Genomic DNA, 72,089 nt, shown 5'->3' with positions numbered 1-72,089 from the left:
GGATGATAGGGGACATGAAATTGCTGTCGCGCCCCTAGAATAGCACAAGCAGTTTGCATGATTTTACCTGTGAAGTGGCTACCTCGATCGGAGGTAATCATCCTTGGGATCCCCCAAGTACAAAAGACATGTTGTACCAATTCCCTTGCTGTGGACAAAGCATCATCTTTCCTAACAGGTAATATTTCTACCCATTTTGAGAACACATCTACCACAATCAATGCATACCTGAGACCATGTTTACCTGAGGGTAAAGGACCAATATAGTCTATCTGCAGTGTAGACCATGGACCATCTGCAGGTGCGATCCGTAGAAGTGGTGGCTTCTGTCCTTTAGGTCTTGGATTTATTTGGGCACAAATGAGACATGATAGTACAACACTTTGAACTGTTTCGTCCATTTTTTCCCAATAAAATTTCTCCTTGAGAATGACTAACAATTTCTGTTGTCCCAAGTGACCTAAACTCTCATGGTTGTATCGAGTGAATTCTACCTGTAGATGTTTTGGTACAACTGGACGCAATTCTTCATTTGAACTGTGACACAAAACCCCATTTTCACAGATGAAAGGAGGTTTTGGATCATCCAGAAAAATAACAAGAGAAGGATCTTTTCTCTGTTCCTCTGCAAATGAAGGTATGTACGTGTCTGCTCTCTGAACCGCTGAATTCTCAGAGGGTTCAGAGTCAAACACTTCCTCTCCTGTCAGGGCAGCTTCTTTGGCTAGAGCATCTGCGGTTGCATTTCCTACAGATAACTCATCATCAGATCTTTGATGTGCAGCGACTTTCACTATAGCAAATCTATTTGGGGCCCTAGATGCCATCTCAAAAATTGATTCTAGAGTTTCACGGTGCAACAAGGCTTTGTTGGACGAGTCCACATAGCCTCTCCTTTCCCAAACAGGCAGGTAATCGGTTAGGGATCTGACAACATAGGAGCTATCACTGTAGATTACCATTGGAGTTTGATCATCAGCTTCATTCAGCTGTAGGACCATTCTCACCGCTTCTATCTCTGCCCTTTGAGCTGAGAAATGACTCGGTAACTTGTGTTTTACCACTTGTCCTCGCTTGGAATAGAAAATTCCATATCCTGTGTGATAGTGTCCTTCCAGAAAAAATCTAGAACCGTCTACAAACACAGGTTCATCTGCGTCTTCCGACTGTCGTCTGAAGAGAGATGGACTTGGTTCATGGAACGTTTCTATGCAATCATGGGTTTGTCCTTCATACTGCATCAATTGAGGAAGAACATACTTGGCCTTATAATCTACCTCAATTTGATTTGGAGACAATGAGAGCAACCAATGGGCAAATCTCTGATTTGACACACCTGGGATGTTTTTCTCAAAGAGAAGTTTCAGTGTGGAATGTGGCGTTTGGAAAATAACCTTTTGGAACCCGATGATGTGTTGAGTGATTTTTATCGCAAAATACACTCCCACCAGGTGTCTTGCGCACACCTCAAACCCCCTCTCAACAGGTGAGAGAAGCTTAGAGAAGTACCCCAAGATTCTCCATTCCCCCCCTTGCAGCTGCAGCAAAACCACAGAGATACTTGTCTCTGAAGTGTGTGCTTGAAGCGCAAAAGGTGCGTTCTTTTCCACCATACTTAACGCAGGTGCGTGTTGTAGATCATGTTTCAATTGTGTGAAGGCTTTTTCCTGTTCAACACTCCAGGGACCAAAATAATCATCATTGTCACCTTTTAAAAGATCATACAAAGGTCTGGCTTTGTCAGCAAAATTTTCAATGAAATCCCTTGAGTAATTTACAAGCCCTAAAAAATGTCTTAGTGCCTTGTGTGATGTTGGAATTGGAAGAGATGCAATTGCCTCTATTCTGTCCTGTAGGGGTCGCCGTGTACCTGGACTTAGCAGAACTCCTAAAAACCTGACCTCAGTCTGCATCAGCTTGACCTTTTTGGTATTCAGTTTTAAACCTGCATCATGCAGCAGCTCAAACAATTCTGCCAGTAGAGAAATATGCAAATTCTCATCCTCCGTACTCAACAAGATATCGTCCACATATTGCAATAAACATTCCGGACGAGAAAATTTCGACAAAACGTTCGCCAGCGCCTGATGAAAAATTCTTGGCGACATACTAGCCCCCTGAGGAAGCCTACAGCATACATATTGCTGATCGAGGTGGTTGAATGCAAATCGATATTGGCAACTTTGCTCAATCGGTATACTGAAAAAACCATTACTGATATCCAACACTGAGAAATACCTTGCCTTAGCATCTAATCTCGACATCATGTCATGTGTATCAGCTACAATCGGTGCTACATTGGGAGTACACTTATTGAACATCCTCAAGTCCAACAACATCCTATAGCTACCATCGCTTTTCAGAACACACCACAATGGATTGTTACAAACCGAATTTGCCTTACGTATGACACCTTGAGCCAACAATTCCTGTATAATCTTCGACATCGGAGCAACTGACTCCGGAGGCAACTTATACTGACGCTGTGGAGGTGGGTCTCGGCCTTCAATTTTGACAATTACATCCTTCATTGTTCCAACCTCATTCCTGTACTGAGCCCATAAAGAAGGAAACCGCTGTACTAACTCAGTCAATACTTCATCACCACCAGTTTCAGGCCACAAATGATCTGCTGACACTACATCGGTCAAACAAATGGTCCCGACATGACTATATTCATCTGGATCAATAACTACCGCCTTACAACCGTTAGAATCTTTCCATACTGTTTTGTTACCCAAATCAATAATCCAGCCATGCTTTTCCATAAAATCAGTGCCAATTATATTCTCAGTATCCTGACAACACCAAATATCCATTTTCGTTTTCACAAAACCAGGTATTTCCAAAGAAACATCCTGTGCTAAAGTCACCTTTGTTCCATTTTTACCACTGAAACCAACAATTGTGCATACAGGGGAATCTGGCTTTAAATGTAAATCAACATTTGTGACACTCAATTGCGCACCTGTATCAAGGAGAAATGTTACTTCCTGACCTTCAAGATTTACCTTTAAAAATGGTCGACCACAGCTATCCATTGAAACTCGAGTGACGAATTCCAGTGGATGCAGCCTGGGGACCGGCTTTGCTAGTCAGGAGGATGGAGAAGGGAGAAGAGCAGCAGGTGTCTTGCCCCTTCCATCCAATCCCTGTATGGACATTTCCCTTATCTGTCTGGTCAGAGGTGCATATGGTGATTGGTTATTTCTGTTGTCAGTATGAGTGGGCGTGTATGGTGATTGGTTATTTCTGTTGTCAGTACGAGTGGGCGTGTATGAAGGTGGAGGTGCTGAAGATGGGGGAGGTGCACTGGATGTGTTTGGCATCAGTCCATTTTCCTTACCCAGCCTTTCCTCAACTCCCGCCCTCAGGAATTTCTTGCATTCCCACTTCAGGTGTCCGGGTAGGCCGCAAAAAAAGCAATGAATTGTGCTTTTCCTGTTACCCCCCCCTGAATTCTTGTTTTTAGAATTCAACACCGGTCTTTTGTTGTTTTTGATCTGTTTTTCCTGGGATACTAATGTGTCAGTGTTCCCTTCTATCATGGCTATTTTTGATTTTACCTGATTTTGCTTCATTCGTCTACGTATTCTATCAATAAATGATGTGACCTCTTGTAGACTTTCCATTCTAGAAGCTATTTCGAATGAAGCAGGGTCCAAATATTTAAACTTTTTAACAAAGGCCTTGATCATGGAAGGCGGTTCTTGATCAGATCCGATTTCCATTATCATTTTGTAGGCCTGTTCAAATTTAACGACAAAGACAAATGGATCCTCCTGTATGTGTGTCTTAAGGTTTTCTAACAATTCGACTGTTGGGGTAGACTCTCCTGTGGTAAAGAGAATCAACTGTCTCAGCCTATCTTCCTTTGTGTCATGGATCAGGTCATTGTGTTCGTCAGTCCTAGGTGTTGCTTGTAACCTTTTTGCCATGTGGGAGGGAAGCCATACCCTATAAATCTTGTTTCTCTGTTCATTTGTTAGATTATATTTATCGGAATGTGACTCAAAAATGTCCGCATTATGGAAGGCGTCCATTTTATCATCATATTTCGGTATGTCCTTAATGATTTTCATTAATTGGTCATGGATTTTAATGTTAAGACGGGCGGCCTTATCATGTAACTTCTTTTTTCGAAGTTCCTCCTCATTCAGAGTCTCGTCCTCGGCCGTATTCAGCCCGTCCGGTACGTCTGAACCTAAAGCTTCTGTCTTGTTCTGTCTCGTATTAACAGATACATATTTAATATCTTTCCGTAGTTTTGATATTAAATCTGCTCTTGTTTCCAACTGATCCTCCAGATGTTCGATATGTTCTGCTAATATCGAACAATTTGGACAATCTGTTGTTTCTGAATCTGTGACGTGTGTGTCTGTTGTATTGGGCGTGCCTGTTGTTATGGGTGTGTCAGTCACCATACAGATAGTGCGTGCATATGGCTGTGCCCCACCCACCATGGAATTGTAAGTGTATACCATACCCAATACATTCTGTATCTTTTTCTGTAACCGATTTATAGTAAAAAACTTTTTATCTAGCTTAAGATTCTCAAGTTCACATTGCCGGTACAGATTTGACCATAACTGTGCGTCACTATGTGTATGATCAAATGAATACTCTACATGACAGTTACTAAAATAATCATGAATAAACTCCATTTCTCACCAGTATGTGATGCTTGTCCTTGAATGGCTTCAACCGTCTTATGGATGGATGGTCCTCGGATGGCTTCAACCGACTTATGGATGGATGGTCCTGGAATGGCTTTGACACATACGACCTCCGTGCAGCTTGTCACGTTAACCCTCTCTTAGGTTCTGATGTGGACACAGTGTATCGTCGTTCGCCTGCAGCTTGGACAGAAATTACTCACAGACCCCCACAGACCCCCCTTCTCGGACAAAGGGCAGGGAATGACGTGAGAGAAAAGAAAAAAAAAGTCCTTCTGCAAGAATAGGCAGCGTGAGAAAAATCACCTTGCACAGAAAACAGCTGTGTTTCACAATCATTCAGGCTGGTGCTCGCCAAATGTTAAATAATGGGTTTGCGGCGACAACTGCATAGCCAGTATATAAATGATTGGAGCGAAGATAGGTCAAAAACATATTATGGATTTATTCAGATGAGAATTGGAGGGTTACAGTCATTAGAGAAAAATAACTGTCTTGGCTTGAGTTAATAGATGGAGACAGATAGAAAAAATAACAGTTCATATCTCTTACATCGCTGTATTGTGTAAGTCGTCTCGGGATGGTCTGTAGATGGTCTGGTCGGATGGGTCCGTCTTTCTCCTGTCACCTTCTGCCTCTCCCTCCTTCTCCCAAACCTTTGAAGTGTGGGCTTCTTTTATAACCCAAAACCCCTCCTCTGGATTGTCCTTATCTCTTTACATGGTAACACAAAAACTAACTATCCTTATTTTAGGTTTAGCATTACATCATGTCACGTGGTACATTTTACCCGCGAAATAAGTGTACTTGCGCACTAGAGACCTGTAACAAAACCTACTTCAGTCTTATTTATAAACCTTTGAAGCTCGCTGAGCTTTGACCTTAAAGTAACAGTAACTTACAGTAAAACGTTTCTCATAGCTATTTCAGTTCTTAGCCCAACATTCTAAACAATATATAGCACTACTTTGACAACTTTGACAAACAATGTCAGATGGCTTTGATGGACGACTAACAGATGAGTTTGGTTCTTACCATCTCAAACTCTTGGTTTAGCATTTTCCAACACACAGACTTTCCTTAAAGGGATGGGCGACATATACATATATTTATGAATATATGTAATCCAGTCTATGAATCAATCTCCATAAACTCACTATTTTTCAGTGTAAGATGTCACAACCTTGCCTAGAACACCATATAGTCCCATGACATTAGATCAAGGTTGTCGAGTAATTCCCCCATATGCGGCAGGAGCCACAGAAGGGTTGTTATCGATTGTGTAAGAATTCAGGAAGATATATAAAAGTGAACATTGTGAAATGAATCAGAGAGAAAAGGAACGTTGGATCAAGGATTAAAGATCTGTCCCAGAAAAGATGAAGAGAGCACCAAGAAAAAGAAAAAACATGTGTTGTATCCTATCCCAAAATGGCATTATTTGGAAGCAAACCAGAACCACACCGTAAATGAGAATTAAGCAAAGGTGCAATGTCTCTGTATATAAACCCGGAGCGCTATCTCCTCAAGATGAGTTAGACTAGAAAAAAATCAAAACCCGGTTTAGGTATCATCAAGGTAATTATTTCACTGAGAACATAGCTACCCACCACTAAATGTACGTGTGGGTGCAAATGAATGAACACACTCTTGGATATCGTGAAAGTTTATAACAATATCTACTATCCTAATATCGGCTGGTCATTGGCGCGGCTTGGAAACCCTCAATCTACTACTCTCTGTTATCTGCCAACCGAGGGACCGCTGCCGTGGCTTGGAGTTATCTACATACATGCTGTTATAGGAGTTGTGACTGTCACAACCCCTATAGGTGAGTAGTATCATATCTCTCTCTCCCCCATTTCTACCGGGGTAAGACCCTATTGCGCTTCTCTTTTCCACAGTTTATCTTCTGCATCAGTGTGGAGTAGGATTCTGGCCGGGTGGGAGCAATGCCTAGTAGACCAACAAAACAAAACAATCACTGATCTCGGGGAGACGAGCCAGAGAAAACACTGCCGGCAGCCAGCGAGGGCGCTCAAGACAGTGAAATCCTAAGTACATTGCCCCCTAGGAAATATGCAAATCAAAAAGGTCCGTGGAGCCTCTGTTAGGAGTCTCAACACAGAAACCAGCCAGATATCCCTCTGGGAAGGGCCCAGCCAAGGGGTGACTCTTTTTAGGAGACCACCATAACCACCATATTAAGTGGCCCTTTTAGTCAATATCCAACTTTTTGACAAGTTTAAAGATATGACAAGGGAAATACCAAGGCCAGGTATCCATCCACAGACAGCTGTTTCGGGGTATTGCCCCTCATCAGTGTGGAGTAGGATTCTGGCCGGGTGGGAGCAATGCCTAGTAGACCAACAAAACAAAACAATCACTGATCTCGGGGAGACCAGCCAGAGAAAACACTGCCGGCAGCCAGCGAGGGCGCTCAAGACAGTGAAATCCTAAGTACATTGCCCCCTAGGAAATATGCAAATCAAAAAGGTCCGTGGAGCCTCTGTTAGGAGTCTCAACACAGAAACCAGCCAGATATCCCTCTGGGAAGGGCCCAGCCAAGGGGTGACTCTTTTTAGGAGACCACCATAACTACCATATTAAGTGGCCCTTTTAGTCAATATCCAACTTTTTGACAAGTTTAAAGATATGACAAGCGAAATACCAAGGCCAGGTATCCATCCACAGACAGCTGTTTCAGGGTATTGCCAAATTGACAGAGCAGAGGCAGCAAGTCTTATTGTCTATATAGTCGGCCTAAGCAGAACAGATATGTGTTTTGCTAAGAAAACAAAGTGTTGCGTTCACGCATTACTGTCTGGTCCCAGCCTACCGTACCCGGGTACTGTTTTGTCCAGTTGCCATAAATACAGAGTTTACGATCCTCTCCCGGTAAACAGTATAGACAGCACCGGAAGAATGTCGGTCTTCGGCACAGGATGCTGCTCACAGGCGTTACGGTTCTCCTCACCAAACTCCAACACGAGTCCCCTCACAATTCACCGAAGTGTTTCCGCGGTGGCTCCTTGCTGTAACGCACACCTTTAGCTTTTCCTTCACTTCACAGACAGCACCTCCTCTGCTCTTCAAGTCCATAGCCGAAGACCATTTTGCTATTGCTATAGTGACCAAACAATCAAAGGCAGATGCAGAAAAAAAGCAGCAACTTGTGGGTAGTCTGCAACAATGCATGCAATGAACGGCAAATAAGCATGTTGCATTTGTAAGGGGTGGACGGACCCCTTACACGGAGGTGCAGTTTCCCCCTGAAGATACCCCACGCTGGGGTAGATAAAGTTGTAATGTTAATGATAAATTGTGTTTATACTGTTTTAGTGGGTTTCCCCTAGTGGCCGGGTGGGACGGCTGTCCCCATAGAAACAGTGCAGGAGAAAGGAGGAGCCGGCAGTTTAAGGGGGACGGTGAAAAAGTGTTCTAGAAAAGAGAAGTGTGTGTTGAAGTTAGTTGTTTCCGGGACGGGGGAGAAGGAACAGCCAGGGGCAGAGTGTGGAGCTGAGTGGACAGAAAGAACGTAGGGAAGGAGAGAAGAAGTATCCTCAATGGTGAAGCAGAATTTGTGTGGGTCAAGTCTGTGATAGCCGGAGTTGGAGCCTAGGTGAAGTAGAGTAGCCGGGCACATCCCCAGTAGAGGATACGACAAGGAAAGATTTCCCCGGACAGGAATTCATAGTTTCATAGTTTCATAGTTTTTAAGGTTGAAGGGAGACTCTAAGTCTATCTAGTTCAACCTGTAGCCTAACATGTTGATCCAGAGGAAGGCAAAAAAACCCCAATGTGTCAAATAAGCTCCAATGGGGAAAAAAATTCCTTCCTGACTCCACATACGGCAATCAGACTAGTTCCCTGGATCAACACCCTGTCATAAAATCTAATATACATAACTGGTAATATTAAATTTTTCAAGAAAGGCGTCCAGGCTCTGCTTAAATGTTAGTAGTGAATCACTCATTACAACATCATACGGCAGAGAGCTCCATAGTCTCACTGCTCGTACAGTAAAGAATCCTCATCTGTGATTATGATTAAACATTCTTTCCTCAAGACTTAGCGGATGCCCCCTGTTCCAGTCGCAGGCCTAGGTGTAAAGAGATCTTTGGAAAGGTCTCTGTACTGTCCCCTCATATATTTATACATTGTGATTAGATCCCCCTAAGCCTTTGTTTTTCCTAACTAACTAACCCCAAGTTTAATAACCTGTCTTGGTATTGCAGCCCCCCCATTCCTCTAATAATCTAGGTCGCTCTTCTATCTACCTGTAAGATTATGCTATTTATAACCTTCTATACTTTTGCTAACAAGAAATGCATCCATTCCTCTCTTAAATTCATTCAGTGAGTTGGCCATCACTACTTCCTCAGGAATGATTTTTTGTTAAGGAGATGGATGTTTGGACACCGCGCCAAAGACCACTGATGCAGGAGATAAATTTAACGTGACTTTATTCCATGTTCAGGTCTACGCGTTTCAGGAGCGTCCGCTCCCTTCCTCAGGACAATACAGGCACAAGCAACATCAAAATCAGCAATCAAAGAATGAGCCGAAAACTATATATCTTCCGGTGTGACGTCATTAATACGCCCACTTTAACAGCAAAAAGAAAAAAATCGGCGGGAATTCCATACATTCATTGGATAACTCAGTAACATGATTTCAATGTAAAATCCGCTTTTCCTTATCATAAATATGTCTATTAAAATTATCATAAAACTTCCAGTTTAATAAAAAGAAAAAGAAAAATGGAGTCTCGTGTGATTTGTGACAATTGAAAAAAAAAAATATATATATATATATATAAACGAATAGTGATCGTATGAGAATAGACCAAACAGTGAATCAGAATAGAACCCACAAGACAACGGGTTAATATGTGTAAGAATTGTGAAGGGGAATCAAACCATTGGACCACACAGAGCAGGCAGCGGTACATATAAGAACCCGCTCCTGCAACAACAAAACATCAGATGTGAGTGCTATAAACACACTATATATCTATAGTGTGTTTATAGCACTCACATCTGATGTTTTGTTGTTGCAGGAGCGGGTTCTTATATGTACCGCTGCCTGCTCTGTGTGGTCCAATGGTTTGATTCCCCTTCACAATTCTTACACATATTAACCCGTTGTCTTGTGGGTTCTATTCTGATTCACTGTTTGGTCTATTCTCATACGATCACTATTCGTTTATATATATATATATATTTTTTTTTTCAATTGTCACAAATCACACGAGACTCCATTTTTCTTTTTCTTTTTATTAAACTGGAAGTTTTATGATAATTTTAATAGACATATTTATGATAAGGAAAAGCGGATTTTACATTGAAATCATGTTACTGAGTTATCCAATGAATGTATGGAATTCCCGCCGATTTTTTTCTTTTTGCTGTTAAAGTGGGCGTATTAATGACGTCACACCGGAAGGTATATAGTTTTCGGCTCATTCTTTGATTGCTGATTTTGATGTTGCTTGTGCCTGTATTGTCCTGAGGAAGGGAGCGGACGCTCCTGAAACGCGTAGACCTGAACATGGAATAAAGTCACGTTAAATTCATCTCCTGCATCAGTGGTCTTTGGCGCGGTGTCCAAACATCCATCTCCTTAACAAAAAATCATTATCACAGGGATGACTGCTGCCGTTGACCCAGTATATATGCCTGCATAGTGGTTGTGACTTTCACAACCATACTTGGTGAGTAACCTCTGTGAATCATACCCTTTCTGTTTTGTGGGGTAAGACCCTATTGCGCTCTCTTTCCACAGTGTTTTTCTCATACTTCCTCAGGAAGAGAGTTCCAGAGCCTCACTGCTCTTACCGTGAAGAACCCTCTTCTATGCTGATGTAGGAATTTTCTTTCCTCCAATCGAAAAGAATGCCCCCTTGTTCTTGTCATAGTCCTTGGTACAAACAGATCATGGGAGAGATCTCTATATGGCCCTCTGATATATTTGTACATATTTATTAGGTCTCCCCTAAGTCTTCTCTTTTCTAGAGTAAATAGACCTAATTTTGATAACCTTTCCGTGTATTGTAATGCACCCATTCCATTTATTATTTTAGTAGCCCGCCTCTGAACCCTTTCAAGTTCAGTAATGTCTTTCTTCAGCACCGGCGCCCAAAATTGCACACAATACTCCAAGTGTGGTCTGACTAGTGATTTGTACAGAGGGAGAATGATGTTTTCATCTCGTGCCCCCAGACCTCTTCTAATGCATCCCATCACCCTATTTGCTTTGGTGGCTGCTGCCTGACACTGGGCACTCCAATTTAGATTCTTATTCACTAAGATGCCTAAGTCTTTTTCCATGTCTGATTTCCCCAGCAGTTTCCCATTTAGTAAGTAATCGTAGCATCTGTTTCTCCTTCCCATGTGCATAACCTTACACTTATCTGTGTTAAACCTCATTTGCCATTTTTCAGCCCAATTCTCCAATTTACTCAAATCCATCTGTAGTTGCAAACTGTCCTCCTTTGTGTTAACTACCTTACATAGTTTTGTATCATCTGCAAATACTGATATTTTACTCTGTAAACCATCCACCAGATTATTAATAAATATATTAAATAGTAGGGGGCCCAATACAGACCCCTGTGGCACCCCACTAGTAACCCTGGCCCAATCTGAGTATGCACCATTAATAACCACTCTTTGTTTTCTACCACTAAGCCAGCTACCTACCCATCTACACACATTTTCCCCGAGCCCAAGCTTTCTCATTTTACTTAGCAGTCTTTTATGTGGGACAGTGTCAAATGCTTTACCGAAGTCGAGATAAATGACATCCAATGATTCTCCTCGGTCCATGTGAGAGCTTACATCCTCATAGAAGCTGATCAGGTTAGTTTGACAGGAGCGATCCTTCATAAATCCATGTTGATATGGAGTTAAACAGTTATTAACATTGAGACATTCCATAATAGTATCCCTTAAAAACCCTTCAAACATTTTACCCACAACAGATGTTAAGCTTACCGGCCTATAGTTTCCAGGTTCCCTTTTGCACCCTTTTTTGAATATTGGTACCACATTTGCTAGCCGCCAATCCAGTGGAACAGACCCAGTTTCTATAGAGTCTTTAAATAAAAGGAATAGAGGCCTGTCTATCACATTACTTAACTCCCTTAATACCCGAGGGTGAATGCCATCAGGGCCTGGTGATTTGTCAATTTTAATGTTACTAAGTCGGTTCTGCACTTCTTCCTGGGTTAGGCAGGTCATACTTAATGGGGCATTTACATGATCACTCTGCATTTCCCCTGGCATATGCTTTTCCTGTGTGAACACAGTTGAGAAAAAAGTATTTAAAACATTTGCTTTTCCCACATCGCTTTCTATGATTTTACCCTCATTATTCTTTAAAGGGCCAACACCATCAATTTTAATCTTTTTTCTGTTTATATAATTAAAGAATAGTTTGGGATTTGCTTTGCTTTCCTTAGCAATGAGTCTCTCAGTTTCTACTTTTGCTAAATATATTTGTTTTTTACACATTTTATTTTTTTCTCTATATATTTTTAATGCTTCCTCGCTGCCTTCTTGTTTTAGCTTTTTAAATGCCTTTTTCTTATTATTCATTGCCCCTTTTACATCCTTATTTAGCCACATTGGTTTTCTCCTGTTCCTAGCCCTTTTATTTCCGTATGGTATGGCTCGCTCGCAGTGGGTGTTTAATACCGATTTAAACATTTCCCACTTATTTTCTGTGCTCCCATTTTTGAGGACATTATCCCAATCAATTTGGCGAAGGTCTTCTCTAAGCTGATCAAACTTTGCTTTGCTGAAATTCAGCATTTTTGTAACCCCCCTCCAAGGCACCTTACTGAAGGACAAGTGGAATTGTATTATATTGTGGTCACTATTCCCTAGGTGCCCATCCACTCGTACGTCTGTTATTCTATCTGGCCTGTTGCTTAAAATTAAGTCCAGAAGGGCTGCCCCTCTAGTTGGGCCCGGCACAAGTTGGGACAGATAATTATCCTTAGTTACTGACAGAAACCGGTTTCCTTTCTGAGATACGCAGGTTTCAGTTTCCCAGTCTATATCGGGGTAATTGAAGTCCCCCATAATAATCACCTCATTGTGATTTGCTGCTTTGTCTATTTGTTTCAATAATATATTTTCAGTAGTTTCTGTTATATTTGGTGGCTTATAACAAACCCCTATGAGGATTTTATTAGTTTTCCCGCCTTGTATCTCCACCCATAGAGACTCCACCTCTTCATTTCCCTCTTGAATATCTTCTCTTAGTCTGGGCTTTAAACTGGACTTTATATATAGACAGACTCCACCCCCTTTCCTTTTTTTACGATCCCTCCTAAACAATTCATATCCTTGCAGGTTAGCCGCCCAGTCATAACTATCATCTAACCATGTCTCAGTTATTCCTACTATGTCGTATTTCTCCTCATACATTACCAGCTCCAGTTCCTCCATCTTATTGGTCAGGCTTCTTGCATTGGTCAGCATGCAGGAAAGAAGTTTTGCTCCCCTTTTCTTAGCTTCCTTCTGATTACCCTGTCTTGGGTCCTCTTTACGGCATCTAGTATCCTTGATTAGTTTGTCCTTCTGCTGCATGTTCTTGTCTGCTGTTTTTTCTCCCATCCCCTCTTCTTCTAGTTTAAAGCCCTCCTGATGAGTGTGGCAAGCCTTCTGGCGAACGTGTGTTTCCCAGGTTTTGTGAGGTGTATCCCATCTCTTGCGAGAAGTCCATCGTAGAGGTAATTCACTCCATGGTCCAAGAATCCAAATCCTTGCTGCCTGCAATTGTGACCGTGCGCTACAAGATCCGTGCATTGAGCTGTCTGTGAAACTCTGTGCAATAAATATGTCGTTTGGTTTATCTGATCCCTGCCTGAAGAGTCTTCCTGCGGCTGATAGTATGCTCTTTTCCACCACACTCTGCCCCACAGAACAATCCCCTGTCCCAATAGTGACGGCGGAGCTGGGGGTTAGCCTGATAGAAAAAGGGGCCACGACTACAACCCCCGAGGCACCCCCGGCACCCCGTTACACATTCACAGTGGATAAAGCTTATCAATACACCCTCACGCTATCACTTCATATCCATGTGACACTTCAAGAACGAAGTACTCAAAGTAGTGAGTTTTTGGCCTCTACTTAGAAATTGGTGACAAATCTTACAGATGACATGACTTGGGTGATCTTTTGCGATGTAAAAAAAGCCCCAGGTTAGGCAAGGCTTACAGCCCATGCGACCTGCAGAGCCACCACGACTTCTGCTCAGAGGCAGAGTTGTGGCTGAGGATTCAGTTGTTGACATGCGTCCAGTACTTTGTCTCTGTCCAGGAAGACGCAATGTAACCTCATCGTCAGTAGCATCCTCCTCCACCTCCTCTGCTGACCTCATTGACTGGCTGACTTTGGTTTGACAGTAAGTGGGGTCTCCAACCTCATCATCACCCTGTGTGTTTTCACTCCCCTCGTCCTGACTCCTTCGAGCCAACCTCTTCCTGCCCTGACCGAATGGTAAAGTTGTCGTTCCAATCAGGTATCTCAATCTCATCAGCATGTTCCCCATTGTCTCCACCAGGAGGATTTACAGTTTGGGAATGAGGGTGTACACTATGCTCAGCACCTTCTTCATCGGGGCCTGTAACCGACTCACAAAGCTTCTGGGCATCAGTGCAGATCATTTCCTTGTCTGGACTCTCTCCAGCTTTGGAGCAGACCTCTGATTCCCAGGCTATAGTGTCACTGAACAGCTCTGCAGACTTAACCATCTCTGTTACCCCATACTCAGCAGGGCTGGTGGAAACTTGAGAGCTGTTAGGAGTTAGGAAGCAAGTGCGATTGGGTTGACTTGACACCACAGAGGAATAGAGTATTTGGGATATTGAAGATGAGGTGGAGGAGAGGCCACTTGATGGAGCACTTGAGATCCATCGAAGCACCTGCTCTTTTAGTGCCTCATCTACATTTGGTAGCGATGGTCGTGTCTGTGAAAAAAGGGATCATATCAGATTATCCACGGGAAGAAGTAGACCTCTTATTTTGGCTGGTAGTTGGTGTTCGAATCGGTGCCGCCGTAGACGCAAGCAGCCTGCTGCGGTTCCAGTTGCGCCCAGGCGTCAGCTGCCATTTTTTGGCTGTGCCTCGGGTCGTCCAGCTGGCTACTTTCTCCTCCACGTCTAAGTGTGGAGAGACGGCTAGTGTGCATGTGTGTGCCGGTTTACCCCAGATACAGCCTAAGTCCAGTGTTTCGCCTAGTGAGCATGCTCAGCATGACTGTGCAATTCCCGAGGCTGTCTTCAGTTCGTGCTACTGAGCATGCTCCCACACTTAGTGAGAAAAGCCTCTTTGCACAGGTACTTGGACTCCGTGCCATGTCTAAGTCCTGTGTTGGACCTACAGAGCATGCAGAAGCTGATAGTCTGTTTTCTGAGACTGTTTTTCAGGCTAATGAGCATGCCCAGGCACTTAGTGCATCAGAGGCTAGGTCCATTAAGGAACTCACTGGCCATGTCCGTGAGGTGGCAGTCCATGATAGTCCAGAGGGCATCAGGTGTCCTGATGATGTGGCCACTCCGGACTGGCTCGCAGAGGCCAGCCCCTATGATTTGGCACCTCATCATTGTTAGTCAGACGATGACTGGTGAGGTGTTTGGGGCGTGGCTGCCATGAGGTCATCATTGAAGTGGTGGTTCCGGATAGGCCGCTGGTTATGTCACTGATGACGTGGCACTCTGTTTTTGGCTGCTGGAGGTGCATTGTAGTCCACCCTGGGTTGGGGCGGACCCAGGTTAGAAAAGGGGCTGGAGACAACAAGGAGGTGCGCAGTCTTCTATTATGCTCAGACAGAGCACACCTCCATGTGTGGAACCCATTGTTGCTTTAGGCCAGAGGTAGGCAGGGATAGGGCATCGGTGCAGGACGCCACCAGACTTGGTAACGCAGAACGGTTACGACCAACTCCTGTCCTACCAGTCCTGCTACTGCAGCACAGTGGCATTAACTGGGCTGCTGCTGCTGCGCCTGCTGTCCACAGGTGTGCCCCCTACGCACAAGGACAGCGTACCCAATGGCCACTGTGTTGTTAACAGGGAGTTCCTGGGCTGGGTGTGTGGAATCTGTGACGCTAACAGGGTTCCCAGTCTCCAGATCCGAGTGTCGTCTAACTCGGTTCAGGCTACTATTTGTTTCAGAGCCACCCAGCTCTGTATCCTCCGCCTAACCTTCGGGTTGCCAGCATCTACTTTTCCATCTAGGAGCACGGTGGACCCTGACTGGCGATTGGGATACATACCACCTTATCCAAATCTGCCAGTCCCCCCGTAACAGATGGTGTTTCTTCAGCAAATGTTTCTGTTGCTTAACCACCAAACCCACGGACACAAACGTTTTCCCCTTTCCAACACACCGCTTCCCCTTTCCACCAGCATATGGCCTTTTTCCACTCATTTTGTAGATGACGAAATTTGCAACTCTGCAGGGACACCCTACTCAGCACAACAGCCAGCCCTCGGTCCCTGAGATGTGGACAAGTGAAAGACCATTTCCTCCTAGCCATGACAAAGCGTTGAGATTCACTCTGTGCAGCACTGGTGTTTAGTGTAAAAGCCGAGATAAGATTGCATACCAGCTTCTCTTGATACTCCTGCATACATGCGTCCCTTTCTATGACAGGACTTATTTTGCCAAATTTTGTCTTGTAACGGAGATCTAAGACTGTGGCAACCCAGTAGTCAGCATTAATTCGAATTAGGACAATCCGAGGGTCATGTTGTAGGTAGTGCAGCAAGAAGGAGCTTATGTGTCTTGCGCATCCATGAGGACCAAGTCCTTGCTGTGTTGGTGGTGGCGAGGTGAGAATCATGCCTCCTTCCTCTGCCCTTTCCCCCCAACCTCGCACAACAGAAATCTGAGCAAGCTCTCCCTCATCTGCTGAGTCTTCCATGCCCATCGCCAGTTCGTCCTCCATTTCTTCCTGGGCTCCTGCACCTTCCTCAACAGTTTGGCTGCTACTATCCGCCCTTGTTAATCCCTCTCCCCCACCGTCCCATGCCTGCCGCCTTGGTACTGCTGACCGTCTGGACCTTGTAGATCTTGTTATCCCTTCCGCATATGACTCCTCCTGTACTTCCTCCCCTTCCTCTTGTCCCACTACCTGACTATGAATACTGTTTAGAGTGTGGTCCAGCATGTAGATGACCGGAATTGTCATGCTGATAATGGTAACATCAGCGCTAAACATCTTCGTCGACATTTGTAAACTGTGAAGAAGGGTGCATAGGTCCTTGATCTGAGACCACTCCATCAGCGTGATCTGCCCCACCTCTGGATCTCGTTAGCCCAGGCTATACGTCATAACGTATTGTAGCAGGGCTCGCCGGTGCTGCCACAGACGCTGCAACATATGCAGATTCAAATTCCTGCGTGCCGGCACATCGCATTTCAGGCGGTGAACAGGCCGACCGAAAGACTTCTGGAGCGATGCAAGTTGTTCAGCTACGGGGTGTGAATGGTGGAAGTGAGCACATTGTGAGCGTGCCCTCTACAGAAGGCCATGTATGCTGGGATAGTGGTTTAAAAATTGCTGGACAACCAGGTTCAACACGTGAGCCATACAAGGCACATGTGTCACATTGTCACGGCGAAGGGCCGCACCCAGGTTTGCATCATTGTCGCACACGCCCTTCCCTGGCTGCGGGTTGAGTGGAGACAACCATTGATGAAACTCTGTCTCCAGAGCTAACCATCCACAACTCCTCAGCGGTGTGACTCACATTTACCATACATTTCAAAGTAAAGATTTGACCGCCTGATGGAGTTGAGCTCTGCTGCCAGCATAGTAAGGAGGTGTGCGGGATTCCTTGTGCACAGTTACAACGCAGGTGGCCTTATCAGACAGGTTTTGAGTGGAAGTTGAGGACCTAGATGAGGTTGAGGAGGCAGAAGCAGTGGAGGAATTTCTACATACAGAGGAAGGATTGACACACAACTCGTGGGGACGGCAAGACTTGTACAGCAGATCCTTCTCCATCTCTCACCATAGTTACCCAGTGCCCAGTCAGCGACATGTAACGCCCCCTGTCCATGCTTACTGGTCCAAGTATCTGTGGTGAAATGCACCCTGTCACACACAGAGTTTCTTAAGGTAGCAGTGATGTTGTGTGCGACATGCTGGTGTAGCACAGGCACACTTTTCTTGGAAAAGGAGTGGCGACTGGGCATCTGCTCTTGGGGCACTGCGATGGGCATAAGGTCTAGAAAATCCTCTGTGTCAAAAGGATGGAAAGGCAGCATTTCTGTAGCCAACAGCTTTCAGATGCTGAAAGTCAACCTCTTAGGGGTACTTTACAGCTAGCGATGTCGAGCGCGATAGCACCTGCCCTCGACGCACGTGCGATATTGTGTGATAGCTGCCGTAGCGAACATTATCACTACGGCAGCTTCACACGCACTTACCTGGTCGGCGGCATCGCTGTGACTGCCGAACAATCCCTCCTTCAAGGGGGAGGTGCGTTTGGTGTCACCGCGACGTCACGAAGCGGCCGGCCAATAAAAGCGGAGGGGCGGAGATGAGCGGGACATAACATCCCGCCCACCTCCTTCCTTCCGCATTGCCGGTGGACGCAGGTAAGGAGATGTTTGTCGTTCCTGCGGTGTCACACATAGCAATGTGTGTTGCCGCAGGAACGACAAATAACATCGTACATGCAGCAGTAACGACATTATGGAATGGAGCGACGTGTCACCGATCAACGATTTTTGGCGTTTTTGTGACCGGTGATCGTCGCTCCTAGGCTTTACATGCTGTGATGTCAGTAACGGCGCCGGATGTGCGGCACTAACGACGTGACCCAAATGATACATCGTTACCGATGTCGCAACGTGTAAAGCCCGCCTTAGGCATGTCATGCCCCTCTAAAATCATGTAAAACACAGCAAGGAGACTCCAACCACAGTCTCCCTATTTTCCAAAAATTGGGCCACACACACCACTTCACTGGCATCACTTGTCCCCCAGTTGCAAACTTTGCATGTTGATTTGCATGAAGCACTATCAAAAATCCACCAGCCTTTTGTCTCCCCAGGATGACACAGGGGTAGAAAAGTCCTCTCTGATCCATGACTTCTTCATCTTGGTTCATTTTTTTAATAAATGGGGACTCCAACCACAGTCTCCCTCTTTTCCAACAATTGGACCACACACACCACTTCACTGGCATCAGTTGTCCCCCAGTTGCAAACTTCACATGCTGATTTGTATGAAGCACTATCAAAAATCCACCAGCCTTTCGTCTCCCCAGGATGACACAGGGGTAGAAAAGTCCTTGCAGATCCATGATTTGTTCATCTTGATGAACGTTAGTCTGTCCACATTGTCACTGGACAGACGCGTGCGCTTATCTGTCAGCACACACCCAGCAGCACTGAATACACGTTTCAAGAGAACGCTGGCTGCGGGACATGACAAGATCCCCAAGGCGTAAGTAGCGAGCTCAGGCAATTTATCCAGATTGGAAGGCCAAAATGAGCAAGGCTCAAGTTGCACAGTAATGGCATCGATGTTCACTTGCAGATACTCCTATATCTGTGTCTCCTCTTTTAACTCGTCCAGCTCTTTTTTTTTCGCATGAGTATATGTCCTTGTCACTTTTCCATGTATTTGTGGTGTCTTGTGAGTTGTTTGTCACCTTTTGGACACCTTAGAAGGTGTTTTCTATGCGTTTGTATGTGTTTGCCTGCCATTGTTTCCAATTGGGTTCAAATGGGTTCCTCGAATCGAACCGAACTCGAACGCTAGGGGGGTGGCTCATCTCTAGTGATGTACCTAAAAAAATGGTTTTGTAACTTTTGTTGGAAAAATGAGAAATTGCTGAACTCTGAACCCTTGTAACTTCTTTTAAAAAAAAAATTGTTTCCAAAATTGTATTGGTGTAAAGTAGACATGTGGGAAATGTTATTTAGTAACTCTTTTATGTGACATACCTCTCGGATTTAGGTCATGTGTGCACATTGCGTTCAATTCCGCAGCGTGTAAGAGTATGCACACATTCCTGGAGAATTCATGTGTTCTGGATGCTTTCTCTGCCATAGTCAGAGTGGGAAAAGCATCCAGAACGCACATTTTTCACTGTGCGGTCCCACTTGGCTCTGCAGCATCCCCATAGACTTGCAGCAGAGCCGAGTGGGACCGCACTGTCAAAAAAGCATGGCTGGCTGCGAGACAGTGCCGCGCGATCAGAATGAACGCGGATGAACTTCACCCGACTTCATTGTGATCACGTGGCTCTGTGTGCTGCAGCGTGATTTGTGGTCACACAAGAAGGACTCACCTGTGATCTCAAATCCCCTGAGTGACTGCAGTGAGCCGCGCTATCAGCTGTGCTTTCACTCAGGGTAAGGCGGCGTCACACGGTACGCTATATCGTGCGATATGTCGTCGGTGTCACGGAATTCGTGACGCACATCCGACATCGTTAGATTTGTCGTACCATGTGACACCTCCGAACAACTGTTAACGAGCAAAAATACTCACCTTATCGTTGCTCGTTGACACGTCGTTCATTTTCTAAATCTCGTTCCTCCTTCTGCGCGCCGGTTGTTCGTCGTTCCCGTGGCAGCACTCATCGCTCCGTGTGACACCTTGGGACCGACGAACACAGCTTACATGCGTCCCGCCGGCAATGAGGAAGGAAGGAGGTGGGCGGGATGTTACACCCCTCCGCTTCAATTGGCCGGCCGCCGTGTGACGTCGCTGTGATGCCGAACGTCCATCCCACTTCAGGAAAACGATGTTCGCCGTCCACAGCGACGTTGCTAGGCAGGTAAGTACATGAGACGGGGGATTAACGACTTTGTGCGCCACGGGCAATGAATTACCTGTGACGCACAAACGATGGGGGCGCGGGTGCGATCGCACGACATATCGTCCCGTGTAACGCCGCCTTAACTCGCGGCCACAGTTGCAGTCCTCCACCTGAGAGTGGTGGCTGCGAGTAACCTCAGTGAGCACAGCTGATTGCGCAACTCACTTCAGTTGCTGCATGGAGCTCACAGGAGCAGCGGTGTTCTACTGCCGCTCCTGTCAGCTTCCGATGTAGAAGAGCTGAAAGCGTCGTGGGACCTTGCGTGGATTACGTCGGACCTGGAGTTGTTTTTGACGGGTTAATAAAGTGGTGAAAGAGGGTGTTTTTTTGTCTTTCATTCCAAATAAAGGATTTTTTGGATGTGTGTTTATTTTCTTTAACTTACAGGTTAATCATGGAAGGTATCTCGGGGAGAGGCCTGCCATGATTAACCTAGGACTTAGTGGCAGCTATGGGCTGCTGCCATTAACTCCTTATTACCCCGTTTGTCACCGCACCAGGGCAATTCGGGATGAGCCGGGTAAAATCCCGGGACTGTCGCATCTAATGCGGCAATTCCGGGGCGGCTGCTGGATGATATTGTTAGGTTGGTGGGCTCCCCATAACGTGGAGTTCCCCATCCTGAGAATACCAGCCTTCAGCCGTGTGGTTTTACCCTGACTGGTATCAAAATTGGGGGGGACCGCACGTCGGTTTTTTTTCAATTAGTTTTTTTTTTTTACTGCTCGATATAGACACGCCCACCGGCGGCTGTGATTGGTTGCAGTGAGACAGTTGTCACTCAGCGTGGGGGCGTGTCTGACTGCAACCAATCATAGGCGCCGGTGGGCGGAGGAAGCAGGGAATACGAGATTAATGAGCGGCCGGCATTTTCAAAAGAGGAGAAGCCGCCACAGTGTGAACGCCGTGCAGCACCGCGCCGGTGATCGTGGATCGGTGAGTATGAGAGAGGGGGTGGGAGGGAGAGACCGACATGGACAGAGAGACAGATAGAGACATAGAGAGAGACGACCGACAGAACGACCGACAGAGAGAGACCTAAAGACCTGCGCTTATTATGTCAAAAACACATGCAGATCGCTTGTAAAAAGCAAGTGAAATGCATTCTTTCTTGAAAAATATGCATTTTGACATTTCACATTTACTTCAATGTTATTAAAACACTGCCAAAATGGCAAAAACAATTGACATGTTGCTTCTTCAAACGCAGAGTTTTTGACAAATTTTAAGCAACTAAAACGCTGCGTTTGTAAAAGCATCGTGCACACAAAAAAGCTCTATTTTCCAAAGACTTTCACTGGAAATCAAAACGCAAGCAGTTTTGCATTAAAACGCTGCAGCTCAAAACGCTGCTGAAACGCAGGAAAAAATGCAAAGTGCGCACATAGCCTTATGGGTATAAAATGTCAAAGTTCGAAAATTGCAAACTTCTGATATTTTTACAAAAAAATGCTAAAAAATACCAGCGTAAGTTTACAGCTATCATGAAGTACAATATGTCATGAAAAAACATTGTCAGAATCACCGGGATCCGTTGAACCGTTCCAGAGTTAGAACCTGTCAAAGTGACACTGGCCAAAATTGTAAAAAATGGCCCGGTCATTAAGGTGTTTTCAGGCCCGGGGGGGGGAAGGGGTTATTTTTTTCCTTCTGTCAGCCGCCAAAATTTAAAATGCTTCCTTGAAAAAAAAAAAGCCCTAGTACGGCTGTATCAATAGAAAAATAGAAAACTTTGGCTTTTAGAATGCAGAGATTTTGAGAGAAATGCTGCAGCTTTAAGGGGTTAAGTGAATGGGTGTAACTACAGTTTTCTTGTTCCGGATCATCCACTTTCAGTTTCATTTCTTCCTTCTTCCGTCAGCCATGGCGTCTGCTATTCTGAGAGACGAGCTGCTCTGCTCCATCTGTTTATCTATTTTTAAGGATCCTGTAATGCTGAGATGTGGACACAACTTCTGCCGGGTCTGTATTGATCGTGTGCTGGATACACAGGACGGGTCTGGAGTTTATTCCTGTCCTGAATGCAGAGAAGAGTTTCAGGAGCGGCCGGCGCTGATGAGGAACATAAATCTTCATAATGTCGCAGAACGATTCCTGGTTACTCAGCAAGAACAAGAGGAGATCACCGGGATCTGCTGCACTTACTGTGTGGACTCTCCTGTACCTGCTGTTAGATCCTGTCTACACTGTGAGGCTTCTCTGTGTGAGAAACACCTGAGGGCTCACAGCAAATCACCAGAACACGTCTTATCTGATCCCAGCACTTCTCTGGAGAAAAGGAAATGTTCTGTCCATAAGAAGATCCTGGAATATTACTGCACTGAGGACGCGGCTTGTATCTGTGTGTCCTGCAGTGTGATTGGGAAACATAATGGACATAAAATGGAGTCTCTGGATGAGGCCTCAGAGAAGAAGAAGAAGAAACTGAGAAATGTTCTCCAGAAACTGATCACAAAGAGAGAGGAGACAGAGGAAAGAGTCCGGAGTCTGGAGGAGCAGAGGAGCAAAGCTCAAGAAAATGCAGCTGGAGAAGCCGAGAGAGTCACTGCCCTGTGTACAGACATCAGGAGACCAACCCCGAGTTAGCCCCCCCTTATTAAGAATTTGGGTAAAAAATGATTCCATTCGTTAGATCTTTGTTAGATCCGGTTTGATCAACCAAAACTAACGTTAGATCTCCTCTACAAAATTAGATATTTACGATCTTTTTCAGGGGGGGCTAACCCGTAGCTAGCCCCCCCTCTTTTGAAATTGTCCGTTTTTTGGATGGATTCTGATAGATATTCGTTAGATCCGGTTTGATCAGCAAAAATTAACGTTAGATCTCCTTTCGTTCCCGAGATATTGGGGGTGTCAGGTGGGGGGTTAGCTACGGGTTAGCCCCCCCTCTTTTGAAATTGGCCGTTTTTTGGATGGATTCTGATAGATATTCGTTAGATCCGGTTTGATCAGCAAAAATTAACGTTAGATCTCCTTTCGTTCCCGAGATATTGGGGGTGTCAGGTGGGGGGTTAGCTACGGGTTAGCCCCCCCTCTTTTGAAATTGGCCGTTTTTTGGATGGATTCTGATAGATATTTGTTAGATCCGGTTTGATCAGCAAAAATTAACGTTAGATCTCCTTTCGTTCCCGAGATATTGGGGGTGTCAGGTGGGGGGTTAGCTACGGGTTAGCCCCCCCTCTTTTGAAATTGGCCGTTTTTTGGATGGATTCTGATAGATATTCGTTAGATCCGGTTTGATCAGCAAAAATTAACGTTAGATCTCCTTTCGTTCCCGAGATATTGGGGGTGTCAGGTGGGGGGTTAGCTACGGGTTAGCCCCCCCTCTTTTGAAATTGGCCGTTTTTTGGATGGATTCTGATAGATATTCGTTAGATCCGGTTTGATCAGCAAAAATTAACGTTAGATCTCCTTTCGTTCCCGAGATATTGGGGGTGTCAGGTGGGGGGTTAGCTACGGGTTAGCCCCCCCTCTTTTGAAATTGGCCGTTTTTTGGATGGATTCTGATAGATATTCGTTAGATCCGGTTTGATCAGCAAAAATTAACGTTAGATCTCCTTTCGTTCCCGAGATATTGGGGGTGTCAGGTGGGGGGGTTAGCTACGGGTTAGCCCCCCTCTTTTGAAATTGGCCGTTTTTTGGATGGATTCTGATAGATATTCGTTAGATCCGGTTTGATCAGCAAAAATTAACGTTAGATCTCCTTTCGTTCCCGAGATATTGGGGGTGTCAGGTGGGGGGTTAGCTACGGGTTAGCCCCCCCTCTTTTGAAATTGGCCGTTTTTTGGATGGATTCTGATAGATATTCGTTAGATCCGGTTTGATCAGCAAAAATTAACGTTAGATCTCCTTTCGTTCCCGAGATATTTACGCTCTTTTTCTGGGGGGTCTAACCCGTAGCTGTCTGAATGCAAAATACTACAGAGACAAGTAGAGGCTGGGAAAAATCATTGTGGCGGTCTGGACTAGAAATAGGAAGAGCAAATGACCCCAGTAACAGCAAACGTTGCATGTGACCATTGGATGGATATAAGGCCTCTTTCACATGATCTTATTTTTGTCGTGTAATACGCATGTGTATTTCACGATGAAATATACCCATTGAAACCGATGGGTTTATTCTCATATGCGTTAAATGCGTGAAAAACAAATACGGCATGTTCTATTTTGTAGCATATTTCGTAGCCCAATTAATACAAATCACTAGGCTGCGTGAAATACGACGGTAAATACGCAGTGACATCGCTGCATTTTTAATGCGCGCAATACACATATGATCATGTGAAAGAGGACTAAAGGTAACATAATCACTACTGTGGTCTGCAGAGCGGCGTGTAGCTAGTTTCTGCTTATCTATGGTCACTGTATAGGGGTAATATTGGTCTTTGCATGCAGTTTATTCAGTCACAGTATGGCAGTATTATTTGATTACGATGTTAGTGTAACTCTGATCAGAGTGGGGGAAAGTAGGAAATCTTCGGTGACTTCCCACATTTTTTTCCCTGAACTTGACCCCTGGTAGTACCTGTTCTGTAATCCAATGTGAGCATGTGATGTATGGTGCTGAAGGGGTTTCCCTGGGATTTCCCCAGGCTGCAGAACGCTGGTGGGGTGATGTCACCCTGCCAGCGGGAAAGCTCAGGGAATCCTTACAGCACCACAACAGAGGGATGCCGGTGAGCAGTGCTCCCCTGCACATCGTCCTCCCGCTTCGCTGCAGCAGCACGGGTACTCATGGCCTCCCTTGCTGTCGGCTACCTGTGGGTCTTGTACTGCAGGGTTTGTCTGTGGTTCCCTGGCATTTCCCCGGCATAGGACACTGGAGGGGAGACCCCGCCAGCAGGAGACACCAAGGAACCCCTGCACTACCACATTCAGAGTTTAATTCTGGTTCAGACAAAACAGGTGTCATATTTAAGCAGTGTGAACTTAGCCTAAAGGCCACGTCACACGAAGCAACATCGCTAGCAACATCGCTAGCAACCTCGCTGCTTAGGCACAACTTGCTAGCGATGTTGCTGTGTGTGACATCCAACAACAACCTGGCCCCTGCTGTGAGGTCGTTGGTTGTTGCTGAATGTCCTGGACCATTTTTTAGTTGCTGCTCTCCCGCTGTGAAGCGCTCATCACTGTGTGTGACAGCAACAACTGAATGTGCAGTGAGCAGGAGCCGGCTTCTGCGGACGCTGGTAACCATGGTAAACATTGGGTAACCAAGAAGCACTTCCCTTGGTTACCTGATATTTACCTTCGTTACCAGCATCCGCAGCTCTCACACTGTCAGTGCCGGCTCCTGCTCCCTGCACACGTAGCTGGAGTACACATCAAGTAATTAACCCGATGTGTACTGTGGCTAGGTGTGCAGGGAGCCAGCGCTAAGCGGTGTGCGCTGGTAACCAAGGTAAATATCGGCTTAGTTACCAAGCGCAGCATCGCTTCCACGTCGCTGCTGGCTGGGGGCTGTTCACTTGCTGGTGAGATCTGCCTGTATGGCAGCTCACCAGCAACCCATGTAGCGATGCTCCAGCGATCCCTGCCAGGTCAGGTTGCTGGTGGGATCGCTGAAGCGTCGCTTAGGTCTGACTGTGTGACATCTCACCAGCAACCTCCTAGCAACTTACCAGCGATCCCTATCAGGTTGTATCGTTGTTGGGATTGCTGGTAAGTTGTTTAGGGGTGCTTCACACAGAGCGAGATCGCTACTGAGATCGCTGCTGAGTCACGGTTTTTGTGACCTCATTAGCGATCTCGCTGTGTGTGACACTGAGCAGCTATCTGGCCCCTGCTGTGAGAGCGCGGCTCGTTACACACAGTGCTGGTTCGTTTTTTTATTGTTGCTCTCCCGCTGATAAGCGCACATCGCTGTGTGTGACAGCGAGAGAGCAACAATCCTGAATGTGCAGGGAGCAGGAGCCGGCGTCTGACAGCCTGCGGTAAGCTGTAACCAAGGTAAACATCGGGTAACCAAGGTGGTTACCCGATATATTAACTTCGTTACCAGCCTCCGCAGCTCTCACACTGCCGGTGCCGGCTCCTGCTCCCTGCACACACTAAGCTAAGGCTACTTTCACACATCCGGTTTGAGCCCTGCGGCTCAATACGGCTGTGAAAACTATGCAATGGATGCGGCGAAAACACCGCATCCTTTGCATAAGTTTTTACATGCGGCCCGTCCGTTTTTTTCCGGTTGCGGCATGCTACTGAGCATGCGCAGTGGAAAAAAAACGCATGCGGCGACCGGATGCGTTTTTTTTCCGCATCGTGCTGCATCCGGCCTCCATAGGTATGCATTGAAAAATGCGCCGCAGCGGCCGGATGCGACGCAGTGTTTTTTGCCGGAGCAAAAAACGTTGCAGGGAACGTTCGATCCGGCCGCGGCATCGGCTAAATCTGCCGCATGTGGCCAAAACCGGACCGAACGCAAGCCCCTGCGGCACAATACGGCACTAATGTAAGTCTATGCAAAAAAAAACGCAACCGGCGTTACAAAAGCCGGTTGCGGTTTTTCTGCAGAACGCCGTATTGTGCCGCAGAGCAAAAATCCGGATGTGTGAAAGCAGCCTAAGCGGTGTGCGCTGGTAACTAAGGTAAACATCGGGTAACCATACCCGATGTTTACCTTAGTTACCAGTGTCTGCAGCTTCCAGACGCCGGCTCCGTGCAAGCGCAGCGTCGCTTGCACATCGCTGCTGGCTGGGGGCTGGTCACTGGTCGCTGGTGAGATCTGCCTGCTTTTCCAGCAAAGTCTATGGGAATTTTGGTTTCTTGTCCGCACTATGCAGTTCAAACTGCAGCCTTTTTGTTGCAGAACTTTGGTCAAAAACTCAGCTTTGCAGTGCAAAACCCAAATGGCAAAAACAATTCACATGTCAGTTGTTTTTGCCATTTGGGTTTTGAATTGCAAAGCTGAGTTTTTGACCAAAGTTCTGCAACAAAAAGGCTGCAGTTTGAACTGCATAGTGCGGACAAGAAACCCAAATTCCCATAGACTTTGCTTGAAAAGCAGAACACATCCATTTTGGCATTAAACGCTGCAGTTGAAAAAGCAGCAAAAAAGCAGGTAAAAAGCAAAGTGTGGACATAGCATTAGCTCCTTTTACATGTGCATGTAGTTTTATCAACACAATGTATCAACTTTTGAGTGATTTTGATCCCACCCTCTGTCTGACCCTGTGTGTGACCTTTTCTTTGGATGTTCATTTTCACTTCAGTCATAAGAGCAGGCAGAGAAACACATTCTGGTACAAGTGTGTTCACTAAGGCTACTTTCACACATCCGGCTTGAGCCCTGCGGCTCAATCCGGCTGTGGAAGCTATGCAACGGATGCGGTGAAAACACCGCATCCTTTGCATAAGTTTTTCCCATGCGGCCCGCCCGGTTTTTGCCGCTTGCGGCATGCTACTGAGCATGCGCAGTGGCAAAAACCGCATGAGGCGGCCGGATGCGGTATTTGCCGCATCGCGCCGCATCCGGCCGCCATAGGCATGCATTGAGAGATGCGCCGCATCGGCCGAATGCGGCGCGATGCGGTTTTTTTTTGCCGCACGAAAAAACGTGCCAGGCAACGTTCCATCCGGCCGCCGCATCGGCTAAATCTGCCGCATGCGGCAAAAAACGGATGGAACGCAAGGCCATGCGGCACAATGCGGCACTAATTAAAGTCTATGCAGGAAAATCGCAACCGGCAGCAAAAAAAAACGGTTGCGATTTTCCTGCAAAGTGCCGGATTGTGCCGCAGAAGAAAAACCGGAGGTGTGAAAGTACCCTAAATGTGAAGGTAGGTATTGATTTCCTATGTATGGCATATTTCTATGCAGGAAGGTCTGATCTACTGTGTGTAATTGTCCTATCTTTATCTGTGCATGAGTGTGTGTATGGATCTGCTGATCAATGTATGCAGATATGGATGGCAGCAGGAGAATGGATGTAGAGAGCTCACTACGTTCGGGTGTCCGTCTGCAGAAACGTAAATGTGCAAAAAATGGCACAAAACAGAGCACACGGTAACGCAGTGCGCTCCATAACAGTGAATGGCAATGTCGAGCGCATGCGTCCGGAGCACGCTTTGCAAAGTGGGGGAGGGGCGGTCCAGATGGATGCCCCGACGGGACCTGTGGACATAGGGAAAAACGCAATCTGAAAGGAGCCTTAGGAAATTAAATCCCACCTAAGGGCTCGAACACACGAGCGTATGTGTTCTTCCAGCGTACTCACCCGGCGAGTACGCTGGATGAACACAGACGCTCATGCCAGGCGTTTTGCTGGCGCCGTTTCTGAGCCTCCTGGCACTTTGATTCACAGCGCTGGGCGAACTCAGAAATCAGCTGCATGCAACTGATAATTCTCGTCGGCGCCTAGTTGGGCGCCGACGAGAATTAAAGTGGGCGTCACACATAGCGACGCGACCGCAGCATCGCAGGCGATGCCGCGGCCACGCGCATCGGCCCGCCGACGGCTGCGAGGTGTCACACACTGACACCTTGCAAGCCGATGGTGAGAAGATGGAGGCGGACCGGTCGCGTGTGACGTCACGTGATGGGGGCGGAGACTCCTGGGAGCTTCCGCTCCATAGGAATAGCTCAGAGGAGTCTCTGCTGCCGTCGCATCGCCACGTCACACGTGGCGATGCGGCGGTTTGCCCCACTCGCAAGGTTTGGGAACTTCAGAAACCTTGCGACGGTCGGCGTCGGGATGTCACACGCGGCGATTGCTGTGCAATATCGCCGCTATGACCAAATAGCGGCGATATTGAACACGATATCGCCGTGTATGACACCCGCTTAAATTCGTCCGTGTGTGCTGCCCCATAGGGCAGCATTGCAGGCGAATTTAGAACGAATTTTGATGTACGAATTCGCCCGTCAAAACTCGTTTGTGTGTTCTAGCCCTTAAGCACATAAGTGCACAATAGGAAAATGTGCCAAGTGGCGTTGGGGAACAGATGTCACGCCGCACTGCCACACATACGTTACGGTCATGCTGTGGCCAGCCAACCAAAACACTGAGATGTCCATGGTGTATTGGCGAGGATCACTTTCCATGTTACATGCAGTAATGTTTATTTGAAACTAGACATATAGGTTGTAATATCTGATTAGTGACAAGAAAAAAACATAGTAGCTTATCCATTCTAATGTTTACCTATTTTTGTTTTTAGATGCCACGAAAACCCTCTATTGATAGTCAGACATTAAAAAAAACATTAAAATCTTATCCTGGCATTTTCAATGCTAATGGACAGTTAAAGGGAACCTGTCAGCAGAAATGTCCCCTAAAACCTAACAGATTCCCCCTCTGCAGCTCCTGGGCTGCATTCTATAAAGGTCCCTGTTATGATTGTGCCCACTTTCTGACCGAAAAAAAGTGTTTATAAAGTTGTACCTTTTTGGCTTCTGATTCTGTAAATCTGTCACGGGGGCGGGCTGCCTGATGGCCGTTATTCTGCCCCCTGGTCCTGTATGCCGCCCCCATCGCTGATTTCAATACTTCTGGACGCCGCCCACTGCTCCAGCCATCCCCGCGCATGCCCAGTGCCCATCTCTCGTGGATGAGCACTGTGCCCAGCGTCACCGCTGGTGACGTGCACGCAGGGTTAAGATTATGGGCGGTGCTGTGATGTTTATTCCTAAGCAACCGCCCATAATCGCGGGACCGCGCTTTCCCCCTCGGCCTGCTTCGTTCTGCGCAAGCGCGCTGCTGCTGACCCCCACATCACCTCCTTCCCATCTTGCCCCGAGGCAGGAAATAGATGGGAAGAGCGCGGAAGCAGGAAGCACGAAGCAGGCCGAGGGGGAATGCGCGGTCCCGCGATTATGGGCGGTTGCTTAGGAATAAACATCACAGCACCGCCCATAATCTTAACCCTGCGTGCACGTCACCAGCGGTGACGCTGGGCACAGTGCTCATCCACGAGAGATGGGCACTGGGCATGCGCGGGGATGGCTGGAGCAGTGGGCGGCGTCCAGAAGTATTGAAATCAGCAATGGGGGCGGCATACAGGACCAGGGGGCAGAATAACGGCCATCAGGCAGCCCGCCCCCGTGACAGATTTACAGAATCAGAAGCCAAAAAGGTACAACTTTATAAACTCTTTTTTTTTGTCAGAAAGGGGGCACAATAATAACAGGGACCTTTCTAGAATGCAGCCCAGGAGCTGCAGAGGGGGAATCTTTTAGGTTTTAGGGGACATTTCTGCTGACAGGTTCCCTTTAAAGTCAGCCTCTGATCCTATCTGGAGGGAAGTATGTTCTCACCCAGCCTTGCAGAAATATAGCTCCTTGATGGAAGAATCAGAAACTTCCAAGGCTATATTTAAACCCAAACAGATACATGACTATGTATTTCAAAATAGGTATGATTTGCAGATGTACTTACGTATGGAACATAACATCTTGCCTCAATCAAAAGATACAGAAATGAATGAGTTGTGGCCTGAAGCACATCTGATGAAAACTCTCCAGAGGAACACTCTTCAGAGGGTGGCTTTGTGCGCACACAGGGACAAGAACCAACACTTCTATGGCATGTATTAATCCCTTATAACCAATACTTAGAGATCAAGCCCAAAACTGTGTTCTATAATGAGGGTGACAGCAAAAAGAGGCGCATGGTGCTCAAAAAACATGCATGGACTTCTATTATCACAGAGGTTCTTTATAAACAGCATGGACTCCCATGTGCCTTCTCCTTTAGGAGGAACAAAGTTTGTGTGGGTGAAAACAAAGCAAGAAAGTTCTTAACTGCAGATGGGCATTGCACAGAGTGCAAAGCAGCAGTGCATATTTATGCAGAAGAGGAACCTGATCTGGGAAACCCTTTAATTCTTCATGTTCGAGCACCTGACACAAGACCCATACCACATTCCAAAAAAAATCAGTTGAGAGGTGAGAAGAGAAGGAAACTTGGAGAAGAAATGTTAAAAACTTTACCCTACAATTGGAGACGAGAAACAATTGATTCCGAAATAGCATTTGGAGAAAAGGAACCACCAACCATACCATCACTAAGAATTTGTCAAGATGCTAGGCAAGAAGCTATGGATAGGATGTTTGGTACACCAAAGTTGAAAGATCCAGTTTTATCACTGTCTCAGATGAAGAGTACTCATAAGTATGCAGGAGATATCCATACTATCTCATATGATGGTTTTTTTGTTCATTATTGGTCAAAGGAAGAAATATATATTTTTTTTTTTTCAAAAACTTTTTATTGATTTTCCAATTTTTTATAAACATAACAAGATATTCAAGGTTACACAAGGAAAAACATTTGTCTGACAATATGTGACATAATAGGGTGCAATGCCCCAACTTGATATTTTAAACTGTTTATCTGATTGATATGGTCTCTATTAAACCAAGGCAAAAGTACTAAGAAATAACAGACGCGATACAAGTCAATTAGAATCGTTAAGCCCCTAAGCCAACCCCGAATACTTCCAAATTTTCTGGCACGTCTTGTTGCTACCTTAGCGTCTCGTCTCCCTTTCCTCCGGAACCCACACCTCCGTGATTTTCAATTTACCCAGTTTGTCCTGGCTATCATTCAGAAGGTACCATTCCGATTGTATAAAAGATGTCATCAGATTATTTCTTTCTCCCTGAGTAAATTGACTTTCAATGAAATTTCTCCATTTCCCAAAGAACTTGGGTGTCAACCTATCTTTGTCCCTTTCCGCTTCCACTTTCTCCAGCCTCAATAAATTATGTAGTTCACCGATGACCTCTTTTATGGATGGTCCCTCCCTTTGTATCCAATGCTTTAATATGGACCGTTTGACTATCATGGCTATGTCATGTACTATTGTATATTTCTTCTTTCCCGGCATGTCCGATCCCCCTCTTACTCCTCCCTCAAAGGAATGGAAAATCCACACCATTAGCTCTAGATTTCCAGAGATTCCCCATGTTGCCTGGACAAATAATCTAACTTGATTCCAGAACCTGTGAATTTCCATACACTCCCATAGTCCATGTAGCATATCTGTTTTTTCTCTTTGACATTTAGGACACCGCATATCTCTTCCCGGAATGTTGAAGCCCATAATAGCCCTGTGTAAAATTCTAAATTGGGTGTCTCTCCATCTCTCATTGGTAACATGTTTCCGCATCTGTACCCATCCCTTCAATATATCCCCTACAACTTCCTGCCCTTTCAATTGTTTCCCCCACGCTGTTAGAGTACGGCTATCCTCCCCAGATATAAGCATTCCCCGAAATGTTCGGTAAATTTTGGAAACATTTACACTTGCTACATCACTTTCCATAAGCTCATCAATCAAACTCTTATTCAATTCCTTTCCAAGCTCCCCCAAATCTACAAATACTCCATGCTTCAGTTGTTCATACTGGATGATATGTGAGCTATTAAGTTCATACTTGTCAAGCACTTCCCGTCCTGTCAGCCACCTTCTCTCCTCCACATTCATGACATCCTTCATTCTCTCGACGCCCTTCTCTTTCCATCTAGTAAATAGCTTATTTTCCCGTCCCATGGGAAAGTTCGGAGATGCCCAGGGATTTAAGTACTTAGATACTTTCCATGACAGTCCCAATTTCTTTCTTACCAGTTTCCATGTTAGCATAGTGTCTCGGAATAAGATTGAGTTCCTTATATGCCCATCCGCCCTGGACAATGGGGAGTGTAAAATGGACGCCAAATCCCACGGTGATGCATACTTGGCTTCCATGCCATAGTCTGAGTGCCTGCTCGTTCCTCTCAACCAATCAAACACATGTCTCATTATACACACCAGGTTATAACCCCGAACATCCGGGAAACTAAGACCTCCTTCCTCCGTTGACTTCATCAATGTTCGTAACTTTATTCTAGGTTTCCTTCCCCGCCATATAAAATCCGCATACGCTGAGTTGAGCCTATTTACATCCCTCATTTTTAGCAATATCGGGATCGTCTGGAATGGGTACAACAGTCTAGGAAAGCTCATCATTTTTATCAGGTGGCACCTTGCCAGTAGTGGTAGAGGCAGACCCTTCCATCCCTTTAGTTGTGCTATAATTTTCCTAATTAGTGGGCCATAATTCATCTCGTAAATTGATTCCACCGTTCTTCCTATATGAATTCCCAGATATTTAAGTGATGTCTGTGCTATAGGAATGCCACATATACAACCATCTCTTACATTCCCCCCTTTTAGGAACAGGATCTCACACTTTTTTTTATTCAATTTGAATCCTGAGACTAATCCAAATTTTTCAATTAGGGCTAGAGTCTGTGGCAGATCCACGTTAGGGTCCCCCATATATAGTATGACATCATCGGCAAAAAGTGCTGTCTTTATTTCAGTTCCCCTTACCTTAATCCCTTTAAAACTATTCGGGCCCTGCAGTATTCTTGACAATGGTTCAATGGCCAAGTCGAATAAAAGGGGAGATAGCGGGCAGCCTTGTCTTGTTCCCTTCATCAAAGGGAACACGTCTGATAAAAAACCTGGAGTGTGTACCCTAGCTCCCGAGTTAGCGTAAAGATTCCTAATGTAAAGCCTCATTTTGCCTACAATCCCTGTGGCCTCTAGTACTTTGTCCAGCCAGCTCCAATTTACATTGTCAAACGCTTTTTCTGCGTCGAGTGTAACTAGAGCGGGTCTTGCCCCCCTCTCTGTCTGTTCCAATCTCACCGCATCCACCACTAGTATTGTCTTCCGGATATTAGTGACAGCGTTTCTCCCTTTAATAAACCCTACCTGATGCTCTGTAATGATCCTTGGAAGAATCATGGCCAATCTATTAGCCATAATCTTAGATATTATTTTTAAATCCTGGTTTATAAGTGATATGGGTCTATAACTAGAGGGATCATCCAGGTCTTTAGTTCCCTTAGGGAGTAATTTGATATATGCTACGTTTGAATTTTTAGGAATTTCCTCTCCTTCCAAAAATGCATTAAATACCGCAGTTAAATCTGGCGAGATCAGATCCCTCATAGCCTTATAAAACTCGCTGTTAAAACCGTCGGGGCCTGGTGCCTTGTTGGTGTTAAGCTCCCCGATTGTTCTAGTCACCTCCTCAACTGTGATATCTGCATTTAGGTCACTCAGATCTTCCTCTGTTACGCTAGGCAAGTGCGCTTGTCTTAACCACTCTGCCTCGTCAGTCATGTCGTTGTTTCCTGGCCCATATAATTTTCTATAAAAATGTCCCAGCAATTTATTAATTTCCTTAGGATCTGTGGTCACCTCCCCCCCCTTTCTTTTTAGTTTGGAAATCACTGTCATTTTCCTGCTACCCCTTGCCAAATTTGCCAGCATCCTCCCCGCCTTGTTGCCAAATCTATGTAGCTCTGCTTCCCTGTGCGACCAAAATAATTGTTCCTTTTTTTTTGCCCATTCGTCAAACCCCCTTTTTGCCTCCAACCATCTGTCTTTCGTCGTGGGAGATCTATTAGCCAAAAACTTTGTGTATGCTACCCGCACTGCTTCACTCTGGGCATTATAATTCTCATTGGTTTTCCTTTTGATCATGGCTGCATATCCAATCAGGCGACCCCTCAAGACCGCTTTTGCCGTTTCCCAGTATAGCACTGGGTTCCCTTTGTGTTCCTTGTTTTCCTCTGTGAATTCTCCCCACCACTCTCGTAATACCCTGTGGAAATTATCTTGTCTGAGAAGAAACGATGGAAATCTCCATATGATATCTGTACCTCTCTTGAACTGCTCTCTGATACCCAATCTCAACGGACTATGATCAGATATCACCATGTTTTCTATCACACATTCTTGTGCCCCATAAACTAGGCCTTGAGAAATCCAAAATTGATCAATACGCGACCAGCTATCATGAGGATGCGAGAAGTGTGTATATTCTCTATCATGCGGGTGAGCTAATCTCCAGATGTCCTTCAAACCCACGTCTTCTAATGTCACATCCCTATGGTCCGGCCTTCTGTCCACATCCTCTGTCCTCTCCTTCCCCCTCCTCCTGTCTTCAGCTGAGTCTGGAACTGTGTTAAAATCACCTCCTACTATGATGTTGGTCTCCCCATCTGCTAGTATGTTGGCCTTTATGCCATCATGAAATATGCTCTGTTGGGAGTTTGGACCGTAAACATTGTAGATACTTAATTTACCCGCTGGACTAATGATTGTTAAATGTTGCCACCGTCCCTGATCGTCTGCCTCGTGTGTCACTACTTCATGGCTGAGCTGTTTATGTATTAGAATCATTGTCCCCGCTTTCCTACCTTGTGCCTCTGCCCCATATACAGTACCCACCCAGTATTTCTTCATGCGAAAAAAGTCCTCCTTCCTCAAATGCGTTTCCTGTAATAATGCAATATCTGTTTTTAGTCTTTTCAGATGTCTTAGTATCATTGCTCGTTTGTTAGGAGATCTCAAGCCTTTCACATTCCATGTAGTTATTTGTACCATATTTGCCTTTGTATTTTGCTCTTACTACTTCCTCCCCTGTGGGCCCTGAACTCACAAGAGACGAGACAATTATTACCAGGTATAGAAGTTGCCCCCCAGGCTTGATATATCTTTTCCCCACCTTGTAGGTATAACAAATATAACAATAAACAATTAACTGTAGAACACGTTTTCCCTTCTGGGAAATTTTTGGCTCTTTTCGCCATGCTGATGACTTCCCCTTTTCCTAGCCAAACTGTCGAGCTCCCTAGTCACCCCCCTTAGAGTATAGTTCTAGCCCCGGATTCACATGAGTCACATGAACGAGCCTTAAATAATGTCAAAAATAGTACAGTATGACAAAAACTCTATAAGGACTTCAAGTCCAACTTAGCTCTATTTTCTGGTGGTCCTCCCAGCACTCAGAGCAGACAGATCCACTTCATTTACGCCTGGAAGTCGTTCCTGGACAAAGGCGAGTGAAAGTAAGAATGAAAGTGAATCTGGAAGTGGAACTGAAAGTAAGCGTGAGACTGAATATGCGAAAGAAAAAGAGTGAGACAGAGCGCGTGAGGTACTGAAAGTGAGCGTGAGACTGAAAATGAAACTGAGTATGAGAGTGAGTGTGAAACTGGAAGTAAGCATGAAACTGAAAATGAGACTGAATATGTGAGGGAGGGAAAAAAAAAAAAAAAAAAAGTGTGGGACTTAGGGTGAGTGTGAAAGTGTGAGACTGAACGTTAGGAGTAAGACTGAAAGTGGAACTGATAGCAAGCGTGAAAGCAAAACTGGACATGAGAGAGTGAAATCAAGAGAGCAAGAGAGTGCGAGAACAGGACCAGCAATATCTAGTTCAGTTCAGTTGTCATGGACCATTTCCAACAGTTAGTCTCTGTGTTCCGAGCGAGGATTATTTTGTTGTTTTGGGCTCAATCTCCTTTCCTCTCTACTCTCCACCCGCGATTGCTCCTCAAAGCTTCTCGAGTCTTTCCCTGGGCCTCTTGGAGATCCTCCTCTGCTGGTCCCTTCTCCATTGTTTCCTCTTTTTTGTCCATCAGCCTGATTCTTATCCTGTTCTGCCATGAGAGTACGCTCTGCTTCTTTAAAGTCTTTGTAATATGCAAACGAGCCATTACTATTTCTGACTTTCAGTGTGGCAGGGTATAGCAGTTGGCACTTGACTTTTTTGTTATACAGGAATGAACATACTTTGCTGAATTCTTTTCTCTTTCTGGAGACTTCTGCTGAATAATCGCCGAAAATTAGCAGTCTGTTGCCTTGGTAATGCAATGGTCGCTGTCTGTCTCTAAAGGCCCTCAGTATTTCCTCTTTATGTTTATAATCAAGATATTTGACTATCACTTGTCTAGCCCTCAGCGGGGCTTTCTTGTTCGGGTTTGGATCCTCTCCCCTATTCGCTTCTTGTCTTAGTGGTCCCACTCTGTGCGCTCTTTCCACTCTGAATTTAGCCTTAATGCCCAGGGCCTGAGGTAACTCGTGTTCACATATGTTATCCAGCTGTCCCAAAGATACCGATTCTGGCAGCCCCACAATGCGCAAATTATTTCGCCTCGATCGGTTCTCTAAGTCTTCCGCTTTATCTCTCAAATAATCGTTAGATTTCACTAGAGCTGCTATTTGCTCTTGCATAGCCATTATTTTCTCCTCTGAGTCAGATATTCTCTGCTCTGTTTCTGCCAGTCTAGATGCATGTCCACTAATCTGCTTTTGCATAGCTGCTAGGGATGTTTGTATGGCTGTTTCAATGGCCACTTTAATCTCTTTTGACAGATGTGATGTCACTTCGGCAGCCAATTTTTTATAATCAACATTCAGCTCTTGTGCATGCTTGTCTTGGCCTGCAGGTGGTGCTGGTTTCTTAGTTCTCTTATTCTGTGCTGGGGATTTTCCACCCTCCCCCATTTGTTTACAGTATTTAGATAATGGTGTGGCCGGCAGTTTCTTGTTTGCTTTAGAAGGAGTGTTACTGTTTCTGACATGCAGCTTCTGCTGACTTTGATCAAGATTAGACACCTTATACTGCGTGTCTAAGTGATCAGTCCGGTCTCCTGCGTCTCTGAGCCCTCTTTGCTTGCTGCATTCCTCCTCCTCCTCTCTTTCTTGTTCCTCCATGTCCCCTTCCTCTATCCATTGTGTTTCTCCCTCTGCAATCCCCTGCAGCGATTTCTCTCCTGCTCCATCCTCCCCCGACCCCCCGCTCTCATCTCCTTCACTTCTCCCTCTCCTGGCTTCCATTACCACATCTTGCACTGGGGACTCTGGCTCCTCCTCCATCAGGCTTGTTGGTGCCATGACAGTCTCCTCTTCTCCCCGCCGGCAGTCAGAATCTCCATTCCTGCAGGTCCCCTCACCACCACCAGCACTCCTCAGTAAGTACCGCTCCATAGCTGTGTGCTTCCTGCTACCAGACGTGCTGCTCTCTGCTCGCTCACTTGCCCGGGTATGCTGTTTATCGTCGGTTTCTCAGAGGGGTGTCGGGAGCTTCTCCTCTATGCTGCCTCCTCAGCCAGGACCGGAACAGGAAGTCAATATATATTTTTAAGAAGTATTGTTCAAAGCATTGCCTCCCTCGCATTCAAGTAGATGCCACAGGGAGTTTGGTATTCAAAATAAAACGAGAAAATAAATTGTCTGCTCATATTTTTTTATATGAGATTGTGATTAACTTTGAGAATACACAAATGAGTGTATCTCAAATGTTGAGTGAAACTCAAGATACTCCAACTATAACATTTTGGCTGGAAAAATGGATAAAGGATGTACAGACATTGCCTAAAGAATGTGTCTGCGACTTTTCTCATGCACTACTTGGTGCATTGTCACAAGCTCATAGCTCTAAATGACTGTAGCCTTAACACATACTTGAGGACTTGCTTGTTCCTCCTACTTGGCAATAAAAGTGAAAAACCAAAATGCTATATAGGAGGAGATGTTGCCCACCTGATTAAAACTGTATGTCGGTGGAAGTGCTTTCCAAAAAATGCAAAACTTGTGAGGAAGTTCTATATACGATGTGTTGGACTTCTGGTGAAGTGTGAATCATTTGACATTCTTAAACAGCTTGTTCTCAGTACCTTTATTCTTTGTGTATCTGAGACAACAGGTAACGTCAGTGATCGTGAAACATCAAAATATAAATCATCAAAGGCACACCTTTGCCATTGCATAGAGACTGGGAATTTGAGAATTATTGATGAGTATATGGAGAATTGTCAGGAGACTGAAATGCTGAGTGAGGAAAATGAAAAGAGCTATAGTGAGCCACTGTCAGGTTGGCTAAATGACATTGTGCAAGAAGCAGAAACTGCAAGTCTAGAACAGGGGGAACAGCCAAACCCTTACTTCTGTCCAGATTTTTCTCATAAACTACTTCACCTTCTGAAGTATTTTCCTATTTGGACATCTGTGATGCAACCAGTTTTTCAATCACCAAATAAAACAGCCTCTTCTGCATCAGTTGAGGGAGATTTTGGCCTTTTGAAGAACTCCATTCTTCAGCATATTCAAACTCCAATGCGAGTTGACAAATTTGTTGCATTGCATTTAAGTGCTCTGTGTGGGCGCTCAAAAATAGCAGCTGCTGTACATGTCACAGAAAGTAGCAGTTTAGTAACATTGGAAAAGGAAGAGGTCATCGATGAATCTGCCAAAGACAAACATGGGCAGCAGGAAAAAAGTCATGAAAAAGAAGTGGTTAGTGAACACATAAAGGAGCTGACAGACACTCTCCTGCCCCTTCAACAAGCTATGAAAGACACGAGTGTTTTTGAAAGTAGGAACACAGAACAGAGTGTGGTAGAGCTTAGGGAAGAAGAATGTTGGCGGGGTAAAACCAACTCTCAACTGAAAATTGTACATACTCCCATAGCACAAAATGAAGGTGATAACAAGTCGTTGAAGTCCAAGGATTTACTTTCCCCACTGAACATACCTTTCAAGAAGAGACCAACATATTTAACGCTGTATCCAAATATATGTCAAATAATTGATGATCCTTGTACACGAAAACCTTTAGGTATCCTGCGCAATGGGAATCTCTTGAACACCATTAATATAAATAATAATGTTTATAAGGTCAATAATACTTGCCCATTTGACTCACTGCTGCATAGTTTGTCAACCATGTTTGTTGATTATGACTCATACAGAAACTTCATAACTAACTCAGAATACCCATTTTTGGGTGCTGTTAAGTATTTTGTGGAATTTGGGTCAAATCAAAACATGTACAGAAAGAGAGCTCAGTTGATACTGGAAAATTACAGAAGCTACACACTTCTAGGTGGAATTACAAGTTTGGATGCAGAAGATTACATTGGCCATACAGTAGAAGTGTTTTTAAAAGACATCCCCAGTTTAACAGAAATATCTACATGTCAAAATGTGACATGTAAAAACAACAAAGAACGATGCAATATCTTTTGGCCAATCAACACTAATGATGTAAAACATGGTTTTGAGCGTGCTATGCAAATTTCATCTAAGCTCATTAATAAACCATGTACACCCAACTGCAGCGAACGTGCTACAATTATCTACAAACCAGGACCACATCTTATAATAGAGCCACGTGTTGGTTTACCGATAAAGCGACGGATCTCTGAATTCCCCACTCAAGTGATCATATCACATATACGGTACACATTAGGAGCCATTATAATGCATGTTCAAGGAAACCATTACATTTCATATTGTAGAAGAAAGGACAGTTGTTGGGAAGTTTATGACGACATGAGCTACTCTGTAAAAACGGTAGACCCAAACAAACTATGTGGGAATTCAGAAGTTGTAATATATGTTAAAATGTAGTTTTTCCTCTTTACAGGTATAACAAATGAGTAAAGACAATCGCTCTGTAAAGAGTAGCTAAACTCTTAAGCAAGTTTACCTCTATTGTCTCCTTGGGCCTTGTTGTTATTGTTGTTATAACTTTACTTAGTCCTGCAGCAGTACAGTGCTCCTGGCCGCTGCATCGCACTCTGTCTCCCCAATGTCCACCAGATATTTCCTCTTGCTGGTGACTACATACTGTATGTAGTCACCCAAGATTGCACCAGAAGGGATCAGAGGCTTCCTTTCCTTATTGCTAATCAGATTTCAGAGGAAAGGAAGTCTCCGATTGGGGCTGATGCCATCTTGGGTAAGTACACATGTAAACACTTGCCAGAGAAAATGTTGGGTGGATGTCAGGGAGACAGAGCGGGTGTGAAAGGCAAGAACCATGGGTGATACCACAGTCCAGGAGCACACAACTGGCAGGACTAAGGTAAGTTATAATGAGGGTGGGGAAGCCAATAGAGTTAAACTGGTTTGAAAGTTTAGCTATTCTTTACAGCACTTCTTATAAAGCTAAGGCTGGGGGTCAGGGGGTTTCATTCAGCTCCTCTGTCACAAATAAGAGGCTGAATACAACAAAACAAAGACTTTTGCTTCCCCGATAACTTGAATAAGGATACAAGCCTTCTGAACTGCTCGCACTATAGATGTTAAGGCTGCTTTAAAACAGGGGGGAAAAAGGCCTGCGGGTATGAAAAAACGTGCTAATATTTGAGCACTAGCAGTTCAGTAAGTTACTGGCCCCGTTCAAGGAAACAGGGAAGGAAACTATTCTATTTGGTTCTGTCCAGCCTCTCCTTTGGACAGAGAAGCTGAATATAACTATACGATGCCCTTGTGAACTCAACCTACACTAAGTGCATTTACAGACCATTCTCATATACTGTAACTGAAACCAAACTACATTTCAAAATTAGTTCTATGTCAAAAGCAATAAGGAAAAAAAAAGAGGAATATCAATTAATTCTCAAAGAGTAACTTAACTTTTCTATTTCATAAGTGGGCAGGGAGGGTGCATATATATTTACTTGTATATAGATGCAGGGTCTACAGATTCTGTATGTGCCCCCAAGTTATCCCGACAACCATCCACTGGATTTTTATTTCTTCCGCTTAATCTGGCTCACTGGCATTAGGGAGAAAAGGGGAGAGCAATGTGACCGTGCTCCTAATTGGCTGGCTGCTGTTTGGCTGGCTGCTAGCTCTATCAGGAGTTTGACCGCAGCGCTAGCCATGCCCGTGATATCACGCGGATCATGGAAGAAAAGGAAATCTAGTGGACATCTGTGGCAATTGTAAGGGGCAATTTGAAGGCACTTACAATAGTCTATAGACTCTGCATATAAATACAGTACAGGTTAGTATGCAAATCTCAGTGGCTTTCACTGCCACACTATACCAACCAAGAAGAAACAAAAAAAATTAAATGTGCATGGATTTCGAAATGACAATAGATGTAATACAAATAATAACCCTCACATACCCCCATCTTAAGCAATAATGCCCCCAAAGTCAGTAATGTTGCATTTGTTTTGCTCTCCTGTGTGTCTTGAGTCCCACTGCTCACCACCTGCTGCACAGCAATATGACTCACATGGCAGCAGGAGCTCATCATTCCGCTCACCTACAGGAGGGCTGCTGCTGTCTGAACTGATCCCTCATCACTCCGCTCACCTACAGGAGGGCTGCTGCTGTCTGAACTGATCCCTCATCACTCCGCTCACCTACAGGAGGGCTGCTGCTGTCTGAACTGATCCCACATCTGCAGTCTGGGTCAGGACGCTTAGGAGGCAGTGACACACAGCAGCGCTTGCCAAGCTCCTCACAGGCTGAGCACAGCTACAGCATCTACTAGCAGCTAAGCCAGCCTCGGAGCGCTCTGACCGCCACGCAATTCTATCCAAAGACAGTTCCTCCATTCATAAGTAGGGTTTTGTATGAGTGGAGAAAAACTAGGGAAATGGAGATTAATTTATTCAAATATGTTTAATATCATAGAATACAAATAATAATTTACAATAAATATTCACGAAAGATGAAGGCTGTATCTAAAGAATAGAAAGACTGAAAATTCCCATGAGTGACTCAAAGTAACTCAAACAAAGGAAAGAAGAACAGTAACACCCCAGTGTTGGGTTTTATGGTTGAGTGTTACACCGGTGTTGGGGTGTTACTGATCGGTGTTGGGGTGTTACTGATCGGTGTTGGGGTGTTACTGATTGGTGTTGGGGTGTTACTGATCGGTGTTGGGGTGTTACTGATCGGTGTTGGGGTGTTACTGATCGGTGTTGGGGTGTTACTGATCGGTGTTGGGGTGTTACTGATTGGTGTTGGGGTGTTACTGATCGGTGTTGGGGTGTTACTGATCGGTGTTGGGGTGTTACTGATCGGTGTTGGGGTGTTACTGATCGGTGTTGGGGTGTTACTGATCGGTGTTGGGGTGTTACTGATCGGTGTTGGGGTCTTACTGATCGGTGTTGGGGTCTTACTGATCGGTGTTGAGGTGTTACTGTTCTTCTTTCTTTTGTTTGAGTTGCTTGGCACTCATGGGAGTTTTCAGTCCTCCTATTTTTTAGATACAGCCTTCATCTTTCGTGAATATTTTTTGTAAATTATTATTGGTATTCTATGATATTAAACATTTGAATACATTTATATCTAGTCACATTAGTAATTTTCTCTCTTTTTTGTATAAGTCAAACACCGATAACTCAGGACCTCCGTCTAGATGTTACAATGTACGTGTCCTATTTCTATTCCAGGGATTTTGCGTCCTAAACGTTCAGGTTACATAGTTACATAGTTACATAGTTACTTAGGTTGAAAAAAGACCTAGGTCCATCTAGTTCAACCTTCCTCCACCAGTTGTACATTTAGTCACTAAGTCATTTATAACCAACAATGTTTTGTGTACTGAGGAAATCATCCAGCCCTTTTTTAAAAGCTGTTATAGTATCTGCCATTACTACCTCTTGTGGTAGGGCATTCCACAGTCTGACCGCTCTAACTGTAAAGAACCCTTTCCTATTTAGGTGTCGGAATCGCTTTTCTTCCACTCGCAGTGAGTGCCCCCTGGTCCTTAGTATTGTTTTCGGAAGAAATAAGTTATGTGCCAGTCCTTTATATTGACCTCACATGTATTTATACATATAAATGAGATCTCCTCTGAGACGTCTTTTTTCTAAGCTAAACATATCTAACTTTTTCAATCTGCCATCATATGGGAGGCCTTCCATTCCTTGTAATAGTCTAGTTGCCCGCCTTTGAACTGACTCTAACTTCTGAATGTCCTTTTTAAAATGTGGAGCCCAAAACTGGATCCCGTATTCCAGATGTGGCCTTACAAGTGATTTATAGATGGGTAACAATACGTTGGGATCACGGGATCTAATCTCTCTTTTTATACACCCTAGAATCTTGTTTGCTTTAGCAGCTGCTGCCTGACATTGAGTGCTGCTGCTCAGCTTATTTGTAATGAGAATACCCAAGTCCTTCTCCTGTTCTGTAGTCCCGAGTTTACTTCCATTTAATGTATACGCAGCTATAGGATTACTCCGTCCTAGGTGCATTACTTTACATTTATCAACATTAAATCTCATTTGCCAAGTATCTGCCCATTCTGACATCTTATCCAGATCTTTTTGTAATATTGTACTATCCAGGTCAGTTTTTAATATCCTACATAGTTTGGTGTCATCGGCAAAGACTGACACTGTACTATCAATCCCATCCACAAGGTCATTAATATAGAGAGTAAAAAGAATTGGTCCTAGCACAGATCCCTGCGGCACCCCACTGCTGACTATAGCCCATTTAGAGAATGTAGCATTTATGACTACTCTTTGTTTCCTATCTTTTAGCCAATTCCTTACCCAGTTGCATATTGTGTCCCCTAGTCCTTGCTTCTGGAGCTTTAGTATAAGGCTATTATGTGGTACAGTATCAAATGCCTTTGCAAAGTCCAAATAAATCACATCAGCTGCATTACCAATATCCAGGTTTGCACTTACCCCCTCATAGAACCCCAACAGGTTGGTTAGACACGACTTATCTTTCATGAATCCATGCTGTTTGTCAGTTATCATATTATTTTCTGCAATATATTTTTGCATGTCATCCCTTAAAATGCCTTCAAAAACTTTGCATACTACTGATGTCAGGCTTACTGGACGGTAGTTGCCTGGATCTACCCTCTTACCTTTCTTAAATATCGGTACCACATCAGCAATCCTCCAATCCTGAGGCACCAACCCTGTTACAAGTGAGTCTAAAAAGATGAGATACAGCGGTCTGTCGATTACGGAGCTCAATTCCCTCAATATTCGTGGATGAATGCCATCTGGCCCTGGGGATTTGTCAATGTTTAATTTACTCAGACGTAGGCGTACTTCATCTTGTGTTAAATTAATTATATCGGGTGGTGAACTTTGATTTTTCACTTGTTGAATGATCCCTGGTACAGTCAGTTCCTTGGTGAATACAGATGAGAAATGCCTATCTAGGTTTCCATTGTTAAATCTCTATTTCTGGAAGGTATTACTGTTACTTGTGTTTTTCACTGTACTAATAAGTAAGATTTATTGTTTTGATAATTAAATTGATTAAAAATGGGACCTAAAAATGAGAGTCTATGTACAGGAATTTTTAACCCCTTGACGACCGATCATTGACTTTTGACGACGGAGTTAGTCGGGCCTTATACCTCTGCCATAGTTTTCACGTCGGGCGGGGGAATGGCAGCCTCGGCTAGCCCTGTCAGCAATCGTGAGATCCCAGCTGTCCTACCATCAGCTGGGATCCCAACCTCCAAAAATTAAATAGTTTAGTATTTATTCCACAGGGTAAACGTTATAAAAAAATAAAAAAAGCCAGAATTTCTATTTGTTTCACTGTTTGTGTCACAAAAAGAAGTCATAAAACGCGATAAAAAAATCGAATATGCCCCAAAATGGTCCGAATAAAAACTACAACTCTTCCAGCAAAAAATGAGGCATCCCACTGCTCCGTAGTCAGAAAAATAAAAGCGCTACGGGGCTGCACATGCGGCGAGGCAAAATCCTCTCTCATTATTTAAAAAAAGTTTTACTTTTTAAAAGTAGTAAAAAAAAGTCATAAATTTTGTATCGGTGTGTCCGACCTGACCCGGAGAATAAAGGTATTCTGTTACTTTTACCGCACAGGAAATTAACTAATAATAAAACTTAAAAACATTACCGTAATTAATTTTTTTTTAATTTTCCCTCTCCTGAAAATAAATATTATTTATTATTATTATTTATTATTATAGCGCCATTTATTCCATGGCGCTTTACAAGTGAAAGAGGGTATACGTACAACAATCATTAACAGTACAAGACAGACTGGTATAGGAGGAGAGAGGACCCTGCCCGCGAGGGCTTACAGTCTACAGGATAAAAGTTATACAAAACATTATATGCACCCAAAGTGGTGCAAAGGAAAAATACAACTTGCTATGCAAAAAACAAGCCCCCCCACTTTGAAATGTGCCTTTTTTTTTAAGGATTCAGATATTCGCTAGATCCGTTTGAGCAGCGGCGACTTCGGCGTGGGCGAATTGTGGGCAGCATCAGGACTTCATTGGCGATATGTCGTGGCGGGGGAAGGGGGGCAGTGTGCTGCGATGATTGTGAAGAGGAGGGCCTGTAGGCATCACGGGGGACGAGAATGACTCACTGACCGAACTTTTAGAATGTCCCACTCACTCGCCACCTCCTCACTTCACTCTCTCTGTTGGTGTCCCCCAATGCTCTGTCCTTGGACCCCTCCTCTTCTCCATCTACACCTCAGGACCGTTGCTCAAACGGATCTAACGAATATCTATCAGAATCCATCCAAAAAACGGCCAATTTCAAAAGAGGGGGGGCTAACCCGTAGCTAACCCCCCACCTGACACCCCCAATATCTCGGGAACGAAAGGAGATCTAACGTTAATTTTTGCTGATCAAACCGGATCTAACGAATATCTATCAGAATCCATCCAAAAAACGGCCAATTTCAAAAGAGGGGGGGCTAACCCGTAGCTAACCCCCCACCTGACACCCCCAATATCTCGGGAACGAAAGGAGATCTAACGTTAATTTTTGCTGATCAAACCGGATCTAACGAATATCTATCAGAATCCATCCAAAAAACGGCCAATTTCAAAAGAGGGGGGGCTAACCCGTAGCTAACCCCCCACCTGACACCCCCAATATCTCGGGAACGAAAGGAGATCTAACGTTAATTTTTGCTGATCAAACCGGATCTAACGAATATCTATCAGAATCCATCCAAAAAACGGCCAATTTCAAAAGAGGGGGGGCTAGCTACGGGTTAGCCCCCCCTGAAAAAGATCGTAAATATCTAATTTTGTAGAGGAGATCTAACGTTAGTTTTGGTTGATCAAACCGGATCTAACAAAGATCTAACGAATAGAATCATTTTTTACCCAAATTCTTAATAAGGGGGGGCTAACTCGGGGTTGGTCATCAGGAGACGGGTGGACGACCTGGAGAAGAAGGTCCTGAGTGAGATCTCCAGGCAGGAAAAGGAAGAGTCACGGTCACTGTCTGCTCTGATCCATCAGCTGGAGATAAAGAAGGACGAGCTGTCCAGGAAGATGAGGCACATTGAGGAGCTGTGTAACATGACTGATCCACTGACCGTCTTACAGGAACCAGACACCGGGGACTTGTGTGATCCTGAGGAGGAGGGAGGTGATGAGGACACAGGGGGACATGATAAACAGCTCCATGATGGAGATGACCTGGATGTGGCTGTGATCTCACACACATTGCACACATTATGTGAGGTAATATCAGGTATAAGGAGGGGGATCTATGTGGAGGGTCCTGCAGACATATTACTGGATGTAAACACCGCTGCTAATTATCTCCTCATATCAGACGGCCTGAAAACTGCGACCTGCACAGAAGAGAAGCAGAAACGTCCAGAAACAGCAGAGAGATTCCAGAAATATCATCAGGTGATGAGCAGGAGGGGATTTACCTCAGGACGACATTACTGGGATGTGGAGAGCAGTAGATCAGGGGAGTGGATGGTGGGGATGTGTTACCCCAGTATAGACAGGAGGGTGGGGATGTGTTACCCCAGTATAGACAGGAGGGGAGATCAGTCACTGATTGGCTATAATAACAAGTCCTGGTGTTTGAGGAGATATAAGAATCAGTTTTCAGTGATACATGACTGGAACGTGATCCAGTTAACTGACAAGATCTCCAGTGATAGATTCAGGATCTGTCTGGATTATGAGGTCGGGCAGTTGTCCTTTTATGAGCTGTGTGACCCCATCAGACACTTACACACCTTCACTGCCGCCTTCTCCGAGCCCCTTCATGCTGCGTTACGTGTAGTTAGGGTATATATTGATGGTCACTATGTATATAGCTGGGTGAAGATTAGAACATAACTGGAAAGAAACATCAGAAAAATCCCAATTTTTAAACTAACTTTCTTTCTAAACATTTTTCTGGTTTTCTATGACATAAAATACATTTCCCTCCGGAGCCTCCTGAAATCTTCCTGTGTTTCCTGACACCACTGACCTTAACAATAGATTTTCCACAGAGATCACTTCTCAGCAGTCTCATTATCAACACAGGAAGGAAATGAAGTGTAAGGTAACACCTCTGGTATAAAGCTGGTATAAATCCACCATTGACAATAACTGATGGACACAGCTCCCCCCTCCCCGCACAGGGATCTCTGCACAGGACACAGAGCATGCCCACAAGTCCTCTCCTGACGATGGTCTCCTCCATCCATGTGTCTGCTCTGGAGCAAATCTTTGAGTGACATTAACAGAAAATAGCAGCAGCTCAGACAATATGGCCGCCCCCATCATCATGTTCAGAAGATAAAATATAAAAATTACAATCAAATGTGAAAATCAATAAGAAAAAGAGAAAACAGATCATATGTAATAATAGCGTCTAATCCTTAGGTAATGCAAATTTAGGATTATTCAGATTTAATCCTTTAAACCTACAATTTAGATTTTTGCATTATAACTTTTTCCTCCCAATTTTCTAATTCTCATATCTTTCTTATCTTTCCGTCACCATAGACGTATAAGAGCTTGTGCGTTGTGAGAATAGCTGCAGATTTTGTTGACACCATTCATTTTACCATATAAAGTTAGGAAAATGGGAAAAAAAATCCAAATGCAGATTGTTCTGATTAATTTCAATATATATGCATTTTTATTTTCTATTTTTTAATTTTTTACATTTCTTTATTTTTAACTTAGGAAAAGGAGGGGGATTAGAATGTTTTTTTTTCTTTTTTAATATCTTAAGTTACTTTTTTTTAACGGCCTTGACCCTGCGATCGCTTGTTCTATGTACAGCAATGCTCCATTAATGTTGTGTAGAATAAAAATCACAGTTTATGGCTGAACATCACAGGAAAATCAGCTTGACCGGTATGTGGACTTTACGTAGGTCCTCGGCCGTCATGGTAGGTCATCAAAAAAATCCAAATGCAGATTGTGCTGATTAATTTCAGATTTATATATAATTTTTTTTTTTCTATTTTTGAATTTTTTACATTTCTTTATTTTTAACTTAGGAAAAGGAGGGGGATTTGAATGTTTGTGTTTTTTTTTCTTTTTCTAACATGGTAAGTTGCTTTTATAACGTGCTTGACCCTGCGATCGCTTGTTCTATATACAGCAATGCTCCATTAATGTTGAGTAAAGTAAAAATTATGGCTGAACATCACAGGAAATCCCCGGCTGTCATGGCAGCCCATCGACACCTCATGGTCATACTGCAGGGAGGCTAATGGGCCCCGGAACTAACGCCTGAGCCGGATCTCTGGGCTCTTAAATACCACTTTTAGTGACTGACAGCAACATTTATTAAGTTCACAGTTTGATTGTTTGCTAAATGTAATCTGTCAGCAGGTTTTTGTTATGTAATCTGGGAGCAGCCTGATGTAGGGGCAGAAAGCCTGATTCCAGGGATGTCACTTACTTGACTGCTTTGTGTAGTTTTGATAGAATCCCTGTTTTTGTTCCTGTAGAGGTAGCAGAACTAGGAATGCTGAGCTGTGTATAACCCCGCCCACACCACTGATTGGCAGCTTCCTGTGTACACTGTATATTGTCAGCAATCTGCCAATCAGTGCTGGGGTGGGGTTACACAGACTAGCTGGACTAGCTGCCACATGGGACCTAGTCCTCTAGTGATAATCTCCTGCTGATAAAACACTGATTGAAATTACAGCAAGCTACTGAGCAAGTGACACGTCCCTGGAATTAGACTTTCTGCCCTTACATCATGCTACTGTCAGATTACATAACGAAAACCTGCTGACAGATTCCCTTTAAAGACAGATACTGTGGAAAAGACCCAACATTTCCCCTGTATACAACAGGCTCAGCTCCGGTGTTAATTATTAGAAGATATAGATGATATATTCCCCTTAGGCGAGATCTCCTGATGATCAGCCGATCACTGCTTCTGCTTCCATTTAGTAAATGTTTGTTGTCTTGACTCTGACAATTGGATCCATTTGCTGTTATGATGACATGAGTTGCTGGTGACAGATCCTGTTATTTTCATCCTGTGTAGTCAGCACATTGAGCACATGAAGGTGGCGTTTTCTGAATATTGATATCACTAGTAGCATAGCAGAGTACTATGAGGCCGGAGTCACCGCTGCCGGCTCCTGCCTGTACCCTGATAGCTATAGCTGTAACAGCCGCTACTTTCAGCCATTACGAAGGGGAGATCACGACGTAAAGATTTATACAGCTGTCATTAAAGGAGATTTCCACTTCTAGAAAAGTGATCCCTAATCCTTTCCCAGCATGTAAAATCACAAACATAGACAGTACTCCCCCTCCCCCGGTCCAGCGTCAAGTTGCAGCGATGTGCGTTGCAGTCATGGTGTCACCGCTGCAGCCGAAACACAGAAACCAAAGCTGCGGTGGAGAACTGGTGCGAACAGCGGGAGGGCGAGTACTGTCTAACTGTATGTTACAGGTTGGGAAACGATTGGGAACCATTTTTCTATAATTGGAAAACCCCTTTAAGTCCAAAAAATGCTGCAAAAGTCTTTAAACATTTAGCTCCCCCTAGTGGTGGCCAGAATTACCGTACACCATCATACAGTTATAAGAATTCTCATAAAAATATGAGGATCTGACAACAGCTTCTTGTTAATGGTTTCCAGATGGAAAAAATTAAAATATTTTTACTGTAATAAATAAAATAAATGACTAATTATAAGACAAATGATTGTATAACTACAGATAAAACTGCTGATAATAAATGGTATATTATTTCACATTACTGCTGGTATTTTTTATTGTGTGTGCGGCTCGGTGAACTGGGGGCAATTTTATAAAAATTTCTCCTTACTAAATGCTGCAGTAGTCATCTGGGAGGGGCGGCTTCAGGGAACAAATATATTCACCTAATGTAACTACAGTGGGATATGATTTCTCTAAGTACCGTATTTTTCGTTTTATAAGACTCTCCGGATTATAAGACGCACCCCAAATTTGAAGGAGGAATATAGGAAAAAAACATTTTTACTGTTAAAATTAGGGTCCGCCTTATAATTCTAGTGCGTCTTATTCTAGCTATCCAGGGGACAGCGGCAGTGTTGTCGCAGCTCAGAGAGGTCACAGGAGGCAGGGTCGGTGATGCTGTGGGCTCGGAGGAAGGGGTGTCCCGGCTCAGGAGGGTCAGTGGCACGAGGGTCGGCAATACAGCGGGCTCGTGGGGTGTCGCGGCAGCTGGCGCCATTGATCTGCTGGTGGGCTGCAGGCTCCGTGGAATCTTCGACTGTTCACACAATGGAATTCAAGAAAATGGCTGCAGAGCGAGCGCTTGCACAGATTGGCCTCTACTTCCATTTTCTTGAACTCCATCGTGTCAACTGACAACTCAAAACAGCCAGCAGCCCGCTGGCAGATTAATGGTGCCCGCAGCAGCAACACCCCACGAGTCCGCAGTTTCGCTGACTGTCCACTGACCCTCCTGAGCTGCTCCGCTGCAGTGACACCCCCCTCTCCGAGCTCTCAGTATCTCCGACCCTGTGACACCAGTGCCGGTAAGGCTAAGTTCACACTTCCGTTGTTTTGCATCAGTCACAATCAGTAGTGTAACTGATGCAACGGATGCGTTGCGTTGCAGATAGTGGCACAACTGATGCTGCAAAAAAAGATCCTTTGTGTTTTTTTCTTTTTTACTGGGTTTTTTTTTACGGCCGCCGGGCGATCAGCTGATCGTTCACAATAGCCAGCCACCGGGCGATCAGCTCATTGCTCACAATAGCTGACCAACCGGGCGATCAGCTGATCGTTTCGGCCGCTGGAACTGAATTTACAGTCATCATGGTTTTTTACTGTGCGCATGCTCACAGTAAAAAAAACAATCAGCCGCAGACAAAAAACGTTGCTCCCGCCGGATGGTCAGTCAGTAGACGACTGATCCGTCACTCGGCGGATGCAACGCAGTGCTATCAGTCACAATCTGTCGCTAATAGAATTCTATGGGGGAAAAAAAAGGATTCCTGCAAAATATTTTGCAGGATACCGTAATTCCTCAAGGCGGCGGATTGTGACTGATGCAAAACAACAGAAGTGTGAACTTCGCCTATACCATACCCGGATTATAAGACACACCTCCATTCTTCCCCCAGTTTTGGGGGGAAAAAAGTGCGTCTTATAATTCGGAAAGTACGGTACAATGTGCAAACAAACATCTAAGAAAACTATGGGCCGGATTCATCATTTGTGATTTCATGAAGCCAATTTTCTTATTTTGTCTTTTTTTGACGAATTTATTTTGCCCCAAAGTTTTCAAAATTTTGCACACAGTTCATGAATTTAGCAGAAAATAAAAATGCTCCATTTATTGCTTTAACTAGTATTTGTGACTAAAAAAAAGTCACGAAAATGTGTCAAGGGGAAATCTTGTCTAGGAACCAGGGACTAATGCCGGCGTCACACGGTACGATATAACGGGCGATATGTCGTTGGGGTCACGTCGTTAGTGATGCACATTTGGCATCATCAGAGATATCGTACCGTGTGACACCTCCGAACGACTGTGAACGAGCAAAAATACCTTATCGTTGCTCGTTGACATGTCGTTCATTTTCAGAATGTCTGTCCTCCTTCTGTGCTCCGGCTGTTTATCGTTCCCGTGGCAGCACACGTCGCTCCGTGTAACACCTCGGGAACGACGAACACAGCTTACCTGCGTCCTGCCGGCAATGCGGAAGGAAGGAGGTGGGCGGGATGTTACGTCCCGCTCATCTCCGCCCCTCCGCTTCTATTGGCCGGCTTCCGTGTGACGTCGCTGTGACTCCAAACGTCCCTCCCCCTTCAGGAAGAGTGTGTTCGCCGCCCACAGCGACGTCGCCTGGGGGGGTAAGTGAGTGTGACGGGGTTAACTACTTTGTGCGCCACAAGCAACTAATTGCCCGTGACGCACAAACGACGGGGGCGGGTGCGATTGCTTATGCGATTGCACGATTTATCGTCCTGTGTGACGCCGGCATAACGTGAGATGTACCATAAAAAAAGCAACATCCGGCTAGAGCTCTTTTCAGGGGCCTCTGTATCCCTCTTTAGTAACCTTTAGGGTAGGATTCCACTTGCGAGAAACTCACGCATATCTTGCACTGCATCACCTGTCATGGCCTACTTCTCTCGACAGGAGCGGGTCGGCTTCTGTATTTCTATGCAGCTGACCCGCTCCTGTCAGGAAAGAGGCAGGCCGTGCCGGGTGATGCGATGCGAGATAAGCGTGAGTTTCTCACAAGTGGAATCCTACTCTCATAATGAGTGTTGCCTACCCTCACTTCCTAGCTAGCTAAGTCACAAGCCTTTCTCCTAGGCTCCACAGCTTTTTCCTCCTCTGCCTGTCTCTATGTGTCTATTGCCAGGAAATGGGAAAACTATGCTCCCTATGTGCCGTCTGGTGCAGGGTATAGCGACGCCAGGGGGGAGTGCTTGATTAATCAGTCAAGAAATCACACGAGTCTCTGGTAAAGTAAGGTGCTGGTGGCCGGTGCCGCGGCCGGTTGCATTCGGGTCCCCCACCCAGGCTGGTGGTCTCTATAATTTTCCTCTTCACTTACTTTGTGTAAGATGGACTTCCTAGTCTGGAACTCATGAGTCCGCTCCCGGCTGGATGTGGCCTAAAGAGCCGAGTCCGCAGATGCTGGCCCGTGGGATCTATGGGCCCTGGCGGTGACCTCTTATTCCTTTCGGTGGGCTGTTGTCTTCTATCAGGGACTTTGGGTGGGACAGGACCTATAATCCTGGCCTTAATCGGTTGGTTAACCAAGCCGCTTATTTCCGGTCCTGGTTTCAGGGTCCGAGTACCCTCCTTTGTGCTCCGGTTTCTGGGTCTGTTCCCTGTGTCGGTACCGGCGGGCTACAACCCTGGCCCGGTACACCTCTGTTCTGCCAAGCCGTCTTCCCGTCTCCTGCTGACGGAGACCACCGTCTGCCATCTAGCCAGTGGCACCAGGGCTCCTACCCTGGCACCGTTCAACTTGAACTTTCTCTGCTGGAGCTACACTTAGCTTCAGCCCACACTCCTCTCTCCTTGAACTCCAAAACTACACTAACTACTGTTTTCCCACCCCAGGCTGTCTAGACCCCTGGGTGGGCTTGTCCAACGGCCTGGTCACGCCCACTGGTGTGTCTATCTTTTCCTAAGGGCCCCTTCACACGAACATGAAAAAAGGTACCGTTTTTTCACGTACGTATTAAAGGGGTGGTTTGCTCCCAGTGTACCGTGTTTGTGGCACATGCGTGTTCTCCGTGTGTTATACGTAATAAAACACGGAGAGCGGAAAGCCCCGCCTTACCTGTGTCTTCCGGAGCTGTCTGTGGTGCTGAATGACAGTGTCCGGCACAGGCCACGCCCTGCTGACTCTGCTTCCGGCCCCCAGTGAAGATGTGTGTCAGAGTTCCGGGATTTCCAGTTCTCTTTTGAAAGAGCTTGCCCTTTGTTAACATGGAGTTTGCTGTTCTGTTGCCCTACTTCCTGTCCATCTGTTTAAAAGGCCGCCCCTAAGCTTAGTCCAGTGCCTGAGTATACTGCTTGCTGTGTACTCCTGCTTTGCTGCTCTTGGTTCCTGATTGATATTTGGATCCTCTTGAAAAACAACCGACACCGACTCTGGACTTCACCTGGTCTCATCAAGCTGTGCCCGGACTCCGTCTGCCGTCTTTGGTCAGCACTTCTGCCTGGTTCCTTCCGGTTCGTAACCACTCTGGACTCTCATCTTGTACGGACATTTTTGGACTCTCCCTATTGCCCTTTGTGTCCCGGCTGCTGCGCATTTAGGCCTTCTGGGGTGATTGCCAGACAGTCCCTGTATAGGGGTTCGCTCTTGGTGGTCTCCCTGGGGGAGTCCGGTGCGTGGCCCCGGGAATTCCCCTTCGCTCCGATCCTGGAAGGTATTTCCTGTGTTTTATGTTCTACTGTGTTTTTGTTCCGTTTATGTACATATTGTTGGTTACATCTTATAAACATCTTTGCACCAAGAACTCGTCTCTGGTTGTCATTGCCCTAACGCAGTCGAAATCCTCAGTACATATAATAGTATTACATTATACTCAGGCCAATAAGAGGATTTCGCTGGGGCAATGACTGAGACACGAGTAGATCAGCTGTTTTCCATGATTAACTCCTTGCAGCAGGAGATGGAGGCGGTGCAAACTAAGCTTAGAGATGTGGAGGTACAGCTGGGCCATGATCACCAGGTACTGGGTCCGGCTATTCAGGATTTGCAAACCAGAGTGGAGGCTCAGGAAGCCGGCCCCACTACGTCCGTATCAGCTGCCGGTATGCCTAGGTTACCCCCATTTCGTTTCAGTGGTGATCGTAGTCAGTTTCGTGGATTTGTTAACCAGTGTATACTGTTTTTTGATGTACATGCTGATTATTACCGTTCTGACCGGTCAAAAGTGTTATGTATAATCATGTTGTTAACCTCACGAGCACTGGCTTGGGCTAATCCTATGATAGAGAATCGTGATATCCGTTTAAATCATCTGGATGACTTTCTAACAGCAATGGCGCAAATCGATACCCGCTTGACGGAACGTAGACAGGAAAAATGGGCAGCTGTAAACCGGGTAACCAACTTTGCGTTTCCTTCCAGAGAACCCGCTCTCAGGACGCCACGGGAGGCCGAGGATGTTCCTATGCAAGTGGACTCTCTACAAAAGCGAGAGACCAACGAACGTCGTGAACACCGGCTCCGTGAGCGTTTGTGTTTCTATTGCGGTCAATCAGACCATTTTCTGATTGACTGCCCAAAACGTCCAAATCGCCCAAATAAGGTATTGGCAGCCATGGCAGAGTGTGACAACACGGACACAGAGTCCGATATCTCTGAGGCAAGTGGACACCTGGATGCTGTATTTCCCTTGACTGTAATGTCAACTTCACCTAAGGACTCAGAAGGGAAATACACCCATTGCTCGCTTCCCATTCAGATACGGTGGGAGGGACAGTTAATTCCTACATCTGCTATGATAGACTCTGGGGCAGGGGGAAATTTCATGGACTCTTCTTTTGCCAGGAAACACGGTATCCAGACTCAACAAAGATCCTCACCGGTTACCATGGAGACGGTAGACGGTTCTCCATTAGTTTCTGGACCAGTTGATCGGGAAACAGTACCCCTAGAATGTGTGATGAAGCCAGGTCAGCAGGAGACCCTTGTTTTCATGATAATTTCTTCTCCCCATTTTCCGATAATTTTAGGAATTCCGTGGCTGCGGTCTACAAATCCAGTCATCGATTGGGAGACTAAAGAAATATCCTTCCCACCGCAGAGTGGTCCGACCATTAGTCCAACTGTACCGGTTCCAGCAACACCGAATGCGGAGGGCACTGTACAGGTACCTGTTCTACCCCCGGTATATCATGACTTCGCTGATATATGCGACAAAAGAAAAGCAGATCGGCTTCCCCCGCATAGACCGTATGATTGTCCCATAGACTTACTCCCAGGGGCAGAGATCCCGTTTGGTCATGTCTACCCGTTGGCGGCACCTGAGTTAGAAGCACTAAAAGATTACATTGATGAAAGTCTAGCCAAGGGATTTATTCGACCTTCTACCTCACCAGCAGGGGCACCCATCTTTTTTGTGAAAAAGAAAGAGGGGACTCTGAGACCTTGTATCGACTACCGGGAACTAAATAAGATAACCATCCGGAACCGGTATCCGTTACCGTTGATTCCTGAGCTATTGGAGAGAGTCCAACAGGCAAAGATATTCACTAAATTGGATCTCCGTGGGGCATATAATCTACTCCGCATACGTCCCGGAGACGAGTGGAAGACAGCGTTCAGATGTCGGTATGGACATTATGAGTATCTAGTGATGCCTTTTGGACTTTGTAACGCTCCTGCGGCTTTCCAACACCTAGTCAACGATATTTTTAGGGATATAATGGACCAATTCATGGTCATTTACCTGGATGATATCTTGATCTTTTCTGATTCCCTACAGGAACACCAGGAGCACGTCAAGACAGTACTTGCCCGACTGAGGGATAACCACCTGTATATTAAACTGGAGAAGTGCGAATTCCATTGCTCAAAAATACAATTTTTAGGATATGTCATCTCTCCTCAGGGACTGAACATGGAGTCTGGCAAGATACAAGCAATTCTAGACTGGCCGGAACCGGGAAACATCAAGGAGGTACAACGCTTTGTCGGTTTTGCCAACTTTTACAGACGCTTTATCCATAACTTTTCAGAGATCGTCCGTCCTATTACTCTGTTAACCAAGAAAGGACAGAAGTTTGTGTGGTCCGCCCAGGCCCAGGAAGCTTTCAATCGTCTCAAGGTTTGTTTTACCTCAGCACCAATACTAATACACCCGAATCCCGCACTCCCCTTTATTGTGGAAGTCGACGCTTCCGATTATGCCTTAGGGGCTATCCTTTCCCAAAGAACTGGGGACAAGAGTCTCTTGCATCCGTGTGCTTTCTTTTCTCGCCGGTTGTCCCCTGCAGAAAGGAACTATGACATTGCGGACAAGGAATTGTTGGCGATTATTGCAGCTTTTAAGGAATGGAGACACCACTTACAGGGAGCAGCGCAGCAAGTGATAGTTCTCACAGACCATCGTAACCTGGAATTCCTTAAATCTGCCAGGTGCCTGTCTCCACGGCAAGCCCGTTGGAGCCTGTTCCTTAACCAGTTCAATTTTATCGTTACATACCGTCCAGGTTCACGTAATGGGAAAGCCGATGCCTTGTCCCGAATCCACGCCATGGACTCCGTGCCTGGAACCCCGTCTCAGACCGTGTTATCTGATGCCAATTTCGTTGGAGTAATCCAGGACCAGGACTTGTGGAAGGACATCAAGCAGGCCTATGATGGTGACGTATTTCTTGCTGCCCCCCCGAATGATGTGACTCTTGTCCTTCGGAATGGTGTGTGGTTGAGAGAGCGACGTATTTATGTCCCGGAGGCTGTAAGACTTCGGGTTCTCAAATTGGTCCATGACTCCGTGTTGGCAGGTCATAGGGGGGTACAGAAGACGCAGGAATTTCTGAGTCGTTTTTTTTCTGGTGGCCAACCTGTTTAAAGGATGTGGAAGACTATGTCCACTCATGTGTGGTTTGTGCCCGGTGCAAGGTCCCTCGTGTGGCTCCTACGGGACTCCTTCAACCGTTACCCGTTCCATCTCGCCCTTGGGGATCCATCTCAATGGATTTTATTGTGGAGTTGCCAGTCTCAGGCGGTAACAATACCATTTTAGTGGTGGTAGATCGGTTGACCAAAGCTGCTCACTTTATTCCATGTACCGGTCTTCCCTCAGCCGCAGAGACAGTGGATTTGGTTATCCAGAATGTATTTCGATTGCATGGGGTACCAGATGAGATCATCTCTGACCGGGGCGTGCAGTTCACGTCTAAATTCTGGAAGGGGTTTTGTTCGGCACTCCGTATTGATGTCTGTTTGTCCTCTGCATACCATCCTCAGACAAATGGGCAAACCGAACGGACTAATCAAACCCTGGAGCAGTACCTACGATGTTATGTCAGCCATCTGCAGGATGATTGGTTGAAGCTGCTTCCTTTGGCGGAGTTCTCGTATAACAACACTCAGAGCAGCTCCACTAAGGTAACGCCCTTTTTCGCTAACTTGGGTTACCATCCGAATGTTTTGCCTAGGTCACCGGTGGCGGTTTCGGTGCCAGCGGTGGAGGACAGAGTGACGGAGCTACGACAGAATCTGGAGGTTTTAAAGGACACTTTGGCTTCGGCTCAGGAGCGTTACAAGAAGTCGGCAGACACTCACCGGAAACAGGCACCCATGTATAAGGTAGGGGACTCGGTGTGGTTATCCACCAAAAATCTGAAATTGGGCGTTCCTTCGCAGAAGCTGGGGCAGAAATTCATCGGTCCGTTTAAGATCACCGGGATCGTGAGCCCTGTTGCCTGTCGGCTGAGGTTGCCGCACCATTTGAAGGTACACCCGGTCTTTCATGTTTCTCTACTCAAACCTGTCTCCCCTAATACGTTTCATGGTCGTATCGTGCCTCCTCCTCCGCCTGTGATGGTTGACGGCCAGGAGCAGTTCGTGGTTGAGGACATTATTGACTCCCGGCTCCATCGGCATCGGCTTCAGTATCTGGTACGTTGGCAGGGGTACTCCCCCGAGGACGATTCCTGGGAACCTGTGGGTAACATTCGAGCTCCCCGGAAGGTTGCTCAGTTTCATCGACGGTACCCGGACAAGCCAGGCCCTGATCCGTCCTGAGGCCGTTTCTGGGGGGGGGGGGGGAGTACTGTCAGAGTTCCGGGATTTCCAGTTCTCTTTTGAAAGAGCTTGCCCTTTGTTAACATGGAGTTTGCTGTTCTGTTGCCCTACTTCCTGTCCATCTGTTTAAAAGGCCGCCCCTAAGCTTAGTCCAGTGCCTGAGTATACTGCTTGCTGTGTACTCCTGCTTTGCTGCTCTTGGTTCCTGATTGATATTTGGATCCTCTTGAAAAACAACCGACACCGACTCTGGACTTCACCTGGTCTCATCAAGCTGTGCCCGGACTCCGTCTGCCGTCTTTGGTCAGCACTTCTGCCTGGTTCCTTCCGGTTCGTAACCACTCTGGACTCTCATCTTGTACGGACATTTTTGGACTCTCCCTATTGCCCTTTGTGTCCCGGCTGCTGCGCATTTAGGCCTTCTGGGGTGATTGCCAGACAGTCCCTGTATAGGGGTTCGCTCTTGGTGGTCTCCCGGGGGAGTCCGGTGCGTGGCCCCAGGAATTCCCCTTCGCTCCGATCCTGGAAGGTATTTCCTGTGTTTTATGTTCTACTGTGTTTTTGTTCCGTTTATGTACATATTGTTGGTTACATCTTATAAACATCTTTGCACCAAGAACTCGTCTCTGGTTGTCATTGCCCTAACGCAATCGAAATCCTCAGTACATATAATAGTATTACAATGTGTTGTTCAAATTCACTGGGGGTTGGATGGAGGTGACAGCCGTGGCAGAGACTGCAAAGCTGGTGGAGGTATGTGCTTTTTTATTTTTAAAATGACACGTGTGTTTCTCCGGCACGTGTCACATGGGCCCATATCTACACTACATCCGTGTGGTACGTGTGCGGGCCGCGTGACACCCATGCTGCCGGAGAAAAATGGACATGCCTCTGTATGGAGCACACTGGCACACGTCTGCTCCACACGGAGGCACGGGCCAATGGCTGAACACGTGCGTGCACATAAACCCATTGATTTTAATGGGTTTACGTGTGCCCGTGTCTCCGGTACATGCGGGCACTGACCTAGCACGTACCGGAGACACCTGCGTGTGAAGGGGGCCTAAGGGGGGGGTGACTAGGGTTTCAGGTCGACTGTGTGTTTCCTAAATGAGGGAAGGTGTTGTGCGGGGGCCTATCTGTGACTACCTAGTTTTGCCAGGGCGTCACACCTATACTATCAGGCAGCATGGGTACCCCATTCAGAAATGCTCGATCTAGCAAAATATAAAATCAATTGATCTGATTGTCACACAGCGTGGCGAGAAAATAATCCTAACTGAGCTGCGCCTATGCTCTGGAACACACTACCAAGAGCAATCCGATTAATTCCCAACATCCACAGCTTTAAGCGGGCCCTAAACATGCATTTCTTTAGACTAGCCTATCCCCTCACCGCCATGATCTAATCTAGTCCCTTTCTGCCCTTCATAACAAAATTTTTACTTCCAATTCTTGTCCCCTGTAGCTGTATGAATTCTGGCCGATGACAGGTCCATGCACCTGGTTTTGAATCCCCTATTAAATCGATGGCTGGACCATATATGACGAGCTTTTCTCCCCCATTCACCTTTTGTGCCTTCCCTATTACCTCATAGACTGTAGCTTACGAGCAGGGCCCTCACTCCTCCTGGTATCTTAATAGTGTGATTTTGTATTGTCTCATATTGTCTGTACATGTCCCCTCTGAACTGTAAAGCGCTGCGGAATATGTTGGCGCTATAGAAATAAAACTTATTATTATAACTCAAATAGTTTTTTTTTGGTCGCAGAAACATCCATTAAGATGCAAAAACAGGCGATCAAAACATCTCATCTGTGCAAATATTGTATAAGTAAAAATGTCAGCTCAAGACGCAAAAAAAGAAGCTGTCCCTGAGCCCCAGATCCTGAAAAATGAGAACCCACAGGCCTCGGAAAATGGCAACAAAAGCACAATTATTTTTTTGGGCAAAATTCTGAATTTTTTTCACCACTTAGATAAAAGTGAAACTATCCATGTTTGGTGTCTACAAACTCGTACCGACCTGGGGAATCATAATGCCATATAGTGAACATGTTAAATACCCCCCGCCCCACCCCCCCCTGCAAATAACTGTGGATTTGCACTTTTAATATTCTCTTTTTTCAGTACAATATATGGTTAAACGAAAGGTGTCATTCAAAAGTACAACTCGTCCTGCAAAAAAACAAGCCCTCATATGGGTATATTGACATAAAAATAAAAAGGTTATGGCTCTTGGAAGGAGGAAAAAACGGAAAATTGCCAAGGGGAGGTGGTTGAAGGGGTTAATAGTAATATTTCTAAAGGGTATGAACTATCCCTCTTTCGTACACTTGTTAGTAACATATCTGGCTTTGGGAAAGCTGGGTGATTACTGTACCTATTTCTCGGCTGACACAGATTTCCCGGTGTCCGGATTAGATGCGGGGCCCAGGATCCTGGGGTGACTGTGACTCCTGCACCCCGGATAGTTATACCGCTCTCTGTAATATCTGCTTGGTTCAGTAGCCGATGTATCAGTCTATATGTAATACACAGATATTTCCTTGTATATTGGGGCTGTTGTATTATTATGTGTGTGTGAGTGTAAACTCCTCAAGATTTGCAAATTAAAAGGTTTATGTCTGAATCTATTTCTTTCTTCTCTATAGTAGCCCGGCCATATCTCCAGATCCTCACTGCGTCATTCCTTACATTTCTCTGGCTCCATCTCCTCCATACACGTTTCTGTGCTCAGTGTGAAGTGGGCGGTCCTTCACTGGTGGCCATGTGACCTCTATAAACTACATTTCCCACAAGCCCCGGCTTCTTCTCCAGACTCACTGCTCTCATCCGTGTAAAGCTATATAAGCTGCTCCTCCAATGCTTTGTGATAGGAGTAGTGATAGGAGGTTCTGTGTATAGGCCGACCGCCCTCCATCCTACAATTCTGTATGTGTATTAGATATTCTCCCCTATGTGTTTACAGCTCTGAAGGATCTCCATATTTTCTCTCGCAAGGTCTTGTTGAAAAAGTTACATTCTAAAAACCCTTTGTCTTACAACCCTATTGACCGGGCAGAAAAGGAAGCTCTCCAGGCTTTGGAAGACCTCCTGATTGAACAACAGGTAGACCAACAAGGTGGTTTTCCACCTTCTATCTTACCACGATCCACACGGTTTCCCCCCTTGTCCCTCTGTTCCTCTGTTGAGATTTTTACCAGACTTGTTTCTGATGAATTCAAAGTCCTATCAACAAGACGTAGATTTGACAATCTTAACCATGCACAGAGGAGAGCACTTCGTGACTTGCAAAATCTGGATGATGTCCAGATAAAACCGGCGGACAAGGGAGGCAACATTGTGGTCTGGCCCAATAGCCTATATGAGAAAGAGGTATATCGCCAGTTACGCGATAGACGAACCTATTCTAGATTGGAGTCGAGCCCTCTGGTCCCCTATTCCGATCTACTCCACCGGATACTGCTTGGAGCTTTCGAGGATGGTATTATTACTAAAAAAGTCTTTGATGGCTTAGTTGTAACCTTTCCTAAGATTCCGACATTTTATCTTCTGCCCAAAATCCACAAAAGTCCCAAAACCCGCCGGGGCGTCCGATCGTGTCCGGCATTGATGGTCTTTGTGATCCAGTATGTCGATTTATAGACTATTACTTAAAGCCACTTGTTGAGACCTTACCATCATATGCCAAGGACACGACGGACGTCTTGAATAGGGTTGACGGGATTTTTGTGGATACTGATACCCTTTTGGTGACAGCAGACATCGAGGCCTTGTATACGAGCATTAATCATGAGGACGGCTTGGAAGCGGTCCGCTTCTTTCTGGGCAACACCAACCGGGATGGCCATTTCTGTGAACTTATACTCGAGCTGCTCCGCTTCATTCTTACACATAACTTTTTTATTTTTAAAGATCGTTTTTATTTACAGACACGCGGCACTGCGATGGGCGCGGCCTGTGCGCCTTCGTACGCCAATCTGTTCCTCGGCTATTGGGAGAGGGGCATTTTTGGCGACGAGGGCGTCCAGGCGGCTGCCCATGCGCAGTGCTGGATTAGATACATCGACGATGTGTTTATTCTTTGGCAGGGTACAGCGGAGCAGCTCACCACATTTATGGATACACTTAATCAGAATTCCATTAATCTCAAACTCACATTTAAATTTGATTTACAGCAGATTGATTTCTTAGATATTTCCATTGAAGTTGACCCATGTCGGCAACTACAGACCGATGTCTTTAGGAAGCCGACATCGGTCAACTCCCTTTTACATGCTTCATCTTCCCACACTTCTAGTACTATTCAGGCTATCCCGGTTGGTCAGTTTCTCAGGATGAGGCGGATCTGTTCTACCTCTGACAACTTCAAGGCCCAGGCTGAAGCTCTTAGCTCTAGATTGGTTGCTAGGGGCTATAGTCACCGCTCCATTAAAAAGGGTTACAATCGGGCTCGGAATACCCAGAGGCGGGAGCTCCTACAGTCTTCCGGTCGAGGGGATAGGGGGTTCGGAGAGGTTCGTTTTATTTCAACATTTAATCATGAGTGGTAAACTATGCGCGATATTCTTAACAAATACTGGCCAATCCTGAAGAGCGACCCTAGCCTGAACTCTCATTTACCTGACCATCCACTTATGACGGCACGACGTTCCAGGAATTTGAAGGACTATCTTGTGCGCAGTCACTATGTTCCAGCTGTGTCCCATCCTTTTGGCCAAACTGCCCCCTTACATGGTTGTTTCCCATGTGGCCACTGTCTTGCGTGCACCAATGTCTCCCGCAGCAAGACCTTTATGACTGTAGATGGCAGCCGCACTTTTGACATCAGGTGTTACATTTCTTGTGCGACCTCGAATGTGGTGTATTATGCCACCTGCGGCTGTCCGAAGGTCTACATAGGTCTGACTTCACGGGAACTCCGAATCAGGGTCCGTGAACATGTGAGGGACATTGGTGCGGCCAAGACGGTGGTGGATATTTCTACCCTTAAAACCCTGCCCCGACATTTTCGTAGTCATCATGACTGTAACAGCAAGTCACTTATGATTAAGGGCATAGATGTAATTCATGTTGGCAGCAGAGGTGGCAATATTAGGAAAATTCTTGCCCAGAAGGAAACAAAGTGGATTACCATCTTGGGTTCCATGACCCCAGCTGGCCTGAATGAGTCCCTTAGCTTTGCCCCTTTCTTGTAGTTCCTCCCTCCCTCCCTCCCTTCCCTCTTTTTCTGGAGAATTTGCCTTTCCTTTATTATCCAGGACTGGCACATGTTCCAGAATTTTATGTTTTTAATTGTTCTTAATTTTTCTTATTTTTCTATTTTTCATAGTTCTTTTTCTCCGTCCTGTGTGATCGGCATGCAACCACCACTGTCGGTTTGAAGAATCCACTTCTGAGTTTTTTGGACTCTGTATGTGTACTCGCCACGGATATCGAACATCATGCCTACTACTCTATGCATTGATTCTCACTCTTATGATTGGACCAATTCTTATATGTTTTTATGTGGCCTACTGTTGTTGCCCGGCGGGTATCATCTATGTCTTTATACTTAGCACATTATCTTTAGTTGTTATCTTCCTGACGTGGATGGTGTGTTTGTGCGCATGCGCGGTCTGCGCTTGGCGTCCTGGCTTGCCCGACGGCGTCTCCCAGGTAACGGCGTACAGGATTGGGAGCTATGCCTCCTCTCGTGCGCGCCCTGCCTGACGCCGTGCGCGCATCCCCGGCCGCCTGCGCCGACCGCGCATGCGCCGACTTCTTCACCATTCATTGGTTAGTAAAGATCATGTGACTGGTCACCTGGCCTATTTAGCACTTCCGGTAACGGAGAAAACCATATCCCTCACGGTCTGATGAAGCGTGTTACTCCTTACACGCGAAACGCGCGTTACCCTTCCTAGGGGGGTATCCAGACCTCTGTCCTCTGCACTACTGGCACTTTATTATTTTTCTACTCCTGGTTAAATTGGCTGCACTGGGTATGTTCTTTAGACTGACTATGTATTTATGCTGTTATTGTATTGCAATTTACCAGTTCAGCCATTTGTGCAGTCTTTTGTACTATCTGTGATATTATCCATTGTGCCAGGTTGTTTGTCATGCCTTCTCATCTTCTCCACGACATTTTTTGTAATGAATTGCTTACTATTTAATAAATACTTGTTACCTTTTGCATATTAGCCACTCTTTGTCCTCCTGTTTTTGAATTCTGTATGTGTATTAGATATTCTCCCCTATGTGTCCTCTCCTATCTCTTTGCTGCCCATAGCAACCAATCACAGCGCAGGTTTCATTTTACCAGAGCGGTTTAAAACATTAAAGCTGAGCTCTGATTGGTCGCTATGCGTAACAGAGACAGTTTCTCTTTCAGACAGTGTGGATGAAGGCCCAGTTGTATTTATATTGTATGTATAGGCAGGAGGCGGCCATTATAACAAATATTCATGCTTTATATGAGGAAAAAACATTAGTGGTTTAGTTGCTGGTATGTCTGTGCTCGTTCGGCTTTACAGCGCTTTATGAGAGGATACTATTATGTGTGTGACAGGAGCGGGCGCACAGAGTCAACACGGGCACTGTACGAAATGTGAAATGTGCGCACTATTGGATCCAAAGACCTCAAATTTGGACTCATCAGACCAAAGCACAGATTTCCACTGGTCTAATGTCCATTCCTTGTGTTCTTTAGCCCAAACAAGTCTCTTCTGCTTGTTGCCTGCCTTAGCAGTGGTTTCCTAGCAGCTATTTTACCATGAAGGCTGCTGCACAAAGCCTCCTCTTAAAGGGAACCTGTCACCTAAAATATGCGTTCTGACCTATCAGCAGACGCATGTGTGCCCTAATTACACCTTCCTACCCATCCCTGTCTTATAAAATTGTATAATATGAAAGTAATAAAAAACATTATTACCTTCATATTTCGTATGTAAATAGCAGGGAATATGGTCACAGGGGCAGCGCCTTGCCCCTGCATACTTTCCGTGGTATCACGCCCCTGTGGGCATGATACCATGGAGTCACATGAGCAACGTCACCGTCTCTCATTCTACCCTGCACGCGTTTACACTTACTATTGCCGCAGGCTTCCCTTCCGGGTTCTCCTTGTCAGTTTCAGACGCGTAGTGCGCGTCTGAAGCCGGTGCGTGAACACCCGGAAACGAAGCCTGCCACAATGCACGCAGGGGTGTGATACCACGGAAAGTATGCAGGGCAAGGCGCCGCCCCTGTGTCCATATTCCCTGCTATTTACATACGAAATATGAAGGTAATAAAACGTTTTTTATTACTTTCATATTATACAATTTTCTAACACAGGGATGGGTAGGGAGGTGTAATTAGGGCACACATGCATCTGCTGATAGGTCAGAACGCATATTTTAGGTGACAGGTTCCCTTTAATAGTTGTTCTAGAGATGAGGTGTAAGCTGCAAAATACGGTGTGTGTGTGTGTGGGTGTATACACACACACACCGTATTTTGCAGTTTATAAAATGCACCGGATTATAAGATCACAAGTTTAGATAAAAAAAAAGGGGTGTCCATCTTACAATTCGGTGGTGTCTTACCGTGAAGGGGTATCAGCCGTGGTGGAGCGGGAGTCACAGGAGGCAGGGGCGGTGGTGGAGCAGGGCGGTGGTGGAGCGTGGGTCACAGGAGACGGGGGCGGTGGTGGAGCGGGGTCACAGGAGGCAGAGGCGGCGATGGTGGAGCAGGGCGATGCTGTGGCGGTGTGGAGGGGGTAACAGATGCTTGCTGCGGGTGCTGTGAGTGAGGCAGGAAACATCCAGACACTTTCGGCGGTGCGGGCTTCAAAGAAATGGCTCCTGGCGTCTGCGCATGAGCAGATTGCGATATCGGCTCAATGACAAGCCAGGATCTCATCTGCACACGCTACCTCCGGACGCCATTTTCCTTAAAAAAACAAGCAAAAGACACAACAAATTTCAGCCAATTACACTGAGCAAAGGGGTTTAAAGTAAAAAGATGTCCAAGTATCACAATATAATCCCACCACCCCCTGCTCAGAAATAACTATGGGTGTAATTGCTTCAAGTTTAGCAAAACTAAGACCAATTCACAGAAGATAGAACAAAAAAAAGGATAAAACATATAATCTTTATTGTGAAAAACAGAATAAAATATAGGTTGTAATGCAAAGGACAGGACACTAGATGGCAGCACACTGCAGGAGACCAGTGAGGGCAGATACAGCACCAGCAATGTGTGACACAGATCAGGCGTCTCAGCAATAAAACACGTGTGGAGACAATATGGGGGAATAACTGAGGCACAGCCCGAGCACAGCAATGCTGCTCACATAGACCATGGCCAAACCAACCCAAAGCTATGGGAGCAGAGCCCTGCCCCTGACAGTGGCCTGATGCCCCCTCCTGCCTTATGTGCGACCCCTGCAGCCCCTGCTCTGTGAGGAAGGAGACATGGAGCTCCTGAGTGGAGAGGGACTGTCAGAGCCGGGGCCATTGTGTGGAGCAGGGATATGCCGGAGCTCACAGAGACCGGGAACAACCGAGGCTGCACTGTCCCCATGAACCTGTGCTCCAGCCACGTGCCACTATCCACATGCAGGGGGAAGCGGCCACTGCTGCGGGGGGGAAGCGGCCATTGCTGCAGGGGGGAAGCGGCCATTGCTGCAGGGGGAAGCGGCCATTGCTGCAGGGGAGCGGCCCTGCGGCCGGTGTATGAGCTGTAGTATCGGCCATCTATGCCATTGGTGTGAGCGGCTGCTCTGGCCCTGAAGCTCCTGTCTGCAGACACAGGAGGCGGCAGCTGCACTCACTGCTCTACGGAAGCCGCACTCTGCCACTCCCGGAGCAGACCTGGGGGCGGGGCCAGGGTCATGCAGGGCTGATCTGCCGGAACTTCACTGCGAAGAGCTGACTTCCTGTTCTCCTCTCTCTGCGGCCGGCGCCATTGCTTGTGCAGACACGTGTTGGAGGGTAAGTATTCATACCTGGGTCTGTGTATTTGTGCCTTGTTGTATTACTTGTGTATGTGACCTGGCTGTGTGTGTACGCACGCGCGAATATATGAGGCCTGTGTGTGTGTATGTATGTACAGTATATATATATATATATATATATATATATAAAAAATGGCCTGTGTGCGCGCGCGCATATGAGGCCTGTGTTTGTGTGTGTGCGCACACACACGCATATAAGGCCTGTGTGTGTGTGTGCGCGTGCGTGTGTGCGCACATATGAGGCGTGGCTGTGTGTGCGCTTGTGCACACATATGAGGCTTGGCTGTGTGTGCGCGCGCGCCTGTGCACACATATGAGGCTTGGCTGTGTGTGTGCGCGCGCGCTTGTGCACACATATGAGGCTTGGCTGTGTGTGCGCGCGCTTGTGCACACATATGAGGCTTGGCTGTGTGTGCGCGCGCTTGTGCACACATATGAGGCTTGGCTGTGTGTGTGCGCGCGCTTGTGCACACATATGAGGCTTGGCTGTGTGTGTGCGCACGCTTGTGCACACATATGAGGCTTGGCTGTGTGTGCGCGCGCTTGTGCACACATATGAGGCTTGGCTGTGTGTGTGTGCGCGCGCTTGTGCACACATATGAGGCTTGGCTGTGTGTGTGTGTGTGCGCGCTTGTGCACACATATGAGGCTTGGCTGTGTGTGTGTGTGTGTGCGCGCGCGCTTGTGCACACATATGAGGCTTGGCTGTGTGTGTGTGTGTGCACACTTGTGCACACATATGAGGCTTGGCTGTGTGTGTGTGTGTGCGCGCTTGTGCACACATGAGGCTTGGCTGTGTGCGCGCTTGTGCACACATGAGGCTTGGCTGTGTGCGTGCTTGTGCACACATGAGGCTTGGCTGTGTGTGTGCGCAAGCTTGTGCACACATGAGGCGTTGCTGTGTGTGTGCGCGCTTGTGCACACATATGAGGCTTGGCTGTGTGTGTGTGTGCGCGCTTTTGCACACATATGAGGCTTGGCTGTGTGTGTGTGCGCGCGCTTGTGCACACATATGAGGCTTGGCTGTGTGTGTGTGCGTGCGCTTGTGCACACATATGAGGCTTGGCTGTGTGTGTGTGCGCGCGCTTGTGCACACATATGAGGCTTTGCTGTGTGTGTGCGCGCGCGCGAGCTTGTGCACACATATGAGGCTTGGCTGTGTGTGTCGCGCGCGCGCTTGTGCACACATATGAGGCTTGGCTGTGTGTGTGTGCGCGCTTGTGCACACATATGAGGCTTGGCTGTGTGTGTGCGCGCGCTTGTGCACACATATGAGGCTTGGCTGTGTGTGTGTGCGCGCGCGCTTGTGCACACATATGAGGCTTGGCTGTGTGCGTGTGCGCGCGCGCTCTTGTGCACACATATGAGGCTTGGCTGTGTGTGTATATTTATATATAGAATATATATATATATATATATATATATATATATATATATTATATGAGGCCTGGCTGTGTGTGCGTATGTATATACAGAGTGTCCACCCATATCCTGTCCACCTCCATTAACTTGAGAACAGCGGCAGCTATAGGCATATAAGTGGTGTCTAGGTATAGTAAAGTAGCCATGCGCTATGCAATGAAACCACTTATAGCGCCACCTGGTGGAAAACAATGGAGTTAGCATTTTTATTTCGAAAACGGAACGAGATAGAGAAAAAAAGTGAATTACAAAGTTGCAGGCATCATCAATTGTATACGAATCGACACCTTATATACAGAAATGCTATGATATGAAACCCATGACCCCCCCAAAACATTGAATGCTGGTCATGCATATGGCGCTCATTTAACTGATGCTCAAAGTGGACCCCGTCAGCTGCAATGCACATCTGGACTCTGCACAGCATACTGTATCTTGCTGCACGTTGTGCAATATGGTAGGTAACATGTTTGCACAAGCATCTGTGTTACGTCGTCGTAGGTCCTGCAATGTTGGTGGAGGGGTCGCATACACCTGCTGTTTGATGTGACCTCACAGAAAGAAGTCCAATGGGGTCAGGTCAGGTGAGCGTGGAGGCCACTCCACACAGCCACCATACCCAATGACTTGTAGGAAGGTCTCCATGAGGTATCGCTTCACGTCGGCAGCCTTGTGAGTTTTACACGTTCTAATCATAGCATTTCTGTATGCAAGGTGTCGATTCGTATTGAATAGAAAATGTACGTTTTTGTAATTTACTTTTTTTCTCTATCTTGTTCCGTTTTCGAGATAAAAATGCTAACTCCATTGTTTTCCACCAGGTGGCGCTATAGGTGGTTACATTGCGTAGCGCATGGCTACTTTACTATACCTAGACACCACTTCTATGCCTATAGCTGCCGCCGTTCTCAGGTTAATGGCAGTGGACAGGATATGGGTGGACACACTGTATATACACTGCACAGTACCCTTTCTCCTGTCCTGTTATCAGAGAGGAGACATTGTACTTCGCACTTCTCAGGGTCATTATTGGTTTATTATTTTGTATATTCTGAATAGCGCCATGTATGTGGAGCTGTAGTTGATCATACGCTCTGAAGCGCCATTCACATGTGCCTCTTACAATAACTGTCTGTACTCACAGTATATCATACACCGGTCACATATTCTCCCGTATACCGGATGTAATATACAGGATAATATGTAACTGGTATAATATCTGATATTCTGTACTTACACCAGTCACATATTATCCTGTATACTGTATGTAACAGCTGATGTTATATACAGGGTAAAATGTGAATGGTATAATGATGTCTGTATTGTCCTCTATACTGTATGTAATATACTATGTGCACAGACATCAGATGTATATACAGTGCAGGATAATATGTCTCTGATACATCATATACCAGTCACGTATTGTCCTCTATACTGTATGTAACTTTACAACTTTACAACTGTATTTTAACTTTGTAAAAGCCTCTTCTAGGTCACGCAGAGCGCAGCGTGACCCAGAGAGTCTGCAGAGCGGTGACGTCACTGAGAAGAGCAGCAGATCTCAGTGCAACCAGGAGAGTGCAGAGCGGTGACATCACTGAGAAGAGGAGCAGATCTCAGTGCAACCAGAAGAGTGCAGAGCGGTGACGTCACTGAGAAGAGGAGCAGATCTCAGTGCAACCAGAAGAGTGCAGAGCGGTGACGTCACTGAGAAGAGCAGCAGAGCACAGTGCGACCCAGAGAGTGGATGTATGCATTTTGCACAGTTATGGTCACGTGCTAAGTAGAGTCCCAGACACTTCTCTCAGTAGGACACTGATAGACGTGGATGAGAATTTAGTCGGCATTTGACCACAACTATATCATCATTACTTCGGCTTTTATCTTTTCAAAAAACTTGTTACCTCTACTCCCTACATGAAGCAGCCGGAGGTAAATACAATAAGGATTGGCCGCTGCTCATGGGCTGCTGCTGTGTGCTTGACCCCCCCCGGCCAAAATTTGCCAGCCAGCCCCTGCTCACATGTGATGTAATGCCGAAAGAACTGTGGAAACTGTTCAGTAAAAGACTTGTTTAATAAGGACTGGTGATCTCGGTGTCGGTCTACACTGCTGTCTGGTCCTGGCCTGC

General features: G+C 45.7%; 3 protein-coding genes across 4 annotated transcripts in view; 2 read left to right on the top strand and 1 right to left on the bottom strand.

Moving 5' to 3' along the window:
• LOC142260471 (uncharacterized) overlaps positions 1–4,870 on the bottom strand; it is an 8,961-nt gene extending 4,091 nt beyond the window's left edge. For both annotated transcript variants that reach the window (XM_075331944.1, XM_075331945.1), the window contains exon 1: positions 4,672–4,870. The gene's annotated coding sequence lies outside the window, so the exon portion shown is untranslated. The remainder of the gene's footprint in view (positions 1–4,671) is intronic.
• Positions 4,871–22,386: 17,516 nt separating this feature from the next.
• Positions 22,387–51,076, top strand: LOC142260475 (E3 ubiquitin/ISG15 ligase TRIM25-like). The gene is made up of 2 exons (XM_075331949.1): positions 22,387–23,096; positions 47,244–51,076. The coding sequence occupies exons 1-2, from the start codon at positions 22,399–22,401 to the stop codon at positions 48,184–48,186; spliced, it is 1,641 nt and encodes a 546-aa protein (XP_075188064.1). The 5' UTR covers positions 22,387–22,398; the 3' UTR covers positions 48,187–51,076.
• Positions 51,077–68,223: 17,147 nt separating this feature from the next.
• LOC142260481 (E3 ubiquitin/ISG15 ligase TRIM25-like) overlaps positions 68,224–72,089 on the top strand; it is a 13,879-nt gene continuing 10,013 nt past the window's right edge. The window contains exon 1 of the mRNA XM_075331953.1: positions 68,224–68,513. The gene's annotated coding sequence lies outside the window, so the exon portion shown is untranslated. The remainder of the gene's footprint in view (positions 68,514–72,089) is intronic.

Source organism: Anomaloglossus baeobatrachus, unplaced genomic scaffold, assembly GCF_048569485.1.
Source record: "Anomaloglossus baeobatrachus isolate aAnoBae1 unplaced genomic scaffold, aAnoBae1.hap1 Scaffold_111, whole genome shotgun sequence".
In the NCBI taxonomy this organism is placed as follows: Eukaryota; Metazoa; Chordata; class Amphibia; order Anura; family Aromobatidae; genus Anomaloglossus; species Anomaloglossus baeobatrachus.
The sequence above is the reverse complement of the archived record's forward strand: the minus strand, read 5'-3'. Positions and strand labels throughout refer to the sequence as shown.

Bases quoted from the DNA above. Each gene is read 5' to 3' on its own strand.
- LOC142260475 (XM_075331949.1), top strand. From the start codon at position 22,399: ATGGCGTCTGCTATTCTGAGAGACGAGCTGCTCTGCTCCATCTGTTTA. The intron at 23,097-47,243 runs CATCAGGAGACC...CTCGGGGTTGGT, and splicing joins GTCACTGCCCTGTGTACAGA to CATCAGGAGACGGGTGGACG.